Source organism: Gordionus sp. m RMFG-2023, chromosome 5, assembly GCF_954871325.1.
Source record: "Gordionus sp. m RMFG-2023 chromosome 5, tfGorSpeb1-WG-v2, whole genome shotgun sequence".
NCBI classification, from domain to species: Eukaryota; Metazoa; Nematomorpha; class Gordioida; order Chordodea; family Parachordodidae; genus Gordionus; species Gordionus sp. m RMFG-2023.
This window is the reverse complement of record NC_088779.1, coordinates 8,979,134-9,051,222: the sequence shown is the minus strand read 5'-3', so window position 1 is coordinate 9,051,222 and position 72,089 is coordinate 8,979,134. Positions and strand designations below refer to the sequence as shown.

The window sequence follows — 72,089 nt, the reverse complement described above, 5'->3', positions numbered from 1 at the left end:
CGGGCCTAAATTTCTTCTCTTCATATATTTTAAATCGCCTTTCTATAAAAATTAAAAATAAATGTGATACATTTTGAAGAAATCCGGACCGGGTCGAAGAGAATTTTTAAAAAAATCCATGTCAGGCCAGAAAAAATTAAATTTGGGTCAGCCCGAGAGGTGCAAATAGTATTTACAAACGAATATATTTAGACCTTTATCTCATAATTAATTCTTGGCTCACTACTACTTGAAATGCGTATATTTCTTGCCCTTACTGCGAATCATGGTCATGCATGACACCTCTTTTTGTGTCGCTTCAGTCCTAGCTCTTTGAATTTTTCATTTAAGCTCTTGGAATTTCGAAGCTCTTATAATAGCTAAATGGGACATATTTGTATCTAATAATTTACCATCTAACTACAGCATCCCAGTATTCTTATAAAGTTTTTATTACCAAAAGATATCACCTTTTAGCATAGTTAATAGCTAAAATACTTGTAATATTAATCGTCAACTTCTTACCAAAGATAGAGGGGGAGTTTGCAAAAATATAAATTGTCTGTTTTTGCCAATATATATGGGGAGTGTAAAATGCCATACTTAGCCTATTTTTTCTGCTTAATGAATCAACCAAACTGAATATGTAAAAAAAAGATATACATATTATACCAAGATAACTTCTTAACAATATACATTTATTTCATTCAAATCCATTGAACGTTTTATTTCAAAATCCTGCCTGCGTCTATAGATAAGTGATTGATGGACAACGTTGCTATATGGTACAGTTGTCTTTTATTAATTTTCCACACTATAAGTTAAAATAATTCAAAATATGCTTTTTATAGCTCATACATTTAACAATATAGCGGTGTAAAAAAATGAAAAATATTTATTTTTCCTGAATTTTTTCAATTTTGGACATTTAAAATGCTACATGTTCTACTCATTCATTATCAGAAAATTAATTTATTTTTACCTTGTTTTATTTAAAATTTAAAATAAAATATGATTCATAAGTGAAAATTTAATCTTCATTGTGATTGCCCCAATTTCAAATAATTTGTTCTGTTCTTGGAATCAAATCTCGATGAATATTAGGTAAACCTAAACTATTAAACCTGTTTTCTGATGTGGTACTCATAAGATAAGTTTTTATTTTCCTCAATGATGAAAAGGTTCTTTCATTTGTGTTTGTGCTTATTGGTGATTTTGCCAAAATATAGAATAGTTTTATTATATTTGGAAAAAGCCAAAATATATTTTAAATTAAACAATGCTTCCATTGCGTTAATATTATTAGTAGAATTAATCTTTCGTGACAAAATTTTAACTCAGAAATCAATTGGCCTTCAGATACATTAATATCGCTTGAATAAAATTCAACCAAATATTTAATTATATCTAGATCAAGATTTAATATTTCCTCTGAAGGATTTATAACTTATAAAATTTGTAAATTAGATAGTGCCATTTGGTGAACCACAAATCCTTTTGAATTTGTGTCAAGAATGTGTCAAAAAGTATCTTATAACAATTCTCAATTGATTCCACATTTATATTGGAACGACTATTTTTCTTGGTGTAGCTCGAGGATTGCCGATCTCAAAATCATATAATCTAGCTTTCTCCCAATAATTACAAAAATTTTATGAAATTCATGGTTAAATATATGTCTTAGTTTTTGAAGTTGTAAATATAATAAATAATATTGGCGATTCTCATAGTCACCATCAAAACCATATTATTTTTTTATATTGCACAAAATTGTTGTGTAATTAAATAATTTATTTATAAATCCCAATACAAAATAAAATCGGTTGTCTTATTGAATCCAATAAAGTATCTGCTTCAGATAAAATATTAAATTCAGACCATTCCGATATTTCTCCAAGGGCACTCAAATGAGCTCTTCTAGAGCCAAAAATGTGGTAAGATATCCTAGACTCCATCTGGTTGGACCTACCTTTTGTAGTTTCTTGTAGCACAAAAGACATAATTCTATTAAGCAGATTTTGTCTTTTGGGATATCTGAGTATTTCGTACACTCTTCTAGAAATTATGCATAATCATAGTTATTAGAAATAAATTTAATAGAATTATACTTAAGTAATTTTTTGTACACGGTATAGAAGAGGTATCAGATATGATGTCTCAGATTGTAATAAGGACAGTTATTATATTTTCTCTAATTATTATTGGGGGTTATATATTTTTTTATATTAAATTATATTACTTTTATATTTTTTAAGTTGACAAAATTTTCTTATATCCATTTTTTTTAACTAATTATTCTAATAAATATTATATATCAACTTTAAATTCATCTGAATTTTTGTAAATGAAATCTAGGAGGGTTCTCAAAAATAATATTTCTTGGGGAGTGTCAATTCTTATTTGAGCTTGCTAAGAAAGCATCCCTCGGCCCTTGCTTCTAAAATGTATTAAATAAGTGTAGGGTACGATTGGTATTTAGCATTTTTATCATAAAATTTTGAAACAAACAAAACGGAACAAATAGACATATAAGCAAATCTCTCACCTGCAAAATAAAAAAAAAGTATAGCTCTTTACCTATAATACTTTAGGAGCTATGATTAATTAAGTAAATTGTTCCATTTTCGCCATTTTACCCCATATCCAGGGCAAAGTGGCTAAGCAACAGGGTCATAAATATATTGTTTAATTGAATAAAATAATGTAATTTTGACATGTATTTATCACTCTTAATTATTAATTAACTAATCAATACAATTTTGAGTGTGCCCATTTTAGGGTACATCTTACCTTTCAATTATTCTTCCCCTTTGCGACTTTTAAAATTTTAATAACACAAACTATTTATTCATCTTCCTTTTTTGCTCAAAAGTATATTTTATCTTTTTATATGGTGTAGACGTTTATTATAACTATGTCATTAAGGAATATATATGCAATTAAATTCCGAGTCAAAATATATTTTGCTAAAAGCAAAATTAACTATACGGTGAATTTTATCATTTTTTGGTAAAATACCAGGAAGCTTTTTCAAAATATGAACATAGATAAGAAATTAGATATAAAAATACTTCTTCACAACCAAATTTAAGGTTTAAATTACGTATAAAAATACATTTTCACACCAAATTTAAGGTCTAAATTATATATGAAAATATATCATCACACCAAATTTAAGGTCTTTAGGCTCAAGGGTTAAAAAGTTACTCGTGTTATCATTGTTACCACAATTGCTTTATCCCGGTCTCTAGTTATTATAATCTATTTTTTTTAGCTCAAAGTATTTCAATGTGGCTATTTTCTAATGTTCCAGATATCACTATTCATACGATGCTAAAAATTTTAAATATTTTTTTCTCTTTTCAAAGACTTCTGAACTGCGTTAAATATAACTTGTGACATAATATTAGGAATCTTTCATTACTTCTAATTACATTATGTCATAAAACACAAAAAGTCTGTTTACCAAATATAGAACGAGGGATAAATTGATAGAGGAATTATTAATTGCCTTCCAAAAATTAAAAATACGTATTTTTAATTTTAGTTTAATATTTTAAAAGGGGGTATATCATTAAATTATTTTTCTGGCATCCCCTTCCTTTAAGGCCTGGCGTAATTTTAAAAAAGTATTCTGACCCAAAAAACAAACAATAAATAGAGGCCGGGCCAAACCCCGTTAAAATTTTCCAAGAGCCAAAAATCATATTCATTGATATTGATATCCACCACAATTTGACAAGTATTTTCTTTTTAATATCAGGATCTGGTAAAATGATTCTACATCGAGATTCTTATTACTTAAAATCTGGAATTATTTACATCGCCTAACGGAAATAAGTTGAAACATGAGTGCAAATAGAAAAATTTCCAAATGTAATGCTTAAAGGAGGAAAAATAAAGAAAGGAATTTAAAGTTTACTTACAACAAATTGAACCGCAACCAACGTGAAATTATCAGAAAAAAAACATATTAGGACATTACCGCATCAGTTGTCTCCCCGATAAAGAAAATATAATTTCAGAATCTGATAAGAGTTTTTGACACCCAGTCTTTCAGGCGCGTAATCGCAAATTTGAATATTTTCATTAATATCATTTTAAGCGAATAAAAATTTTACCCCCCCCCCCCAATCAAAATTTTATAAATATTTGAATATCAATTTTCCAAACATAAAACTTATTTTTTATAAATAAATTTTATTAAAGTTTCCTCCTTGTGAGTACATTAACATTATTCAAAAATATTAATAAAATGGAAAAATTTTTAGTTCAAAGAGATTGTAATCAAACGGTAATTTATTTTATTATTGCTAGTTGCATCAATAAATTATTTTCCTATAACTCACTACTTTGTATAAATTTACAAAAACCAAATTTAGATTTGGTTCAGGTTATTGATTTGGCGGAAAATATATATGAACAGGTAGATACAATAAGAATGAATATAGATGAATATTTTCATAATATTTATCTAAAGGTTGAATCGAAGGCTAAATTTTATATAACACTAATTAAACTTTGTCTAGCACATAGGCAATTATTGAGATGTAATATAAATATTGGCTCAACTGAAGAATATTATAAAATATTCATTTTCACCCCATTCTTAGATACTTTTTTATCGCAAATAAAAGTATGGTTTTTAGATATAAAACAAGTCTTTAGCAATTTTCAAGTTTTATTACCCAAAGATCCTAATTCGTTTTTTAATGTCACTAATGGTAAAATTAATATTTAGCAAAATTTTATTTCTATGAGATTGATACTGAAATAAATTTAAACAGTGAATTCGAATTGTGGTATAAATATTTACGACGTTTAGCTATTTTACCTGAGCATGCTATTGATGCGCTCAATAGGTATAAAGAAACCTTGGCTCAATTTCCGAATATTTTGAAGTTGTTTTATATTCTTGCATGTTTGCCTATTACAACATGTACGAATGAAAGGACTTTTTCCAACTTGAGAAGGTTGAAAACATATTTACGAAGTACTACTTCCGAATCTCGGCTAAATGGGTTAGCTCTGTTAAATATCCACAGAGATTTGGTTCCAACGACAAACAAAATTCTTGATGAATTGGCAACATCCCACGAAAATTAAAAATCACATTATAATTATAGTATTTAATAAAAATTTTTGTATAATATTGTATTTGATAAGAAGTTAAAAAAACTTGTTTTTTAAATTATTTTCTAGTTAATATTTTATACACACTACTATTAGTATTTTCAATAAAAAAATTATATATGAGAATTTAAGCGGAGGCAAGTTTTTAAAGCAAATTTTATAAAAAAAAATGACATTAAACTTTTTTCAACTTTAAAAAAAAACTTTATTAAATATAATCAGTGGCGTAGCTACGGGGGTGGTTTTTGGGTTTGGACCCCACCCAGAGCTAAAATATTTTTTTAGATTATACGTTCAAAAGACTTAAAAGTGACTTTATATCAAAAAAATACCATTAATTTATATTTTTTGGTTTTGATGTTTGTGTAAGGATATTATATTACTATTGAAATTATTCTGGGTAGTATTATTATAAAGTCATTGAGAATAATCTACTCAATTATAATAACATATTATTGATGCATTAATATATTTATTATATATTATCGAAGATATGGTTATGTAAGATAACCCGGCCGAAGGCCCGTTAAAGGGGGTCTGGGAGGCGAAGCCCCCCCCCCATGCTTTTATATGTATGGACCCCCTCTAAGAATTTTTTTTAGCTAAGCCACTGAATATAATATACCTAAATTAAAATAATAAAAAATAAGCTTGTAATATCCATAAGCACGAATTAGTAAATAAAAGTTAAATAGAATAGCTAAAACATAAGACCCGACCGAAGGCCTAAGAAAATCCTGGATACGCCACTGCATTCATTGATTACCTCATGATTGACAATTATATCAGTAAGTAAATCATCAATCCAAGAAATTTTAGTCAGGCTATATACATCAATGTAAAATAAGCTAGCTTTAAATTTGAAATTACGAGTGCTCATTAGTGTTGTTAAAAGGCTCGTTTTGAGCCGATTTAAAAAAAAGACTAACTCAATATTTTATCCAGAAAAATATTGCCTAAGTTTCAAGATTTCGCTAATAGTTGTCCAAACCTTTGTTCCTCCTACAAACAAAATCTTCAGGCTTGCGTTATATTATTCTGGATGAAATATTGAGTTAGCCGTTTCAAAAAATCGGCTCAAAACGTACGTTTAACACTACTAGTGCTAACCATAAAAATAAATTCGCTTTGATTAATACTCTAATTAGCCTTTTCCAGTATATTATATTAGACTTTGTTGGGGGTCGCCTCATCACATACCATTTCCCTAAAGAGTTATTTATTAATTATTAAATAGAATATCCAGAACCATTGTCTACTTGCCCAGAGTACTAGGAGTCATTACCAATATATATTTTATTTTTTGTGGGAAGGTAGCTTAGGAAAAATCGAGTTGAAATTTTATTTTAGGGATGAAAGTATATCTTCGTATTTTACTTTTAATTTTTCTCTCTCATTACGATAAATGTGTTTTATAAATCAAAGGGAAATGATATAAAATTTATAAACGATTTACAATCCACGCGCAAACATATACGCAGATTAATAAATACTCTCAAACCTCAAAAAAGTAAAAGAGTTGCCAGTCGTTCATTGCTCTTATTGCAAACTATCACTGAGTAATGCCTTACTTTACAGCAAAAGCACCTTCATTATATATTCATTGCAATATAAATTACTATCCAATGGATGGGGTCAGGAGATCCTGTAGAGGATAAAGCATATTTTTTTGCAGAAAGAGCCTTTTAGTTAAAAATCAAATTTTTGTTTTAAATTTTTTCTATTATTTTTGTGAAACGTGATTATAGTGCAGAGGTTAAGACTTTAAAAAGACTTAAGCAAAACTTATAATCATATTTAAATTTATTATTATTAAGGATATACATATATTATTCGAGGTCGACGCGAGAGTGAGTTTAGTAATTTTTAATAAAAGATTTTTGGCTCAACCCATAAAATAATTATGCACAAGTTCACCCGCACAACTCGAAAAATATATTGCCAGGCGCGGCTAACCGCACCGGCTTCTATAACATATCTCCTATCTTGGGCTAAATTTGGAAATAAATTTTTATATAAGAATCTATGATGAAAATCAATTTTTTATAGAAAAAATATTCCTTAAAGAAAGAATGAAAAATTATTTAACCCAGGTGATGATGCTCAACATATTTACAAAATTTAAACCAAAAACATAGTTTAGCATAGAGATTCCATTAAGGAAAAAACACGTAAATAAATCTCTGTGGATATTTAACAGAGCTAACCCATTTAGCCGAGATTCGGAAGTAGTACTTCGTAAATATGTTTTCAACCTTCTCAAGTTGGAAAAAGTCCTTTCATTCGTACATGTTGTAATAGGCAAACATGCAAGAATATAAAACAACTTCAAAATATTCGGAAATTGAGCCAAGGTTTCTTTATACCTATTGAGCGCATCAATAGCATGCTCAGGTAAAATAGCTAAACGTCGTAAATATTTATACCACAATTCGAATTCACTGTTTAAATTTATTTCAGTATCAATCTCATAGAAATAAAATTTTGCTAAATATTAATTTTACCATTAGTGACATTAAAAAACGAATTAGGATCTTTGGGTAATAAAACTTGAAAATTGCTAAAGACTTGTTTTATATCTAAAAACCATACTTTTATTTGCGATAAAAAAGTATCTAAGAATGGGGTGAAAATGAATATTTTATAATATTCTTCAGTTGAGCCAATATTTATATTACATCTCAATTTTTAAGCGAGTAACAAATAATATGGTAATTTATAATACAAGTAAACAACATATTTCTGATTTTGGCATCGAGGTAATGTTCTAATAACCTTCGATACCATCATAAAATTTAATATCAGTTTGATTGTTTTTAGAAAGCATAATTAATAGCATATAATATAACTGATATTGATTTTTTATTTTGTTGTATAAGTGTAAAAAAAAGAGTAAACAATGACAATTAGATGTATGTCAAACTTTTGTATAGAGATAAAATGTTAGAAAAAATGAGGAGACTTTTGCGTTTGAAATGTTAATATTTTCATTCCTCTTTTTAGTATACATATATAAACCACATATTGGAAATGTATAGTCAGAATATTAATATATGAAATTTAGGTTAAAAAAAATCTTTTAGTTGGATAATTTCAGTTATAAAATATATAATTTTTCTTTTATAAATAAATTTTATAATAAATTAATTTTTTAAAAAAACGATGTTTACAATAAAATAAATTTATTTATGGGCTTAAAATAAAATGACATTCAATTTGCAACTTTTAATATTCCTAACATATCAGGTATCATAATGTTTGAATTTGAATAATTTTAATGAACCGGAAATAAGTAGAGCTGTATTACTTATGATGCTATTTCTTAAGAGGGAAAATAATGTCATTCGTTACTATTTTTAGAAAGTAAGACGCTTTTTGTTACTCGTTGCTTTTGGAACTTAGATTTAAATACAAAATTATAAGCCAACTGAAGGAAATTGCAAAAAATATTAATTTTTGTCGAGTTTTCAGATCAAATTAAAAGATTATAATATAGATCTTATAAATTAAATTTTAATTCATATATATTATATGTATATAATCAATTGTAGATTAGTTTTTACTAAATTCAAAAAAATATAATATTTTATATAGTTGAATTACGTAAATTTTAAGATAGTAAAAATAATTCTAAATGTGACTACCATCATCGGCACCAGTTATGTTGTTATAGTATTTTATTTTAAAAGCAACGTGACGCATTTGAAAAGTAGCGGGAAAGTTAATGTTCTCTTATTCAGATAGTAAGCTAAAAGTAACGACTACATTTTTAAAGTAATGTTCAGTAATGGAAATAAATACTGGCAAAAGATAGAAATAAAAAAATACTAAAATATAGTTGTAATCATTTGCGTTACTGACCAGTGGCAAAAGGATGGACAGAACACGTATATATACTATCAAGCCTGCCAAAATATTTCATATTTGAGAAAAACACCTCCTTTGAGTTGGCTTTAAAAAAAACCAAATTTTTTAATGCACAACTCATAATTTTGGCGCAGTGAAAGCTGTGTAAATTTTAAAATTAAAGATATTATTTAATTTCTTTGAAACATCTACATTACCTCTCCTATGTTCCATTCTTCTTAGAAATCATTTGATTATTTTTAAATTAGTCTTTTCTTCTAAATTCAGATCATTTAAAAGACCAATTTTCTTTACAGATAGAAAATTTGATGTATAAAATATTAATAAGTCAAGATTATCTATTTTATAGAATATTTCGATGGAGGGGCGAGCAATCAGCGCCTATGAATTAAAGGAATAGTTTATTAAGACTAATTAATAAAGGCCTTTCTTATGGTTATACAAAATATATACTTTGTGATAAATTAGAGTTAATCCTTCTACATTGAGCCTACAGTGCTTTTTTTAAAAATTATTCAATAATTATTAATTTTAGTTATCAGAAGTTAGCAGCATATGGAATATTTGGCATTTTTGGAAGTTTCCAGAATACAATAAAGACCCAATATCGTACAATAATTTTTACGAACCACAAATTACAAGTTATATTAATTTTATATATATCTGATTAAAAATTAAGAATAGGTTAAGTTGCAATTTACTTAATAATCAGCTATAATAGGCTCTCCATTCACACTTGCGTATACGTGACAAAGAATAAGTTGAAAAAAGCCCCTCACCCCCACTAAATCCACTCCTACCCTCAAAAAATTTTGTGGTGAACATTAGTTGGAGATAATCAGCTAGTTGTAATACTAACTAAGTAAAAGCTAAATTAACTATGAGAGTGTATAAATTCAAACTGTTTTAAAATGTCATCTGAAAATGAATCATTTAAAATATCTTAATAAATTAGAAACTTTTTACCAATTATTATGCTTTTATTCTATATTTAACCTTACCCCCGGTCTAAACCCATTTTTGATGCTTAACCCTCCCGCCCTTTAAAAATGGCGGCAAATCTTCTCGAATGTAGACGCTGCTTGGCTAAAAAATGATAGAGGAATAAGATTTCTTTTTGAAAATCTAGCTTACTTAAGTGAGACCAGATAAAATGGTATGAAACTTGCTGGACATGATTTCATTTTAAACCCAGTAAGACTTATATTTTCGAATTTCCGGCGGGGTGGGGGTTAAATTTTAAATCCTTCAACTATTTAAAAAAAAAATTAGATCACATTAATCTTTGCACCATTAAGTTATATAAAAAAAATTTAAAGCTTTAAAATTATAAAATGGACATTATGATAAATAAAATTTGGGAAAGTTTGAATCATATTATATGTTATGTGTAAAAAAATTTTGGAAAATGTATTATAAATATAATATGGAAGTATAAACTTAATATTCCCTATAACGATAATGCAAATGGAAAAATTTTAATTATATCATTAAAATACTGTGCATCAAATTTATTATAGGATTAATAAACTACTTTAACAAAAACCCAAGGTATGCGTATTTCGAGAATCTGATATTAAAAAAAATTTGTTAGTGATTAAGTGTTGGTAGACATATCTATTAGTGTTTTGTAAATTAATGATTAATATTTTATTATCTATTATTATTTTGATCCAAATTTAACCTTTTAGTATTGGACTCCCTCTAATTTATTTTTATATATAAACTTTAACTTAGTGTGTGGAAAACACCATTTAAAACTTATTGATAGAGTTCATTAGTTTATACATCCTTGTGTATTTTCATATTAATATATAGATTTACTAATATTATAATTCAAATACAAAAAAAAAGAAATCACGGCTATATGCAGCGATTATCAAACAAAATTATACTTTGATTTCGAAAGGCCATTTTATGGCGCGATCGAGATCCCATATAATTATGTCGAACGATATTTGGGGAAATTTCCGTATACACTCCATATACGCTATAATCGCAAAAACGACAATGCAAAGCAATGTGGCATCGAAATTAGAGGAAAGCAAAATTTTCAGCACACTTTTAACAACGAAAATTGTGGAATTTATACAAAACAGGTGAAATAGGGCTTACAAATTGGGCAGAAGCATTTAGCGATATATTTTTTCCCCAAAACACTTTATTTAAATTGAATGACATTTTATAAAAAAATGATGAAAATAATTTACCTTTTTTTAACCCCCAAAAAAGTGTCCACCTATTTATTCTAAATCATCATAAATACATTATTTTAAATAAAACGCAAACCAAAATTTTTCATTTGTAAGCACTAAAATAATTGTTCATTTCACATTAGGTTGTTAATAAAAATTAATGTTTTTGAATTTATTATTTTTTTAAAACAATTAATCTAAAAATGAAATAAATTTTTAATATAGTAAAAACATTATAAATTTCGAGCATAAACCAAACACAAATTAGTTTTGTTAAACCCGATTTTTAAAAATGGCTCGATTAAGATATTAGCCAAATTATATAATGTTAGCCTCGAGTTTTGGCAAATAAATCTCCAAGCTTACATAATGTTATTTTGGCTTAAATATTGGGTCTTTTCCTATTGATTCCCCATAAGGTTTAACGTGGGCTACGATTACATGAGGTATTTTTGTTCAATTGACACCACCTTTTTTTCAAATATTATATTCATTGTTGATGGGATAGATGCTTATACGATATTAGCTGATCAATGTATTAAACTTTTATATTTATTATTTTTTCAACAGATATTCAATGGGAACAATAACGATACTCGCCAAAAAATAATTAAACTGAAAATTAGGTATTTGAACAAAAGTTGGCGTGAAAAATCGATATATTGTAAATGAATTAGCTACATTTGTAGCGTTTATTTCATTACAGACTTTCAACACAAATTATGAAATATATCAACAATTAAAAGTTGACATTTTTTAAAAAAAATTAGTACTATTTTTTGAATGTATATAAATAATATATTACATTTTTTAAATTATTAACTCATTGGCATATCACAAGAATTGTTATTTTCGGTTTCAAAATGGTTCAATATTATTAATTTCCACGTCTCTATCTTTGGAGCAAATTTCTTCATCATATTTTTTAAACTGTAAAAAGTCTTACGTATTCTAAAGGTATATTTCCTAATACCCACAACTTTACTCAGCCCCCCCCCCCATTTACTTATATGACCTTTATTAACCCCTCTTTTTTAAAGAAAAATATAGCTTTTTGATATCAAATTTCAATATTATTTTCTTTAATTATAAATTCCAATATTTCCTATATTATTTTAATTATTTACTTAAATATATATAAATATTTTCGCTTTCGATTAGTCCAACAGAAAAAATATTATACAGTGAAGTGAAACTTTCTCCATTAATTTGACCATAAATTCAAAAATTTCTTACAAATAGGAAAAGAAAAATCAGAAGGAAAACTGGCTAACTTGAGTAAACTGGAAATTACAAATAAGCGTAGAGGAAAATTTTATCTTTACAACATGATAAATATTTTAAAAGGGGAAGGAAGTATGTGTTATATTTTCACAATAAATAATGGAATAATAGTTTAAAAATATTAACAAAACAATAATTGAACAAAAAAATTTTCTCTGGACTTAATTTTATGGACGTTTAACTTTTATGGATCGCATATTTTTCTTTATGGTGAATTGATAAAAAAATTTATTATAGAATTGGGCTACACATATCTTGATGCCCTTCTTTGAAAAAAGAAAAAACATGGCCTTTTATGGCACAACTCCCCTAGATTTAAAATCCATTTAATATTGTTAATTATTATTAGATATATAATTAATGTTGGAGTGTTATGAGTTATAATTTTTTTTATAAAAAATTACAAGCCAATGATTTAATTTAAATATAAAATTTTGTCTACTGTTTTGCAGATTGTTTCAAAGGAAAATTGAAAATTCACACAACATTTTCAAATTGATTGATTGACATAATTTTATTAATTTAAAAAGCGGCCTGTCCAAAATTTTTATCACTTTTTATACCTGGCCCAAATTTTTAAATCTTTACCCCAGTCTGAATTTTTTAAAAATCTTACAATTTTTTACCGTTCCGGACCGCATCTACAAGTCTTTGGTATATTATATGCTTTTTTGGAAGTAATTCATAAAAAAATGCCGCGGCAAACTATGCAGCTAAAGGTTCTAAATCGCTAAAAATTGGGAACCTCGTTCATATCTCCTAGAAAATTTTTAAAGTAAATCTGGGAAAAAATCGGCCATGAATTGTTTATTATACTATTGACATATATAATTATTTTAATTTAGAGACAAAATGAAATATACACTATTTATATTTTAGCATAAATAAAATTATTAACTCTCTAGCTTATTATATATTTTTATACAATTTTTAGCCCTAACTATAATAGCACCTCAAATATTATGCTCTGTGACGTTACGATTGCATTTGAGGGTTTTAAAATTTATATAAAAAAAATAATGTGAATTATTATTATATTTAAAGTACCAATTCATATAAATGCAGTGTTAAAAAGTATAGTAAAGTTAAGTATTGTATTATGTATATTAGCATACCCCAGGGTAGACTTACAGTAATATAAGAAAATATAGACCGCAATCCAAAAAATATCTATATTATATTTCCTTCCTAGCCATCCATTTTGCCTGATAATTAAACAGCTATAAAGTGAATTTAGAAATAAGAAAAAAAATCACATTACAATAAATTTTTTAATATAAATAAATATGGGCAATGTGTTTATATAAATTTGATTTTAGTAATCAAAGAATATCTCAAAAACAGTATAAAAATGTCATATTTGCAAGGGATTTCTTAAATATATTTATTGCGTCGATAATATTTATAAAATACTATAATAGGCCCCCCCCCCACTCCCCCATAAAACGAAAATGTTGGTAGTATTAAAAAGGACCCGATCCATTCATTTAGTATCTAATCCTGTTTTCGTTCTGAAATTTGGTTGCGTTGACAAAATTGAGTGAATTCCTTTTCGATCCTAAATTATTGCGAGAAAAATGTATATAGATATTTTTAAAGTTTTCTTTTATATAGTGTAAGTCAAATGATATTCAACGTAGGCTAATTTGCTATTAGAAAAAAGAGGCAAATATTATGTAAATTAACTCGAGAGGACAAATAGTTAATTAATTTAATTTTTTTTAAAAAAGGAAAATGGCATCTCACTTATTTCTTTCTTCGAGATGCGTTATGAATAAAATAACTGGAAAGAAAAAACATCGAAAAATAAACTCCCAAAGAAGCAAAAAGTCCAACTAGAATTTCTTTACTTATTTTAACAGAAAATTAAAAAATAATATATTTTTTGAGACGTTAAATGTGATAATATGGGTTTGTAGAGTCTTTGCAAAATAACATTGCGTAAGCCTCGAGATTTCGTTAATAGATGTCAAAACTTTTCTTATCGTTTATGAACAAAATCTCCAAGCTAGCATAATATTATTTTTGGCTAGATTATTGGGCTAACCCCTTTTCAAAATCTAGCCGTTAACGAAACTAGAGAGAGGTTATCCGCCTGATTTCCTAAATAAACCCAACTAGGTATAAGCGAAAGGCCTGATGCGTGTTAGTGTCAGTCTATATATAAAAAAGGCATGTAGGGTTCAATTAATAAATTCGAGTCCTTCGCGGATTGATTCTTAATCCAACCCAAGCCAGATTACATTTTCCCTCTGATTCGGATATTTCTCTAGAAAAATAGGATAGGGGCCCATTTCTCTTTAAAATAAAATTTTAATATTATTAGAATTTGATTGGTCGAACAATTTTTACTTTCTCTCTAGGAATCGGATTGGACATGAAAGTTCAAAATGAGGGCTCGGATATTGATAATTTTCCGGGGGTTTCCCCGAAATCATAAATATAAGACTTTTAAAATTTCTTTTTTTTTAAAAAAACCAAAATTTTAGCATTTTTGTGATCAAATTCTCGTTCTTTTCAATTTTATTCCGCACGTGTAGATTCAATTTGTCCAATTTTAGATTAAGGCTAGAGACATATAACGATCGATGGAGGTTGAGCTTGTCAGTCAAAACTATAATAATAATAATAAATAGAGGGAAAAGTTAAATTATCATATATAAATTTCTTTTAATTAGCTAACTCTAAAATACACACAACATAGTTTAGAGTTTTCTCTTCATTTTTAAAATGATTTTTCCTTCTAAAGTTAAAGTTTAGACTTTGAGAAACATTTTTTTTAAAAATAAATATTTTATATTTGTTACTCATGGTATGTATGGACAGGTCGGCTGATATTTTTTAATTTTTTCACCGATACAAATCATTTATGCTTTAAAGGTAAGTTGAATAATTTTTCGATTCAATTTGGCATATAAAAATGATTATAGATATTATCTTCATTAATTTATCTTATAAATTGTCAGTTTTTTAAGATCAATTACTTATTTCATAAAAATTTATCTCTCTCCCCTTCCCCGTAACTGATAATTTAAATTTTTTAAAAAAAACTCATTTTATTGCCTTCATTCTACTTTGAGAAATGGAAATTTTTATTATATTTTATATTTTCCGTTTTTAAATTAATCACAATCTGGAAAAAGAATATGATTTTGTTTATCGAAACAGAAGGGGAGGGGCATCCATTTTATTTCATCTCAAAAATAGTTTAGAGTGAAATTCAGTCAGAATTATAGAAAATTATTATTCGAATTAGTTACAAAAATATTTTATCCCTATATCAGATACTTATGATTTTATTGTTATATATGTTTCTTATAATATATTTCAGCAAAATAAATATTTAATGTTTTTATTTAACTTTATCAAATCAAACCGAAAAACATAAATTATAAATGAAATGAAAACTTAAATCTTCTCCTATCAATCGTTTAATTCGATCAATTATTTTAAATTTTCTGTTCAAACACAATATATTGGAAAGAAGAATCCAATCATATAGTTGATGGCAATATGATAACTAAAAAAGAGATCTTTACAAATAAAAGCTAATTATTACCCCACCCATCCAACCCCCGCCCTTTATCTCGATTAATATAATAATTGAGATATTCATCCTTGACTTTATTATCATTACTTTTTTTAAGCAATTTAAATAGTTTTCACCTAATTATAACATATAAAACACATATGCGAACAATCAAAATGTAATTACTTTTAGATTGGTCTAGATTAGAGAGTTCTTTATCGACCCATTTATTGATATCGTGGATGATGTTAAAACTTTCATGGTATATTAATGTATTGTTCAGGGAGTCAATAGCGCATCTAACTGGCTTCATGAATAAAAATTTAAATATATCGTTCTAAAAACAAATTACATTTTTTAAAATTATATTAATTGGAAGGGGGGGGGCTTAAGAGATGAAACCAACTCTTTTACGTTATTGCTATAATTGCCATTTAGAACCGAAACTCAATCATTCTTTCTTATCAACGTTTAGTCACCTAATCGATATAATAATTGAACTTATTTCACGTGTCAAACCGTTCATCCCTTCCGGTAATAACTAACTTCTTTTCACCAACCCATTCTTTCCTTCCGGTCTCAATCATGGTACTCTATATCGATACATTCCATTGTATTCAAAATCCTTTCCGTTATCCATGAATTTTTTTAATGGCTTAAATTTTGAAAGTAATTGGCGGCCATATAATAGTCTTACATCCTGAAATAATAACTTTCCTTAAAACGACAAGATTAAGAATATTTGCAATAATCATGGAATCTAAATAACATGCTGTTATTTCTTTCATTTTTAAAAATCCTCTTGACTGGAAATAAGCTTTTTTTTCATTCCCATTCACCTTCTTTGAGGATTTATCTGTCATAACTGTTTTTTTCTGGATCTTTTCGGTTAATTCTATCCTTAAATCTCTTAAACCTGATCAAACTAGTCTTTTATTTTAGGATGGACGTACCAAGGATTTAAGATTTGGGACTTGGTATGCCCTAACAAAACTATCCTGTCTCCCATAAATCCACCAGCAACTTGCTCATACAAATAAAAAATAACCATTAAAGTTTATCACTAACTAATTCAAAACTAGAGTTAACAAAAAAATTCAAAGAGCATTTGAAGTATTTTTCAAACATTAAGTTATAAAAAAACTTATGATATTAACATAATACATATGAAAATTTTTTTATTAAAATAAATTTTTTTTTTTACAATTGGAATTTTAGGTAAAATTTAATCAAAAATTTTGTGTGCAAATTCTCAAAAATAAAATTCATTAAAATTTTTTTGGAGTTTGTGAAATCCAGATTAGAGCTTAGATCACTCCTAAAATCTTGATTGCCTTCTTTCAAACATTTAGTTGAGCTTACCTCTTCTTCAATTTTATTTAATCAAGCATAAATCCAAAAATTGTCACCTTTATGAATATGAAAAATATTCAAGCCGTCATACAAGACATTGCAAGTTTTTACCTTAGGCGGTAGCTCTTTTCATCCATTTTAACAAAATTTTTCAAAGTAAAGCTATTATCATTAGTAGCGCGCCACCGCCATTATTTTTTTTTAAAAAAGTGGTGTACTAATAGCTATTAGTTTCTAAAAAGTTCGCGTTAAATTTATATAAAAAAATATGAATTTGAATTTTATAATCTATTTTAATTAGACTGCAAACACTTGCTCCAAAAAAGAGTTTGAGTTAACTTTCAATAAAAACAGGTTAGGGTTCAGAGGCCAGAAAAAATAAAGGCTTATAAAATTTAGTTTAAATAACAGAAACATAAAAAACTTGTTTTATTATATTTAGTATTCATTATAAAAATGTATTAATTTTTTATTTTAAAAATTTACACGATAATTACCAAAAATATAAACAAAGAATGAAAGAGAATAAATAAGAATAAAAAAATTCTTGAATCCTAATCCTAAATTTTAAAAAAGGATTCGGGTTCTCACCACTGATTTTAATATTATGTTGCATAAAGAGAATACACTTCTATCATTTTTTTTACATAAAAATATTTATTTATATTTTTCCGAGTGGGGGTTAAATATGGCAATAATTATTAAGAAATAATTAAAGTCAAAAAGTCAAACCAATATCCAGATGGCAAAGATAAATTTGCACTCCTTCCCAACTAAAATTTCATTTCAATAATTGTGATCGTGGGTACAGAAAGTTTTATAAAAGGAGACAATTATGTAACTTGTTAGAAATAAATAGCAATGATGGTAAAACGTTCAAACAATGGGTCACGACTCAAGATAGATCGTGTACCAATCTTGAATCGATTACTAAACATGCAAATAATTTTATGAGAATATTTATTAGGTAAAGTTAAAATATTATCGAGTCGCTCGTTTTCTATATTGCCCAAAAATCGCTATTTCTGAAAAAAATAATTTAAAGTTAAGGCCCAGAGTTTTTAACGGTATTAGATTTTTTGGAAAATAGGAAATCAATATTCAGGTTACAATTTGTCTAATTGTAACCTATCTCCGTATATTTATTTTTAAAAAAAACTTTAAAATTAGTAAATGTAGACCTAAGCCAAAAATGTTGAACTACTTTTCTGACGGGGATAAATCCCTATAAAAATTACAATTTTTTTAAATATGGTATCATTTTTTTGCCAAAAATCATGGGAAATATATCTGCAAAAGTGGGAATATTAGTAAGCAGAGCTAGTCTTTAAATTCTATCAGACAAAAATTATATTTTCACACCATATAACTTATCAGTATTCTAGATATAACATAAAAAATTTTTTGAATATCTAACAAATAAAGATTAAGGTAAGAATAAATGGGACTCAGAAAATCCATACTTGTTATTCCATCAATTAAAATGGTATAAACACCATATCATATTCAAGTGCTAATATAAACATGAAATACATCAAATTTAAATGAGAAGATCTCATACAATGCTATTTGTGTACATAATGGTAATAAATGGTGCTTGGAATTCCTCAATAAGGATGAAAGAAATAATTTATTTAAAAAAATATTTAATGTCATTCAAAATAAAGATTTTCAACTGGACATAAAATGGTCACATTGAAAAAAATATTTTTTCCCCTCACTTTAATTAGTTATTATTTAGATTAGTGATCTGCATCGGGCCTAATTTTTCAAGCCCGGCCCGAAATTTTTTAAAAAAGTTTTGCCAGCCCAGCCCGAATTTATTTAAATATAGAAATTAATCTTTATAATTACTCAAAATTAAAGACATATGTTATATGTCGTTTCGTTTCAATAAATAAAATCAAATATTTTTATTTTACATAAAAATTCAATATAAAATTGATAAATTTAGATATATTTAAAAAAATTTCCAAGGTCTGACCCGACCCGGCCCGAATTTTTTTAAAATATTAGGCCCAGCCTGGCCCAAACTCGATTATTTTAAATAGAATTAGGCCCGAGCCCGGCCCAAAGCCCATTCAGGCCGGGCCTAACTTTGCAGATCTCTAATTTAGATAGTTTACAAATTTATTATGTTTTTAATATATAAAAATTAATGTGTGAAGCAAGAAAAGTTAAAAAATGGTTGATTTTGCACTTTTGATCCCTATTATTTTTTAAAATATATAAAGTTAAAGAGCTAAAGTTTTAAAAAATGATAATTCAAAATATACATTTAAATTTCAATATTATAAATTAAATTTCTTCAAAAATGTAAAGAGAAAAAAATATAATATAATTTATGTATATTTATAAACAATTTTAATAGTTAATAAATCAAGAAAATAGATTTCAAAATAAGTTGCATAATATTACTATACAAAAAAATAGCGCACTACTTTAAGAATTTACTGAAAATTTCTATTATAGGAAGTCATAAATTAAATTTTTTAAATAAAAAGTTTTACTTACACAAAGAATGTATAAAGTTTCTGTGTCTGCTTTGTTTATTAGATAAAAATGATCATGGATATTTTTGAATGTGTTGGACAAAGGGAAGCTAAATTTAAAATTATAATACAAATGATATAATATTTCCCATGATTAACATTTCTATAATAGATTTTAAAAAAAATCATTTCCTCAAATATAATATATCAGTAATTAATAATCAAGCTTCTTAAATTACATTTTTACATTTAATTTAATTATTATTTATTTTTTTACTTTTTCAAAACATCTAATTTTTTTTTAGAAAATAGGCCTAAATCCACATAGATATCTTTCAAACGAGTTATATTATAATTTAGGGTTTTGATCGTTTCCTGTTTCTCCTTGTCGTTGCTTTCTTTAATGAGTGAAATCAACTTCTGGCGATATTTTCCAAAAATAATCTGATTGATGGTCAATGAGTTTGTGATTTTTTCATGATTAGCTTGCTTTTAAAAATTTATTTCCATATATTAAAAGAAAATTGAGTTGCGATAAAATTTATATATATACTATTAATTTTTGTTCATTTATCTTTGAACCAATGTTATAAAAAAATCAGTATTTTCTATAAAAAAAACTAACTAACTTCCATGAATGGTTGTGTTTTTATTATCCAAAAGTTCAGTTTATTAACTGGATGCTGTTAAACGCCTTGGTTTAGCCTATTTTTAAAAAATAGGTGAATCAAGATTTTACAAAATATTTATTCCTAATGTCTCTAAATCTCTCAAAAATGTTTAAAACCTATCCATCATCTCTGGGAAAAATCTCCAAGCTTGTAACAAAACGCTGAATATGACTTGTTAGATATTCGTAAATACTTTTCTTGATACAGATAATAAAACATTTTTTTTAGCTACTCTATCTTTTAAAATAATTAGATTCTTTTTTAAACATTACAAATAAATTGAATCCTTTTATTAATTTATTATTAATAATAAAATAAAATATTACAGAATCATTTAAATAACCAAAAATAATAAAAATTCGGATTGAATTGGTATTTTTGAAATATCAGCATCATCCAATAATGCACAGCTAAAATTTGCTTTTCATACTTTTAATTCAATCACTGATATAAATGTCTTGGACAAAAAGAAACCTGATAAAAATATCCACAAACAAAAAGATGAAATATGCCCAAGAACAAAATAGCACTGGTCAAAAATACCCCAGTTTTACAAAAAAATTAAATGTTCCAAAAAATATTTTTGTCCAATGTTCTATGGGCATTTTGTCTGAGGTTTTATCAGGTCATTTTATCCAGAACACTTATGTCAGTGTCACAAAAGAATTTGGACAAATTATTTAGAATGACCATTAACAAAAAAGTTTTTTTAAAAAAACTCCAGCAAGTTGAAGAAAATCCAGTTCAGAATACATATATATATTTATAAATTATAATTATATTAATTTATTCTAAAAAGGGAGATGGGGGGTAATTTAGTAAATGCTAAATAATTTAAAAGGATGAAATGCATACCATTTCTCTGGTAATTTCTTTTAAGTCATTGTCATTTATGATATCTGTTTTAGTATTTGCTGAATGGACATTTGTTATAGAATTTAAATGAACAAACTGATCCATGCTTTCCATAAGCTCCAATAATTTTTCAGTTTTCAGAAAAGTTTCTTTAATTTTCAGCAGAGAATCTAATTCGTCTCTTTTATTTAAAAAAAATTTGAATTATATTTTATAGAGAATTAAAATATAAGTCATATATATCAGGGGTCTGCATATATTAAAACCTTAAGCTCAGCCTGAATTTGATAATAGAAAAAATATTAAGCATATAGTACTATATTTTTATTTTTGAATTAGCTCAAAATTTTCAAAATTTGGATTATTTTAAATTATCTTAGCAGTAGTTTACAAATTGTTTGAAAGAAAATTTAAAATTATGAGCAACAAATGAATATTATTTTTTGCCCCATAGTCGGGTTAGGTTCCAAGGCTTCTGGTCTAATATTTATTTTATCTTTAGGCAGAGTTAGAGGCCCAAAACAAAGGTATTTTTGTATTCATGTTCTGGTCATAAAATTATGTATTATTAATCATTCCCATTAAGTATCTCTAAAAAAGTATTTCATTTTATTACAATTTTTATAATATAGACCTATTATTAGAACTAATTGTTTGAGACATCTCTAAAAGATTATACTTTATACTTCTGTGGTTATATTAATATAAATTTGAGTATATTAAAATTTTAATTTATTATTCTTTATTAATATTAATTTTATAAAAACTTAAAATTATTTTAAATAAATTTCTGCTTTTGTGATAAAAAAATACCTTGGTAATAAATATAACAATTACTTAAATTATAAGTGTATTTATGACATACATTACATTAGGATTTGTATCAGCATTGAGAGTTGAATTAAGTTTGGTTAAAAATATAGCTTTAAAAGATGATAATTGACATTGTAGTTTATTTAACTGGCTATTTTTATCATTTATATCCTTGAATAATTCTTGGATTGTGGAAATATACAAATCCTATAATATATTTTAAAAAATTTATAAAATAAGGCATTACTTTTTGAGTCTGATCATACTTTTGTTTTTGTAAAATATAACACTTTATATTTTCTTTTAGAGAAATACTTGAACTTTGACAGATATTTAGCTCAATTTCTTTTTCAAAGTTAAAGATTTTCGAAAATATTTCAAATGATATGTTACTATCCCTTTTATTTTCTTCATATGTATTGCAAAGATGCTTTAAATATGGATCCTTTTATATATTATTATATTACAAAAAAAATATTGAAAATTTTACTTGAATTTTTCTTGTGATATTTACTTGAGATTTATCAAAAAATAATTCAATATTAGAAATATCATTTAATTTTCTATTTATTTCATGTATTAAAGGTTGATATTTTTTTTTAATTTTTGATAATACTTTCAAGATATCATTTTGTGGTTTTAAAATATAATGATTATTTAGATTTAAATATATTTTATCTTGATTTTCTTTTCTAGCTGATTTTTCTTAATGAATATTATTATATATTTATGTTTATAATTATTTTACCATCATTAAAAAGCTTTGCAATAATATTTTTGTGTTCAATTCTCTCTTTATCAATCTTGTTTAAAATATCGATATATTTGATTATTTTTTTGTTTAAAAGATTGCTATTAGTATTTTTAGAAATCTTTTTTATCCAATCAGCAATAGATTTCTTCATATTCATATCATATACACAAGTCATGAATAGATTTTAAAAAATGCGCCGTTATAATCTAAAAATATCTAAAGCTTATACGAAAATTAAGTGATTGACAATCACAAATTCATCACATTTTATTTATCTTCAATGCACAATTATAAACATTGATAAAAATAAATTTAAAAGAATATTTAATATAATTAACGTACTATATCTATAATCTATATAGAAATATATAATTAAAAAAAGGGAAATTAAGAAATAATTTGATTTAAAAAAAAATACATAATTAAGTTTGGTAGGCGGGGCTTAATGACCCATGAATGGATATGCTAAATCGATAGCGATTGATATTCTTTGGCGAAGAAACAAGCCTTATTTTGGATCGCCTGTGATTAAACGTAACCTTTGCCCTATTTTTCTGAATAATTTTAGAGCTAGGGGCCCAAATGATCCACAGGTGTCTGAGACTACCAGATCAAATAAAACATTATTAAGGTGGCTATATTTATTTGTGTGTTTTCCGTTTTCATGTTGGAAGAAAAAGATCTGACAAAACGATCTACATATGTATAATCACAAGCGAGAGGTAAACCTTGGTTCCAAGGGACTAACGTCAAACCCTGTCTGGTTTGATTATCAATGTTGAGGCCCCCGGGTTCTAGCGTAGAAGGAATATTTGTGGATTTTAAGGTTCTATTGATAAATAAATTGATGTCATGGTGCCTAGGTAATCTGCCTTTTGAAAAAACGACAGTGTAGGGGGTGGTGTCCAAGCAAGACTATCGATGTAAGTTTTAAATAGGACACATGATGTGGGCATTACGATTTCGTAGCCTAAACGAAGACCTACAGCCATTCTGAGTTGTTCCTTGGTAAGTAACAACCCTAGATGAGAACTAAGTATAGTTTCTTACTATTCATATCCAAGATGGCATGTGGGTGAAGCTGAAACATTGGCGTACTCAGCGGGGGAGGGCAGGGGGACAAATCCCCCCCCCCCCCCCCAAAGCCAAAAAATGCAGATGCCGGATTATATTTTTCAAAAATATTATTGATAATATTAATTTATATTTGTTAATATTTATTCCTATCTCATATATATATATATATATATTTAATTACATTTATTTATCACATTCATCTACTAAGTTTTTTTATCAATCAATTTCAATTTCAAGTTTTCCTTGGCGTAATTTACCTATTATTTTCAAATTTTAGTGGCGTAATATTTATCTAAATTTCTAGTAAAATAATAATTATCTCTGAAACTCCTTGTCCAACAGGGAGAAAGAAATTGCAAGCTTGTCCAACGAGATCGAGTCTCTGCTACAGTAACAGCTATTTTGGAGTTAGAAGAGCCGATTATTAATGCTATTACTGAAATATCACAATGGCTTGATAGAAATATTTCCTCAGAAGCAAGAAAATCATTGGATTCAATACTTATTCTAAATTTTTTTTCTCATTAGAATGTATTATTTAATTATACAACTATTTTATGTAATACTTTTCAAAAACATAACATTGACTTGATTAAGGAGATGAGAATAGCGGAGAGCATTTTATTAGAACTCAAGGAAATAGAGCTAGTGTTGTTGAAGAATTTCATATTTTATATGTTATTGTTGAGTCAAAAGCAGAGCTATACGTGTTAAATATTTGTCCCCCTCGACTTGCAGCAAGCAAGCGCATCATCAAAACATTAATATAGGATCAGTAGAAGAGTATTATAAAACAAATGTCCCCTCTCTTAACCTTTTTCATATGGTGATAGAAAAAAAATATAAATATTTGTTATATTTTTATCATGAAGATGTTAAAATATCTTATGATGCCTTATTAGCTTAATAACTATGATTAAAAGATTAATTATGGTTGATATAGTCTCAAAAAATGCTATGGATGCTTTTTATTTCAAACACATTTTAGATTATACTCCCAATTATTAAAATGGATTATATATATATTAGCAGCTCTTTAGTAAACTAATGAGAGAACATTCACTTTTTTAAGAAGAATAACAGAGCCTTGCAGAGGTACAATTTGCAGGACCAGGCCCAGATTTTTTTTAAAAATTTTTTCCGGCCCGGGTTTTTTTTAAAAAAATTTCAGGCCCTGCCCGGCTGGCCCAGCCCGAATTTTTTAAAATAAATTATATTTATTTTTGATATTTATAGCTAATAATGGCGATTTAAAATATTTGGTTTTAAAATATACAACTCGGCCCGGATATTTTTTCTTAAAAAATTTTCAGGCCCAATCCGGGTGTTTTTTTAAAAACAAATTACGGGCCCGGCCCGGGTATATTTAAAAAAATTAAAATACGGTCCGGCTCGGGGGCCGGGCCTGCAATCTGTGAAAAACATACCTATGAAATATAACATCTGAAAGTAGATTGAATGATTTGGATCTTTTGAATATTCATAGACATTTAACGCCAAGCAAGGATTGATAATTGAAAAATTAGCTCAAAACATACAAAATACAATTATTCCTAAGAAACTTTTTGTGTATTAATTTATATTTACAGCATTTAAATTTTTTATACTTTATATATTTTAAAAGCTCAAAAAATTCAAATAATTTTGGGTCATTTAAGTGATTCATATCGTGGGTTATATTCACTTTATATTTTATAATTCACATTAGTTTAAAATTGTGTATTAGAAAAGTTATTAATCCTAATAAATTTATGCTGAGTATTTTTAATTAAAAATATTATTTCTTAAAAAAATTTATTATCCCCCCCCCCAGACCAAATTCCTGCGTACGCGCCTGAGCTGAAACTATTTGTTCTGGCCAAAGAGTTGTATTGTTGTCATTATGTATAATTGTGGTTGGGTTTAGGTGGAGAAAGAGCGATGGAGATTTTCTTTGAACAGCTTTGAAGTGTAAGTATTCGACGCTATGCTGTATCAATGGTAAATTCCATTCTCTTTGTCCTATAGAAATTGGATATGAGCGGGGAGCATGCTCCAGAGGTCTAGTGCTGCCATATGATGTGGGTTGATAGTATTCAAGTCTCCAAGTGTGTATCGAAATTTAGCAACTGAGGATAAAAAGGCTGAAATGCTATGGGGGATTGAATAACTATACTACCTAGCTTTGGTGTAAGGGCACTTGCATTCAGGAGAATGATGAGAATTTGATATTTAAAATAGATTCGATAGTATTTTTTAAATGGACTTCAAGGTCTAATAATATTTCAGGGGACGTGAAAATTGTTGATATATCTTTGGAATGAATAGAAAATTCTTTAGATTCTTGGAATAATGTCTTAATATCAGATATTAAATTTTTGAAATATAACTCGTTTTAAATGAGATTTAAACAATTTTACTTCTAATCTGTTATACAAACTGAAAATAATAATATCGTCCATGATCATAGAACAAGATTTAAAAGTATATTGCATAGGGGAAAGAGAAATCTTTATATATATAGTGGAAATTGATTTTTGAATCGTAATTTAAACCTCAATATTGAATATTCTGCCTAAGACGTGCCATAATTTTCATTTCGCTTTTAACTGGTTATAATTTAATGCCTGGGAAAACTGATTAATAAATTAGTAAGTACTAATCATGCATTACATATTGTTATGCTTCTATAATTTTTCTTCTTGACTTGATGTCAAGGCAATATTTTTTTATTTTGCCAAAATATTTTTCCTTGAGCTACCTACCAAACGGGTTGAAGCACTAAGGAAGTATGAAATATGCATTGATTTTTAACATAAATTTTAGAGATAATGCTTCCAGATGTTTGGCTATCTTCGCTTAATACGTGATATCATAATTAGTTTTTGGTTTATAAATTGGTACTTTTTAAAATTAATTAAAGAATTAATGAGCCACTAAATGTAAACACAAATCAGATAATTTCGAACATGCTACTTTCTGTAATTTTTTAATTATAATTTTTTTTCTTTTTAAACCAAATACCAAACAGAATAAAGCAATAAAAGATACTAGCCCTATTTGATGGTTTGATATAGGTTTCAGAATGAGTGTTTCCAAAATTGTGGGTCACTTCACGCTTAAAGTGTGACATGACATCATAGTTTTGATTTTATTTATAACTCCTTTTCTTTTTGTGGTTCTCTATTTGACTTTAAATTGAAAGGCTGGATATAGTTTTTTTATTTTTCCCATTATAGAACGATACTTATTTTGGCAATATCCTTTTTTCTTTATACTATCTACAAAACGGATTAAATTAATAATTAGCTCTAAACATTGATAAAATTTACATAATTAATGCTTTCAGTCTCTTTTTAATAAGTTTGGCGAAAATCTTATTATTAATAAATTTTTTCCTTTACGCTCAATACTAAACTGGTTAAAGTCAGACACTAATAAAGCACAAAATCTTTCCATATTTTAGAATTAGGGCTTTTAATTGTACACACCAACTTTACAGAGATTATATAAGATTATCATGGAAAAATAAATAATATATAATTATTTTCTGTAAGTAGAACCATGCTTAATTTTTGACCCCCTTACCCACCCCATGAAAATTTTTTGACATGCCACTGACTAAAGACCTGCAATAAAATGTAGGGGAAATCCCATCTATTAGTGTCTATTCCACCCTTAATAGATCTTAGTTATGCCCATGCATTTAAGTTACCCCCAAACTCGTCTAATATATACTAATTATTTTAAAGTAACAGAGTCATTAAATATAAATATATTTATGAGAAAAAAAAATAAAAATAATTTTTCCTTTAACCTAAACATCGATCCGATTATTACTGTCAAAAGGTCAAAAATTAAAAAGTAGATGAATTTTTAGATATACACTTAATCCCAATAATTATTTCTACCAATGGCACTATAGCCCCCCTAAACTATCCTTTTTTAAGATTTTAAATATTAAAAATTCTTAAATTGATGGTAATCATAGATGGATCAACTCAAATCGTCGTGTTTCGAGGAAACTCTTAGTTTCCTTGGATCTCAATGAGCGCCTCTTCTACTCCCTCCCTCTTATATATTTTTTTATAAAGTTATTACATTTTTCTTGCTTTAAATTGTTTCCATGATTTTTTTTTTGTTTTATATATTATGCTATTTTTTTATATTTATTATTTTTTTAATAATTTAATATAAATATTTAAAAAAAATTAAATAAATATAGTTCAGGAATTTAAAATATATACTGATTAATTTTAAAAAATTTGTAAACCATTGTAGTCATTATTTTTGAGATTGTTTTTCAACTGATTGTAATCATTTTATATATTTTGATCCCTAGAAATTTCATAAGCTCTTTCCCTTTTCTTCCGATAGTGGCAAAAAAAATGTGTTAAGAGTCGCATAAATTATGATAAATATTTTCTTAATTTGCAATATTTTTCTACTATATTATAGAATATATATTTAAAAGAGTTCCTATTTAATGAATATTAATAAATGACAAGTGTTTCATAGAAAATAAAGTATTCAATTTTTCCCATCTTTTTAGCCATATGCAATTTATGTTTCAAAATAGTATATTTAACATTAATTGATATTCTGTTTATTTTCGAATTTTTTAAGATATTTAAAGAAAAATATTATTGTATAAAAAATTTAAGGTACTATAAATTTCCAAGAAGCATGAAATTCTAAAGAAACATTTTTTTACGTATGTCCAAGAGAAGATATAAAAAATAAATCATTTATTAGCGAGTTCGCTTATTTTATTTTTGTTTCGACAATATTGACGTGTATAGAATTAAAATTTTTTGAAGGTAAAAGAGGCAGGTGAAGTTTCAAATCAAGAATTTATCCAAAAACCAGGATATTGACGTTAACCCTTTTTATTCTCATCATCTGATGACAAATTAGCACGCCATCTAAACATTTGGAATACAATGGAATTAGAAAAATGAATGTGTGAAATGTAGGTGTCAAAATAAGTTTTCATCACGTTTGCTTTGCTAAAGCCATAATAATAATATTTATTAATGTAATTGGATAATGTAAAATAGAGAAAACTCTTGCTGAAATCAGAGTTAGATTATGCAAAATAGAACATATTTCTGATATTATTTTATGAATGATTGCAAATATAATAGAAGTGAAATTGTAAATTTGAAATCATGAGAAAAATAAAATCAATTTGCAAAAAATCATAGATATATTGCTTATATTTTAATGAAAAATAGAGAAAATTTAAAAAAAAAAATAATTAAAATTTTAATATACGATCTGGCAGTGCCTGTTCGAAAATCAATATTTATAAAATAGGTCCTGTTTCCCGAGCTCGAGGGGTGAGCGAACTTGGATTAGATTTAAATAGACCTTGTTGAACTATATAGTAAATAATAATGAAGCAATAATTAAATATTCAAATTGCCTCATATCGGTGTATAAGCAGTATTATCTCTCGTTATTTAGCAGGCATTCATGCTGAAAGTTTGGAAATATCTTAATTTCTAAGATTTTTGGTATCCAAGATCAAAGTGAGTAAAGCGGTGGTTATAACCGGGTTATAAAAACACAGTTAAAATCATAAGTCTCTTTGGAAGGATAAAAAAAATTTTAAGCTCCCTCCAATAATTTGATGATCTTTAAGCCCCTGAAATATTTGATCAACCTTTCCTTTAGAACTACTAGGGTGGAAGAGATGTCTGTTACACTACGCGTATAGTTTAATAAAAATGGTAAATATGATATTTTAATCTTATTAAAAAATTTTATTGTCAAATCAATGATCAGAAGGCATATCAAATTTTTGGAAAGAACACTGGTCACTGGACGCGTTTGCATTATATACTATAATAGGAAAATATTAATATATAAAAATTACAAATCTCAATAAATAATTATTATACAATGTTACATATTTGGTTATATAATATATATTTTTTCCTATCTTCCTCCAAGGCTAAGTAAAGTCTATTTTCTACACATCTTCTATGAAATAAAATATTAAGAACAATTTAAAAAAAAGGAATTAAAGAAATTTGATATACCCTATTGCAAGATGACAAGCACAGAGTGATTTTACAATTTATGAAAATTCTTTCTGTATCCGGAAATTTAAATACTTTAAAGTTTATATAAGCTAGCATAGAATTCTGTCCTTTGTTATCGTGAGCATGAATTGATTTTTGATCCTTCACGAAACTTAATCGCGAACATCTGATTGGGATAAACAAAAAAAATTTTTAAAGATAAAATAATTTGTAATTTCAATTTATTTTTAAAAAGGGTTTTAAGAATTCTTGAATTAAGATATTCAGGTATATTATTAATAAGGATGCTCAAACGTAAAATAGGAAGGCTATAGAATATTATTTTAACTATAAGGAAACACAAATAAGCAAATAAAAGAAATTTAATGAAATGGGCATATTATAAAATGAATATGACAAGTGAAAAATTTGCAACGAAATATTGGCAGATTATATTAAATATGATTGTGGTCATAATTAAAAAATTTTGAAATTTGGTAAATTATACTTTCCATGAGGATTGTAGTAGTAATAAATAAGAAGAGAAAAAAACTTATAAAAATGAAATATATTTAACGTTTTTACGGTTTCGGCATTTTTCAAGGGATATTTTCATTTATTTTATAGCTCAATTTGAGCCGATTTTTAAAAACGGCTAACTCAATATTTCAGCCAAAAAAATATTTCCCAAACCTCGAGATTTCGTTAATGGATGCCCAATTTGTGCCACATATTAGCAAAATCTTCAGGCTAGCGCAATATTTTCCTGTATAAAATATTGAGTTCGCCATTTTTAAAAATTGACTCGAATCGAGCCATTTAACAACACTAATACTAATCCACACCAATATAAAAAAATTTATTAATTTAAAATATAATTAATATACCCTTGATAAAGGAGATAAACGTTTTTACATGTACACCATTTAATTAATATATTACCCTCTTTTATCAAGTAATTCTACTTTATTTTCCCCATCGGTCAAACTGCATTCGGTAAGCATCATATCCTGTGCCAATACTTTGTTGATATATAAAATAGATGAATACGTGTATATAATGATACAAACGAAGTTTATTACTACTTTTATCGCTCCTAACTACAGTGAAATATGTAGCTAAAATGGTTGCGGACTGTCCTAATATTACAAACTGGGCATCCTGATCTGGAACACTTATATCTGATCCATTCAATATCTTTAACCTAATTTGAGGAGTAGGGTCAAATGTTTCGTTGGTCAAAAAGGAGTCTAGGAATTGATTTTCTTTCTCATTTAATCCTACTACTTCGACTCCATTTAATTTTAAATCTATATTTATAGGAGTCATTTTTCGTTTCTGACCAATAGATAAAGGAGAAAAATATTTGGGAGGGTAGCTAATTTAAAAATAAAATAAAATATATATTTGATATATGATTTATCTAAGGCCTCATTTATAGTAAACGCGTAATGTTCAAGCGTAGCGTTATTTAACGCGGAGTTATAACAAAATTATACTAATAAATAGTTATAATTAATATGCGTTAACCTATGTTGCGATGCGTTGATAAAAAATATGCGATACGATTATAAAAATAATAGCGAAGTTGATAATAAGATACATATGGTTTTTCTTAAATATTATATAAAATAATTATCTCTATTTTATATCTTAAATTAGTTTTCAAAACTGAATAAAGTGTAATATTGCTGCGTTTAGTATTGCTAAATGGCTCGTTTTGAGCATATTTTTAAAAGCGGCTAACTCAATATTTTAATCAGAAAAATACTACGTAAGTAAGATTTTGCTAATAGGTGGCACAAAGGTTTGAACATCTATTAACGAAATCTCGAGGCTTGGGCTATATTTTTATGTCTAACATATTGATTAAGCCGTTTTTAAAAATAGTCTCATCGAGCTGTTTAACAACACTGTTAAATAATACAACGCTTGAAGAATATGCCTTTACTATAAACGAAGAATAAAGTTGGGAAACAAAACAAATTTGTTTTTGTCTTGAAACAAGTATACCAATTTATTGTATCTTTAGTCTAAGAACATACATACCAGAGAGTTTTGGACGTTTGAAAAAATAAACATCTAATGAAATAAATTTTATTCTATTACTTTAAAATATCGAGGGCAGTATTCTAAATCAATTTAACTAGTAAGCAGAAGATAAATACACATTCTAAATATCTAAAATTTTTTAGAATCAATTTTGAAACGCGCAATCTTTGGCTTAAAATTTTTTTAAACATTTTTGCCTACAGACGCTAACGCTTCAGCCAAGGGCGCACGCAACAATTTTGTCAGATGGAGTCGATTTTTTAAAAAAAATGTCCAAAGAAGTTGAATTTTTTTTGTTAAAAAATAATTAACTAGTAATAAAATGTTTATTTTTTAAATCAAAATTATAGTTTTTTTTAAAAAATTTATCAAGATAAACAAAATATATTTAAATAATAGAATAAAAGATAAAAATGATTAATACTGCAAATCATCCTTAATAAATAGATTTTTTACTACTACTAAAAAGGTAGTGTTGAACAAATAGATTATTTATATTTTTTGTTGGGTCGACACTAATGACTGAGTGCGTAAATTGCTGAGCACATGTGTTCGAATAGCGCAATGATCACGTCTTTTTAATGCTAAATAGATTGATGCATGCTATGCGTATAGATCGGATGCGACGACATTTTGCCATCTCTTTACATATAAAAATGAAACTAAATGCATTTAATTTTTGAAATAAGTCACTTTTTACCAAATTTGTTTGTTTCGTAAGTTTATATATATTGACTTGGCAATAACTAACAATAAAATCAAATAAAATGATACAAGATTATAGGTTAATATTTGATAAATGTAGATTCAATTCAATTGGAAACCTTCTCAACAAAGATTATATCTTCATAATTAATCACCATCATCATTTTAAACATAAACTATATTTACTCTTATTTTTAAAATTTACGAAATTGAGTTTGGAAGCATAATATATAAATGCGAAAATCATTTTTTTCTTTGGAAAAATTTTCTGACTTTAAACGCAACCTAATGGAAACTAAAATTAATATTAAGTAATTCTAGTGTTGTAAACATTTTTAAAAATAATCCAACGTTCATTGACAAAAATCGAAAGCGTTCACGTTCAACGTCCACCTTAAATAAGGATTTCCTTTATTTAAAAAAAAATTAAAATATCATAATATATAAAACAATATTAAAATAATGTTAAAAAATGATTTAAACAATTTAAAACAAGACAAATATCAACAATTAAAATATAAAACTCTTAATAAAAAAGGAAAAGAAAGAAAGAAATTAGATTATAATTACAAAGAATCACACTAAAAATAAATAAATTATAATATATATCTATATGTAGAATATATAATATTTTATGATTTTTACTTTACGTCTATTATAATAATCATAATTATAAGCCTTTAAAAAATACAACAACCTAAAATAAATTATTAACGTACAACTTATATTTATATTTATTAAAATCAAGTGTTCCTTTAAATTAGTACTCGAAGATTTTGAAACTGTTATTACACTTTTTGGATACATTTTATACTTGGTAAGGATAGAATTAGTTCCTTGAATATATGATGTTTATTAATGTATTATTAAATTTAAGATATGGTAATGGTAATGTTAATTAATTTGATTCTAATTTTAGATTCTATCTTGAAATAACAATATCATGCTTATATTAATATATGAAATATTATTAATTAATAAAACCCTTAGTTCTTAAAAAAATTAGGATTAATATAAAATTAATATTATTTTTTTTCAAATGAATAAAAATAATAAGATTTTTTAAAATTGAACGAGAACACAAAACACGAACGCGTTCGTCAAAAAAAGAATGCGTTCACGTTCAAGGTTCGTCAAAAATAAAAGGAGCGCTATTCATATTTTTTTCAAAATAAAACGAACTTTCTTCACGAACGCGTTCATTTGGAATACTTTCGTTTACAACATTAGGCAAAGATTTACTAAACCGAAACCGCCATATACTAAAATAAATATAAGTATTAAAATAAAATGTAAATATCTATATAAACACCGAATTTTAAATCTTAGTAGGCAGCGTACAAAAAAAAATTCTTGAATTTCAATCATTACGCATATATTAATAATTTTCCAGGAAGGGTCGAGAAACACTCCTTCCTCCTTCTTGTTGCCCGTAGCCCTGGTATGGTATTAGACTAAGGATGCATATGTAGTAAACTCGTTATGTTCAAGCGTTGCGCTATTTAACGTTATCGAAATCATAGCTGACTCTTCATAGCGTTAATATTCTCTAATATTATATATATTTCAGATATCATATATCTTTTTTATACAATTCGAAATTGTTTTTATATTCATATCGCATATTTTTTCATCAACGTATCGCAAAATATGTATTTCACATATTATCATAGCGTTATCTCGTAACGCTCCATATTTATAAATTTATACCTATTTATTGGCTTAATGTTGTAAATAACGCAACGTTTGAAAGTTAACTCAATTACTATAAATGAGGTCTAATTTTTCAATAATTATGAATATATAAGTTTAAACTTTGTCTTTGATGCGAGATTAGCAAATGTCGCATAAGATTCACTAGGCTCTTTCTCTATGAAATACACTTTCCCGTTCATATTGCATCTCACATCGTAGATTTTGTCTCCGTATTCCAATATTCCAAAGTTTCCCTCTTTCATCACCACAATTTCGTTGCTAAATATTTTTATAGCAGATGGGTCCAAAGAGGGAGGCACCTTTTTTTTATGGATCCACGTGAAAGTCAAGGTTTTTTTTAAACATTGTTGAATAATTAATAATTAAATAGTGTAATACCTCTTCCTTGTTGGTCCCACACGTTAATAGGGAGAAGGAGAAGGTAATAAACTTAGACCCATTCCCAGTCATCCTGCATCTGGTATCTCTAAAGTGACCTAGAGTGTATATAATCCCCGTAAAGGGCTCGGGAAAGTCAAATGAAACGCTCATGATGCCAGAATTTTGATCACACACAACCATTGCTTTATCTTATTATATGTAATGTATTATATCATATGTCGTAGCGAGTCTGAACAAATCTAAGCGCTTGTTTAATTGCCCCAGAGATTTTTTGGGAAATTTTTAAAAATTAAATCATTTACGAATTTTTCTAAAAAAAATTTTTTAAAGGCATGCGATTTTGATTGAATGCATTCCAACATGTATAGAGGAATATACATGACTTGTGAATTTAATTTATTTCTCAATAAATTTTAATTTGTCAGAAATTCATCTCACAAATATAATACTTTAACATACCAGTAACCATGGCAACCGCTGAAAGATGCTTTTCCAAGTTAACACTTATAAAGAGCCATTTGATATAGCTATTAAAGATGAAAGATTGCCTGGGCTCTCTGTATTTTATATTGAATCCAAAGTTGGACACACTTAAAATTTGAAAAAAATTGTCCAAGATTTTGAAACAAAAAAATCTAGGAAAATTAATATATAAAAAATGATGTCTAATCAATTTTATATTAAAATATATCACAATATTTATGTTATCCTTTTTATATATATACTGAATTATAATTTAAAAAATGAACATATTTTTTTAAGAGTTTGTGAGAGGCGACAAATAAAATATTGTCTAAGGACAGCAGAAAGGCAATAGACGGCACTAAGTATACTTTAGATACAAATTATTAAAATATTTATACCGGTATTACTAAACCACGTAAAATAAAAACCACCAAAAATTCTAAAATTTTCAAAAAATAGAAAAACGCGCAAATTATAACACATGCAAAATGTGAAATATTTATTTTACATTTTACCACATTAAAGAAAAATTAGCCCTCATGTGCTCTATACCTTTAAACTTCCGACAAGATCAGGTCTTTCAAGAAAAAACGCACGCCACATATGATTTAAATTTCAAAAATTTATTAAAACCCTAAAATTGAGAAAGTCCTAAAATCTCTAAATCCCTAAAATTGCTAACCCCTAAGATACAAATAGCCATTTCTTTAGTCACTTCTATGTCAAAAATAGTGACCTTCTTTGAAATAAATATGGTTTGCTTTCATAACAGAAATTAGGTTAAAGATGACGGTAGCATAATTATTAAAATGAACCCTATGCTAGTGTTGTTAAAAAGCCCGATTTGGGTCGATTTTTAAAAACGACTGATTTTAGCCAAAATAATATTTTGTAATCTTCGAGATTTGGCAGATAGAGGTTCAAAATTTTCTACCATCGATGAGTAAAATCTTCAGGCGTAGGCTTAAATATTATTTTGACTAAAAACTTTATCAGGCATTTTTTTAAAAATCGGACTTTTAACAACCCCCTACCATATTACGACGAAAAAAGCTGCATAATATTTTATTAAATTTATTATTTGGCTAGGGGTGAAAAAAAAATGAATCGAATTGATATTAGCGGAAAGAAACACATAAATATATAGATTTTACGGCAAGTTGTAATGCAATATTTTGTTCCTGAGAATTGGGTTATTCCATATTCACTTATTGTCAAAAATATATATAAATCAATTTTTTTTTATAATTATACTATTCTATTTACATGAAAAAGAAACCAAATATTTATAAAATATGATATATTATAGCCAATATAAGGTTATACAATTATATGGAAAATATTGAAACTCGATTTTTAAAATTGCTCACCTGTAAAATTACAAAAAGTGGAGATGGAATAATCTAATTCTCAACGACGATATATATAAAATGCGAAATTACATTAACACATAATAATTTGTATACCTGTGCTCCATTCTTCAGCTAATTCCTTATCGATAGATTTTGATTTATACCTTGGAAAAAGATTTTGGCTACTTTTTTTACGGGTATCCATAAAATACTTTGCGTCATCAACATTTCTAACGTATTCCGTATCAAACCCTTCTCCATATTTTTTCGGATAATGGAGGTCAGGACCCAAATTATTTTGATTATAACTTGTCGGTATATCGTAATCCTTAACAAATTCTTCAGCGTTATTCTTATTATATGGAGGAATCATATCTGACGAGAAATCCTCAATTAGATCAATCCTGTCTGATGATTCGACCATTGATGGCTCATAGTCCGTTTCCCCTCGTGATCTTCTAACCCAAAACATTCGAGGTAAAATGGGTTCCATCGGAATTATCACGTCAGAGTTACCAGTGCGTCCCTTATTTACCCAAATTTTATGCCTATTCCTTAGTGGTCGGGGTGTTTTTTTGCTGTAAACGAACTCCCAGTTCGGGAGATTATCAACGCTATAATTATAAACAATATAATAAATATTTTGATCAAATATAAATTATGCTTATGTGTGCCAATCATTTATCAAACCTGTCCAATCTCTGGTGATCGTCTGATCTGTAAGGACTTTCACTCTCTTTACCATTTTGTACCAATCGTTTATACGTGTTTTTATCTTTATTTAAATCGTGGTCAATATTGGTATTACTTTTATGGATACGCACCCGATGTCTTATAGGTTCGCATTTAAAATCCCATTGATCATGTTCAAAACATTTTGTCATCTTTAAGGCAGGATCTTTGTTATACTTATGGTTGAATTTATTTTTCAAAAAAGTTTCTAAATCCCTATAATCTTCATCGGAAGCGGAAGTAAGGTAACTATGCACCTTACGCCTTGGGGAATTTCTTTCACTTCTAGCCTTATAATTAAATTTAATGTTTAATTTTTCCTTATTATCAATTATGTTATTAGGTATTTCAGTATTGTCCCTTTTCGAGGAAACCTTACCTGAATATCGATTAATCAAAATTCTAGAATCAATATTTTGTGAGTCAGGTTCGGTAGAATCATCATAATCATCATTGGTATTATAATCGTATTGTGCTTCGTTATATCGCCTAAGATTAATCAAAAAGTTACGTTTCCCACTATTTCCATAATCACCGGCTTCCAAATAATTTTTTCCTCTAGTCTTTCGACTTAGCAGGTGGTATCGTTTAATCTGATCGTACAACTGCTTACCTCGTGGGTTTAAATCAACTGGAATCGCTTTGCCATCATAATAAAAAGGGTAAGTGTCCGTGCCTCTACTGCTAATGGAAGGATTATTTGAATCATCGTCAATACTACTAACTAAATTTACCTTGTCATGACCGTTATTTTTGTCGTCAACGTGGCCAAATTTCTCTTCTTTAGCTCCATTTTCTTGGTTGTCATACAACTCTCGATCATAATTCCTGTCACTATTCACAAAATCAATTTCTTCATCTTTTCTGGTATTTTTAGTTTCCACGTAGATTTTATCCCAGTCCGATGGAGGTCTTCTGGGCTCCTTCTCTTCTCCTTCGTTGTAAGGCCCATTAGGAGCTAATTTATTTCTTAAGATTCCATTATATCTTTTTCGAGCTTCGCCTTTCCATCCATTACTCCTGAATCTTTTCTTACCTGCGGGTCTCTTATGACCGCGGATCCGTTTTTCCCAGAAGGGAATCTGATCTCCCTTTTCTCGTTTGGCAATCCTAACATTGTGCGAGTCCTCTTCATTGTGATAAAAATCAAAATCTTGATCCCTTTCAAATTCGTCGTCTATATTTCGTTTGGAATCCCTAAAACTTTCCTCGTAAAATTCCCCATTTAAACTGTTATCAGCGTCTGGGGATAAACTTTGAATGGGATCTCGGCTATAGGACTTTTCGTTATTTCTATTGTAGGACTGTGCATCGATAGGAACAAATGATGACTCAATTTTGGAATCTTTATCGCGATAGTACGCGTTTTCGAGTTCATTGATGGCGGGACTTAAAAGGTAATATATATTTTTTCAATCAGAGTTTGGAATCTGGATTAAAAAGGGTTCTGATCCAGGTTTTAATTTATTTTTTTAAAAAAAAGTAATTTCCATTTCTGCTTTCTAAAAAAATAAAAAAAAAATAGGTAGGGGAGACCTATGCTATCCTGAAGGTGGGGTAAGAAGACAAACGTCGATAACTTTTTAATTTTTCTTACTAATTGCTTCAAATTTGGTATATATTTGTATTATTATACATCTGTTTCATATGTTCATTTAGTAGCGAGAGCTGTGTATTTAAAAGTTATTTGATTGAATAATTATTTAGCCCCTTTTTCATCAACTTTATAGAGCATAAAATATATATTGAATTTAACAATGTCTAAGCTATCAATTAAATTAAGTGTTTTTAGCTTACCCAGTAATTTTTCTAGAGCCATTTAAGCTAAATTACTAACTTCGTTTGTATATTTTTTTAGTTTAAGGTGCTATCCAATGATATAATAAGTTTATCCTCAAATTAAAATTTTATCGCAAAAGAGCAAACCACCTGCCATACAGCCCCGGCCTCCCCTAATGATTAGATTCGCAATTATATTGGTTTTTAGGTTCTGATTCCAAACTCTATTAATAAATCTTTGTATATCATAATCTTTAAATAACTATTGATAAAATATTTACATTTTAAAAAAATTTGGCTCTCCATTATCGTTGAATTCTTGGTCATCATTTTGATCTTCGTTTCTCAAGTTACTCTTAGTATCTCTTAAACCCGTTGGTTCCTCGTTCGCTATATCAAAATCGGGGGAGTTTAATGGTAATATTTTCGATAATTTTAAATGGGGAAATAAGTTCCCCACCGAATCCTTCACGTGTCTATGCTGATCACTTATGTAGAGCATTGAATGCGTCTTTCCGTTGATGTTACCCAGAGGGCTTAATCCTCTATGGTCACTCTTTTTTCCGTCGTTAAAATAATAATGAGTGTGTTCATGGTCAGGTTTTTTGTTGTTTGTATTCGACAAAAATTGGCTAAAATATGGATCAAAGTTGTATTCTTCTTCTTCCTTATAATTGTCCTGTGGCATTGCGACCATTCTGTTATCGTTTAAATTTTCATTTTTACCGACTTTGCTGACACGAGTTATGTTAGTCTTCGTTACTAAGCCCTTCTTATCGACAGAATCCATGTATTTTGTAGAATTCTTCTGCGATTGAGTTTCTATTGATGAATTCAATAATATAATTTCTTTGGTAATTTCCAATTTGTCTAAAATTTTTAAGTTAGGCGTTGTTTTCTCGATTTGCGTCACAAAATTTTTGGTCACCCTCATCTTGCCCTTATCAAAATCTGATGCATGATTTTTACTCATATATTTTGACACGTATCTAGTTTCAGCATCTAGAGTGATTTTATCTAAGAGGTTACTTCTATTTAATTCGCGATCTAAAGAAGGCTGAAAGTTGTAAAAAGGGATAATAATATAGAGCATGAAGGCTACGTAGAACGGAAAAAGAACGCCAATTACGACAGCCATTATGCTGATCATTCAATGCAATAGTTTAATATATATACTTTATACTATGGGAAATATGCAAAAAAATCTGCTCATTTTCGTAAATATAGAAGAAAAAAAATTTCTTATCCTAATACGATAATTGGATAATAATAAATTCACCAAAATAATTGTATAAATTAAATATTAAATAATAAAGTTTTAAAAATTAAAACAGTTTTAAAACAATATTTTATTTTGTCTAAACAAATAATAATTTAAAACTCATTCTGTTTTTTTTTAAAAATATTTTTGATTAATACAACATATATGATTAGTTTATATTTTACATGAAAGAGACTATATTTTTTTTAAAGAAAATTTGTCAAAAATCATTGTAATACAACCTTTGATCACATTTCCGATAAAATAAAAAAAATGGGAGTTATTGAGAGGCTAATATGACATTAAAATCGATTTTATTAAATTTAAATATTATTTTGATCTAACATTTGACATCAAATTTTTTGTTTTGTTTTTTGATGAATGGAATCATCATTGTTTTTTTTTATGTTTGTGATTGAAAAAAGGAACATTAGTTCCCTTTTACAAACAAAAAAAAATTTAATGTGCACTTTTTAGTTTATTTCAGAAATAAAATTATATAAATTTTTTATAAAAAAAGAAGAATATGCTTTTTTTTAAAAAAAAACAAACTACTTTTAAATTTCATGATTTACTTCAGGGAATCCCCTTTTCTGTTGTGAATGAATACATACAGCAGAGTAACACTTGATTCCCTCATTGCCTAAGCTTGGATCAAATATTAAGGGAGCGCGAATTTGCGGCCATAGCCATTTTTTGTTAATTTTTGCTCGGCAAATTTTGATATATTTGTCCACTTCGCCGCGAATTCACTCTAAATGTGAATGCGGGGTAAGAAAAACTATCCATATTTTTTGGGCAGAATGCTATTACCAGTTTAACTTATAAATAAGACTGGCTTGTTAATATACAAGCATCTACGGGAAGTATTTATAAGATAGAGAAAAGCGCGCATACCCGATTTATATCTTTAAAAAAACTTCGTTCATCAAATCAAAATAGCACACTAATAATGGGAAAAAATTTATTCTTCTAATAATAGCTTTTCATTGTTTCATACGAATTATTTGAAATTATTCCTTTTATTCTTATCTATTCAATTCGAAATTATCTATGTATCTAACCGAAATTATTCATAAAAGATTATTAACATATTTCTTGTGGAATTAATATTATTTCCACAATCAATTATTTATTATTTTTAATAGCTCATATTTTCATTTTTAAAAATAATTTTAATAATGAATATTTTCGGATCGAATAATGTTTTAATTACGCAAAAGTATGCAAGTGATCTATTATTTGATTCGTAATATGGTAGTTATAATCTGAAATAAATAAATTGCCCTAATTAGGGAAAGGTTTAGCTAAGATTAATATAAGTTTATTTAGTATTATCACTCACACCACACATTTCAGAAAGTTAAGTTACTGGGGGGGGGGGGGGAGATATTAAAACGTTCATAAACGAATGTGTTGGGTTTCGATTTTTCAAACTTTTAATCCTTTATTTTAGGGCCTCCAGAGCAGGTAAAATAATTTTTTTAAAATTTTATTTTCAATTATATTATTAATGGACTATTTATTTTTTATTTTTTAGGGTTCAAGCTTCATTCCTTTACCACCTTTTATCTATTACACTTAAAATTGCTATTAGTTTCAATATTTTTATTTTAGATTTAACTATGGGCGTATGAAGAAATTCTCTAGGAAATATGAAAAATTTCAATGTTTTTCTGGAAATTTCACCCTATAGTTTCCCTAATTTTTTATATTGTTTTTCTGTTATTATAATTAAAAAAAAAAAATTTTTCCTCATTCAACTTTCAAATTAATTACCAAGATTAAAGATACTTTTAAAATTACTTCAGATATATTTTTAATAAGAAGATCTAAAACTATAAGCGACATACCTAAAATCTTCATTATAAAATTCAATTTTTTTTATTAAAATTCATATACAAATATGATAAAATATTATTGTTTAAAAATTAACTTTATAATATAGAGAATATAATAAAATATGTCATATATCCGTTTAAGTTAAAAAAACAAAAAAAGATTGAATTTTATAAAAAAAGAGAAAAAAACATTTAAAATAAAATAAATAAAAATATCAAATGGGGTCGGGCCATAATGTTTTAAATATTTGATAATTAGATCTAATTATAGATACGGCGATTTTATGCTTGAGTTTGTAAAATGGAGAAAGGTATGATTTTTTTTATAGATTTGGATATTATTTTGAATAGATCTAAAGCCGCTTGTCCAAAAGATCAGGAGCAACAAAGTGGTTATCACACATTAGGTGTGAGTATTTTATATTTTTTAGAGATTCGGCTCTGTTAAGAGGATCATGGGAATTATTAGATGGAGCCAAGGGATCATTGCAAGTAAAATCCCACATTAAAGGCTTTCCCATGAAAAAAGGTACGACGGTTTTGCCGTCAGGGCCTTTTTTATCTAAAAAGGATGTAGGTTCTAAAATACAGGGAGAATTGGCTTATTTAAAAAAGATGCTATTATTGCATTTATTTTATCATGTCGGCTGATTTTTGTTATAAATTTACAGTGGAGAGCGTGTCTCCCATACGCTTCTGCCGATTGATTGCATTTAATGCAAATATAATGGTTTAGGAAAGGTACGCCCAAGCGTAAATTGATTGCATAACGAAAATCGTCGTTATCTATCAGCTGGTTATTTTAAATACTGGGATATGAATCTAACCATTCATGGCCAGAGTTGTTGAAATTAAGAGATCTTATGAGGAATTTATGTTGGTGATCATCGCTCAAGTTGAGGTAAGCTAAGGAACGAGATACCAATCCTTGATCCCAATATTTTTATTTCGTTGAATCTGGTGGGGCTGTGTTTGGTAAGACTTTAATATTCTAACAACGTAAGGCATTATCTAATAAATTATTAATACCATATGCATTTTTCATATTTTTGCTACATCTGCTATACTGTCCGAATTGAATGTTGATTTCTAATCCGATAAGCTCAAATTGTGACGAATACTGAAATTGTTATTGTGTTCGACTTTGAATTATCAAAAATCTGTATTTGACAGGATGTCAGTATACATTACATATTATATTTAATAAATACGAAAGAACTATATAACAAAAAAATTAACGCTTATTAAACTGAAGAGTATATATTTAATTTAGGTGTGTTCATCTAAATTTTGAAAGTTTAATTGAATTTTATTGTCGAATTTAAATAATGTTGTTAAAAAGTCCGACTTGGATCTATTATTAAAAACGGCCGGATTAAGATTTTAACCAAAATAATATTATGTAAGCCTGGAGATTTTGCTCATATATGGTAAAGTTTGGACTTATATTTGCCATATCTCGTGGCTTATATAATATGTCTAAAATCTTAATCAGGTCGTTTTTAAAAATATACCTAAATCGGGTAATTAAAATGGAGGATATGCATTTTTAAGTGATTTCTATTCGTCTCACTTAAAATTTACGATTGAAATAGAGAAACCTAATATAATATTTTCTAATATCATCCATAAAATTAAGAGAGATAAACTGAAAAATCTTGATCCCCGATATCTATATATTGTCAGGTGGGAAGAAAAAAAAGTAGAGCTAAAGAAAAAATCTTATACAAATCTGGCATATAATTGAAGCACTTGATGACGAATGTATAATGATAGACAATTCACTTCTTTTTTCCAGAAGTTAAAGTCTAAATAATTAATCGGGCCCTATGGACAATGTTAATATTGCAGATGAAAGGGAATAAAAAAGTAACAATATGTAACATATTACAAAACAAGAGCGAATAAAGGTGGTATACCCTTATAAAAAAATCTTTAGCCTGTTATTTACCGGATTATTAAATATCCTTGCATATGAGGCAAGGAAGAAAATTAGAGAAACCCGAACTTTATCTATTAGCAATAACAGCCACGTCTATTCCAGTGACCTAGGTTTAGGTCAGGAGGGAATTTTCAGGATTAATATATATTCTATAACCACAGCGATAAGATTGCATGGAGATACATTATATGCTATTTTAATTATACATTGTACTAATAATTTTATATACAAATAAAAATTGATAATAAAAATTTGATTTGAATAAATAATTTTAAATCTTTATGAATTTTTCATTAAAGGTTTTAAGGCCATGTCCTAGGTCGACCGACCTATTGATAAATAACTAAAAAGCAAATGAATAAAAATTTAAACCAAAATACAAAAAAACGAGAATATAATACAAAAAATAACAATGTTACCAAATACTTAAACAAAATAGATTGCCCTGGTTAAAAGCAGGGAAATTTTGAGGATATTTTCTCCCTAAAAATTTGAACAAAAATCTTTGAAGATCAAAATTTTTAGATTTTTTATATTAAAAAATCCTATAGGGTTGAATCTTTAGGGATTTTATTACTAAAAAAAGTCTTGGATTATTTAAAACTATTTGATCATTTTTTTTGAGAAGATCGCTCAAAGATTTTTTTTTAGATTTATTATTTTTTTTATATGTTTATTATTTTATTTATTTTTCGATAAAATAATTTGATGTAAATATTTTTTTGAATTTTTCTTTTTATTATAATATTTTATAGGTTATTTTTAATGTTAATTTTTTTATATATATTTTTTTTTAAAGGTATATTAAAATAAAAATTCAAAAAAATATTTAATATTAACTCAAATATTTACATCAAATTATTTTATCGAAAAATAAGTAAAATAATAAATTTTAAAAAATCTTTGAGCGATATTCCCAAAAAAATATGATAAGAAATCTTAAGATATTTGCAGATAATTTTTAAAAAAAATCTCAAGATTTAATCCCACGAGATTTTTTACAAAAAATATCATGAAGATTTTAAAATATTTTGAGCAAAAATCTGGGAAGATTTTTTTTTGAAACTCTGTTCTAAAGTTTTTTAATCTCTACTGAAAGTAATTAAATATCGAAATTAAGTTGACCAGGACACGGCCTTAGAAACTGAAACCTAGCCTAAACATTTATAAACAATTCCTTAATATATTTTTTTTCTCCCGGGAAACTTAAGTTAACCCAACTGAACCTATATATCAAAAAGTTCGACATTCTATCTTCAACTAAGATTTCCTTGTTTTATAAAAACACTAAGAAAGTTTACAATAAATCATAATATACAAGTTTACTTATTACTTTGTCATAATATTAATGTTAACCATTTTTATTTATAAAAGAGGTTATACTTCTAGAATTTCTAAATTTCTTTATATAAAATATAAAAAAAAATACTAATGCGTTAAAAAATTTAAAATTATTTATAATTTGTTTTTCTTTTGGCATATACTGTTTGTGAAATATTTTCCTTAAATTAAAACAATATATATTTTATGTTTTAAATTAAAAATTCACTTTTAAAACGTCAACAATTCATTTTAATATATGAAAATCGCAAGTAAAACCAACAATCAATTAATTTTACCTTATTTTAATTAGGTTTTTTTATTATAAATAATCCTTTAAATCTCATTAATGTTTATAGTTACTTCGAAATCGGTTATTAATGTTACATTGGATGTTATTCATTCGGGAGAAGTGATCCTCCTAACTTAAATTCAAACGAGACTTGCATTTATTTACAAATCAAGACTAAATTTTAAATATTAAAGCGATAAAACTTTCAAAATTAGTAAACTAGTGAGTATGAATCCAGCCGCCAAGCTGAGAAATGTTTATGGAAGCGTTCCAGATCACAGGGACCAAGGGTGGGATGGGGTACCTATAACAAAAAATTCTTATGAATCACAATATTGCCACTCTAACGGTAAATTTATGCAAATGATGAGATATTATTAATAATTTTTTTTAAAGAATTAAATTATTAAGAAATTAAATACTTACAAACATTGTTTGAACATCTGTTAAGATCAGTTAGATTTAATATGTTATGTATTGAAAAATCGAATTCGTCATTTTCTTTACCATTCATATCTCCGAAGGATTACCATTCCCGTTAGGCTCATACCTTTTGAAAGAATTCTACTTGCAATGTTAGCCTTTATTCCAACTTTTATCATAAATTTTTTATTACTTTTTTGCCCACCCATCATATAATCCATCATTATTTGAATCATGTCGTGGTGGGTAATCATTCTAAAAATGTCAAAATCAGCTTAAATTTCGTTTACCCCCCCCCCCACCCCACTTTTATGATTGCTTACTTACAAATTTATGGCCCACTTAAATCCTCCATTGCTTCATGTGTGTATAGCTTCTCCTTAGATCCCAATTTTGTTTTATTAATGAATTTTACATAACATAAAAATAATAACCAGATTTTCATAATATATTATCAATCAAAACATTATTATAGCCTATCGGCAAATATCACGATTGATATAAAAAAATATATATTTATCTGATATTTAAAAGAAAGACCCTACAATATTTAATTAACTAAAAAGTTTTATAAATTAAAAATGATAGTTTCAGAGTAATTTTTCTTAGGAATTTTTAAATGTGATGTAAATTAGTGATCTGCATCAGGCCTAATTTTTCAAACCCGGCCCGAAATTTTTATTATAAAGTTTTGCCCGGCCTGGCCTGAACCGAACCCGAAATTTTTTTTAAAAAAATTTTGCTGGCCCGGCCCGAATTTATTTAAATATAGAAATTAATTTTTATAATTACTCAAAATAAACGATATATGTTATTTGGCGTCTACTTTCTTTAAATAAAATCACCTATTTTTATTTACATAAAAAATTCAACATAAAATTGATAAATTTAGATATATGTTAAAAAATTTCGACCCAACCCGGCCGGAATTTGCTTAAAAAATATTAGGCCCTGCCCGGCCCGAAGTCCGTTAGGGCCGGGTACTAGCCGGGCCTATTTTTGCAAAACTCTAATGTAAATAAATCTCCAACATTCGCGGTAAAATGAAATGTTATGCATTAGGATTCTGTATCTTATTTATATTTATACCGAAATTATCGTTAAAAAATTGCAAATATCGATAGTGATACTTTTTTTGTTGTTATATCGGTATGGTTTAAATTGCAATTTATAATTTGGGCTTTATATTTTAAAAATTAATAGATGATTAATTTATTTAATAAGCTTAAATGAAGGATTATGTTTGAATAGTATTCATCATGATTTAATTTATCACTATATTATTATATTTACCAATTTAATATATATATATATGAATCTTGTCAAGTATATCTTGGCTCTGATATAGTTGAAGCTTATTGATATATTCATTTATATAAAAAAAATTACATAATTAGAGTTTTCCATTGGACTTATTTTTCGGGTTAAAAAATCGATCTGAAGAAAAAATTAAAAAAAATTTGTCCGACCATTACAATCAGAGTAATTAATTTCCTAAATTTTTTTTCGAAATTGGTCCAAGTCAATCTTAAAAAAATTATTGGACGATCCTATCAGGCCAAGTTCGATAGAATTTCTGTCACTTTCTTTTCTTTTCTTTTCTTTCCTACTCCTTTCCTTTTCCTTTCTTCCTTCCTTCCTTCTTTTCTTCCTTCCTTCCTTCTTTCCTTTCCTTCCTTCCTTTCCTTTCCTTCCTTCCTTTCCTTTCCTTCCTTCCTTCCTTCCTTCCTTCCTTCCTTCCTTCCTTCCTTCCTTCCTTCCGTCCATCCGTCATTTTCTATTATTTAGATCACTCCATTTAGAGTGTATTAAAGTTATAAAATATTCATTCGATTTTTCTAAACATTGATTTTCTAAAATCAATTGGGTAGCTTCGAGTAGATAATGGCCAATGTTAAAACTGAAATGTTTCTTTTGAATATTCGGATATAGATTGTTTTTGGGCCTCGCCATGGCAATAATTTATATCAGAGAACTGCATAGATCTATTTTCAAACTCAGCCCGAATTTAAACCATTTCTAATATTTTACGATAGCCGGGTTTTTTAAATTTTGTTATTTTAAATAATTTAAGCTGCATTTTAAAAGTTATTTAAAAAGAATGTAAAAATATGAATAGGTCTGCAATTTTTCCATTTTTAAGCCCAGTACGAATTTTTAAAATAATGCGTCTTTCGGGTCGGCTTCAAGACTCTGGTCAATAGTTCACAATTTGAAATTATTCATTAAACCACATTTGCGAAAGAAAGCATTATTTAATATTTATTTTCTAAAATAATAATCAGGGAAATGGCTAGCGATAGCCGTTCATTCTCAAGGTGGTGGTGCTTTCGTAGTTTTTCCCATGAAATTTCACGGTCGCGTTGATGAAAGGTATCCTCGATTCGTAGGCCATACTAGACCAGTCTACGATTTAAGATGGTCCAATTTTAGGGATAATATCATAGCTTCCGCCTCTGAAGACGCCTCGATAAAGCTATGGGACGTTCCGGAGGAAGGGTTGACAGCCGATTGCAAGTCATATATAACTAATTTTACCGCCCACAAGAAAAAATGTGTTAAAGTAGAATGGCATCCGTCGGCCAACGATACACTGATTAGTTGCGCTTACGACAAGGCGGTAAAAAAGATGATATAATTTATTTGAAACATTTGTTTAAATAGATTTATTGTTTTTTCAATTCAGTAAATGGATATATGAAAAGGTGATTAATACAATTAAATCATCTTACTGACATTGAGTTTTACTTTATGTAGAAGAGTTTTCAAAAATATATAACAAAAGCAAATAAACGATTATTTATTTTTGTTATAACCACTAAGTTACCAAGAATAAATATTGATTAACCCTTTTTAATTATCTGTTCTGAGAAAGAAAGAAAGAAAGAAAGAAAGAAAAAAAGAAAGAAAGAAAGAAAGAAAGAAAGAAAGAAAGAAAGAAAGAAAGAAAGAAAGAAAGAAAGAAAGAAAAAGTAAAAAAATTAAACACGATATCTTTTTCCTTTCTTATCTGTTTAGAAATTAATGAATAAATTTTTATTTCTTATCGGATGTATGCCAATATTCTTTTGCAATTTATGAGTATGTTGGGTATCATCTAGAGGTCTCGTATAGAGGCGTCTTTAAACTGAAGGCCTAACCGCCTATTGTTCTAAAAATTTTTAACTATCTCAATAGTTCTTTCTTAAAATTCATTTGCCCACCCTTTAAAAAAAATTATTGTTCCCCCTGCTCACCAGCCCAATGTTTAAAATATTTCAGCCCGTCCACTCGTAATAGTGGCGGGCCGGAAAAAACATGCCCATAGTAGACCTAATAATGGTCAAAATCGAAAATGTCGGCCCATAAACTTATACCAAAGTAACGCTGATGTGATATCGCTGTTCAGTTTTAAGTAAAATCTCATCTATATTTAGGTAATAGTGTGGAATTGCGAAAAAGGTAAAGCCTTCAAGACCACCATGTTAGACGATTCGGTTTACGATGTCTCGTGGTATTTCGATGGCTCCCTAGCAGCTGCTACTACAAAAAATAAAACTCTTTACATATTAGATCCCAGAGCTGCCAAGACCAATGATTCAGTCGTGGCTCATGCAGGTTACTATATTTGTTTATTCTATAATCTATATGTGTAGCCCAGGATTTAAAATGAAAGAACTATTAGGCTCCACATAAATTTTACTTGGGGGCTTGTTCATTTATTGTTAGGTTTTTGGTTGTTATAATTTTTTAAATAATTTTGGTAATCCTCCTTACTCCCCATAATACATATGAAAATACTTTTTAAAAAAATCCCAAATACTTATATCGTGAAATTAATGTCATAAATTAACTTAGGCGCTAAATGCATGAAAGTTGTGTGGCTAGGCAAAACCCCTTATATCTGCACTACCGGATTTTCCCGCACGAGTGAAAGGCAAGTATCCGTTTGGGACCAGAGAAATTTAGCGTAAGCTTATGCCATTTTTTTCCTTAACCAAATTCGATTTGTTTAGATTATCTAGCATCTTATGATCTTTATTATCAGGGTTATCATTTGTCTTAGTTTAAAATATTCGATTCCAATGGTATTCAATTGTTGCATTTGATTTTTTTTTAAAAAATGATACACAACAAAGGGAAGGGCCCGTACATTTGGAAATAATCGATAGCGGACCCGGTGCACTTTATCCATTTTACGATCAAGATTTATCGATTTTATACATTGCCGGTAAAGGTGACGCCAACATTCGTTATTACGAGTTGAGGAACAGCCCACCTCACTTGATCGGGTTGAATCAGTACTCGTCTAATAATCCTCAGAGAGCCGTTGGGTAATAACTAAAACACAACCTTTATTTAATATTTTTTTCAAACCTAACAAGTTTCGTACCTTAAGATTACTAGTTTAAATCATTTACACACAACTTATAAATGTATATTATATGATCTATGATCACATTTTGCAACAGATACATGAACAAAAGACACGTTGCTACTGGCAAATGCGAAATATTTCGATTTTTTAAATTGCACGCCAACGGCAATTACGTAGAACCTCTTTCTATGATAGTACCCCGCCGACCAGACTCGGGATTTCAAGATGATCTTTACCCACCCACCAATGGTCCAGCACCAGCCATGAGTGTTTCAGATTACGAAGAAGGGGGTAATAAACCACCGACTCAAGCCTCATTTGAAGCCGGCGAAGAACCAGAGTAGTTATGGACAAAATATTATTTCTATATTCTTGTGTACTTGCTAAATATTAATTTATAATTTATCGTGATGGCCGAGCAAATGTTTAAATCTGTGTTAAAAAAAAATTTTTTTAAAAAAAGGTGACAAATTTTTCTAATTAGATTTAACATAAATATTGACCTTTAAAATTGAAAAGGTTTTTGTATATAAGGTTAAAATAAAAATTATCTGTCGAAGCACACGGCAACAAGGTTTTTTATTTAATAATTTAAAACAATATAAATATTAACATATAATACACAATTATAATGAGTATTTATTATGAATGAATCTTGTTGAGAAACCAGTCAATCTCGCTATCAGCCAGTCTTGACAAAATTTTCTTACCGTCCTATAAATTTTTAATTGAAATATAACACAGTACATTGAGTAAGTTTCCGTTCAATTTTTTTTATATATCTTTGAAAATAATATTGAGATACTTAACCATCGATGATGGTACATACCTAGATTGGCCATGCACTCACTAAAAGTGAATATCAATGAAAAATAGCTGAGGAAGCCATTAAGACGCCATTTTGGTTATGGATGGCATATATAAAAAATTTTAAAGTAAAACAATATACTACCTCACAATCATTCCATTCTCACAGGAAAATATGTATTTAGTAGACCAAATTCATATAATTTAAAGTATTCTGGATACTATATAGGTTTTTAAAAATGACGTATCGTCAGTCTAGGTATTATGTCATGATTGGGGCATAGCAACAACCACAGATTTTTAAATTGTTGATACAAGAAACCTGTCAATATATTGATCAGTTTTTTTTCTGTGAACTCCTATTTTAAGCTAAACTATGTTTCTGAAAAGTTTCATGCATTTATATCGAATAATCTTTGAGATATGAACATTTTTTTTGGAAGTGACTCGTAGAAATAAATTATTATTTGGAAACAAGTTTCAAACTAATACTTAGTTTAATAAATTGAATAAAAATATTGATTATTGGATGTTTTTAAAATAGATTATTTGTAAAAGTAAAAATATGAAATATAGTATTTAGGCTGGATTCATAGAGCGATTCGATCCAAGACGATTTAACAACTAAGTGATTTAAAAATTTTTAATGAGATCAATTTTTCTTTATTAAAATCAATAATTCTTAGATTATTTATCTGAATAGAATTAGAATTAATATTAAAGAAAAATTGGTCTCATAAAACTCTTTAAAATAGATCAGCTGTAAAACGTGTCGGATCGGATATCACTATGAATACAATCTTAAGGTAATTTTGTTTCCATTCCGATAAACTCTTTATAAAAATTCTGATAAGGGTTAAGAAAGTTTTCCCATTTTGATGATTTATTTTAAAACTAATTTAAAATATAAGTATTACCCTTCCTGAACAAATATCACTATTATTTCAGAGATTTTAGATGACACATATGAAAATCTCCCCTAGTCTTAGCCATTTTAATTTCGATATTTAGAACCAATATACTAATAAACATATCTTAATTACAAAGGAGATTTTAATAGAGTGCCTTGTACAAAGCTAAATATATGTTTATCTATTATGTATAGATGCCAATCATAATCTTAAAATATATACCAATGATATCCAAAAAATATGTTAGAATTTATTAAATATTTACAGCTGATACTTAATAAAACTTTAATTAATTTTAAAATAGCAGATTTTTTTTTAAACTTTAATAATATACATGAAAATAAGTTAATAATTTAAGCACCGAGTCAGATTTTAGTGATCACTCCAATATTTTTCTTAAAAAAGATAATATTCTGAATAATTTAGTTCGTAATCTCATTTTCTAATAAAGCTAAATTAATAATTTTATAGCACAATACCTGTCGATCTAACATAATTTAAGATGAAATCTTGTGAAAGGGAGAGGGGGGGGGGGGTAGGGGAGTCGTAAAATGAACAAATTTTACAAAAATAGTTCATTATAATATTGGTCTAGAATTGAGGAATAGTAAAATTATATATGAACTCACCCTTTTCTTTTTACGCTTCGCGTGACTGTGATTGGTATTCCCGATTTTAGTTTCTTCAAAATCTGGTTCCAATAGATGTTTAAAATTTTCCTTTCTGCACGCATTGCTCGGTACCTTAATTTCCTGATTAACGTTTCCCAATCCGTCATCACCAGAAAAATCGCGAGTTTTATCCATATTCTTGCTGGATAAAGATATCAAGAAATTTAAAACTTCCCTTTCTTCCTCGTTTTGTATGGGTAAAACAGAGTCAGGATTAGTTGTTAATTTATCGATATGATCGTCTCTGCATTCATTCTTATAAGAAGTGGTCTTATTAACGCGTGATTTTGATTCATCAACCAGAGTAGTGACATCACAACTAATATTTGCAAAATGATTAGTGGGATAGATTGAGGTGTTAGAAATTTGTGCAGAAGTGTAAGGAGGAGCACTTCCTTTGGGCAAAATTTTTCGCATGTTATTAAGATGAATTTGAAAAGGAGGAGCACTTTCTTTGGGCAAAATTTTTCGCATGTTATCAAGACGAAGTTGAATCAACCCTTGTAGTTCTTCCTTATATTTATCATTTTTTAAGTTGGCTGCCACACCTTTATTCCTCTTTAGAGGTAGTTTGGATTTGAAGGATTTAGGCACGTTACCGCTAAGGTTAGCAACGAGGGGGGTATTATTAAACGTTAGTGGAGCGATCATTAATGAGTTTAAACTTTGCGAATGAAGAGGGGTATTCGGGTTAATTAGATTCATTAGATCTGATTGGTTAATAGTCTCAAACCTCTGTAAACCATTTTTCTCTGCCTTTATCTGATGCAAATCGTTTGTAGGGGGAACTATCTTACCAGCGGCTATATGATCTAAAGATATAATTTAGCTAACACACTTCGTAATAATAAAAAAATTATTAAAAATTTTAAAGAATATGCAAGGGAATTTGGAATATCTCAATTTTAAATTTTTCTCGAGCAATTTTTAAAGATTGAAAAATCTGATTTTAAACTGAAATGTATTCCAGTTAGTAAGAAGTTTGAGCCCTATGAATTTCATATAAATTTCGCCATAAACATTTTGTATTTTGAAATTTATATGAAATATCTATGCATATAAATAGGGTTGTTAAAAGACTCCATTTAAGCCGATTTTTAAAAACGGCTAACTCAATATTCCATCCAGAATACTATCACGCAAGCTAGAAGATTTTGTTTGCAGAAGAAACAAAGGTTTTGGACATCTATTAGAGAAATCTCGAGGCTTAGGCAATGTTTTTCTGGCTAAAATACTGAGTTAGCTGTTTTTAAAAATCGGCTAAAAATGAGCCGTTTAACAACACTACATATATGAAATTTGACAAATAAACGGTATTTATTAACTTAGAATATGGCGACTGATACCGACCAATTAAAATTGATTGATTATAATAATAATCATTAAAACAGTTTGCATATTTTAAATAGGTTCAAACCGAATCACCGACCATTTTAAGGCTTTGGCTCAGATGACCAATTCTTAATGGTTTCGATGATTAATTCGAGTTTGATCTCTGTTTAAAATTGAAAGATTCCGAGTATCTATGGATTCCCCCATAAAACATTTTTTAACCATTTATATCCTCGGGTAATATAAAAGTTAGTGAGTTCAAATTACGTTTCTGTTCTAATTATAACCCATATAATAATTTTTATCGGAATAGAAAAAGTGAGCAGTTTTTAGTCGATTATATTTGTAACGCTTGTCAACCCATTTGAAATGATAAATTATATTTAAAGACAAAATTAATAACTTTTATTCATAAAAACATCAAATAAATATTCGAATAATAGATTTATTTCATCATTTTATTTAATATATATATATATAAATAATTAATACCAAATTTTTAAAAAAAAATAAATTACGTATAAAAAATAAGATTATTATAAAACATAAAAAAAATAAATAATTTTGAGAGTTAGACTAAAATGTTTGTATAATAAGTTTGAGTAGTTTTTCCCTCTTCCAAAAATATAAAATGTTCCTTTTTCGCTTATTTTTAACAGCCATAAAAAGAATCACTTTATCTAACGTCACGAATCATTTTTTGAAAGATGGCCTCCATAATGCCGGCTTATGTGTCTAGCTATGGTCGATTTACCAACGCGCAGATTAAATTTTTCTTCCAATACTGTCCTGATCTCGTCTAGGGTCGAGCGTTTATTCGTATTCCGCATTTGCATTATAAAATTCACGTGTTTTCGAAGCAACTTGAATCTTGGGCCGCCGGATTTTTTAGCGTAGTCCCTTCCTTCTGAGGCGTAAATTTTCAAGGCTCTGTTAATTTGGTGGCGGGAAAGATCGAGCGAACGAGCTATACCCAAATTACCCATACCTTCTTGCGATAACTTAATAATCGTTTTCCGCTTTTCGTCTTTAGTAGATGTGAGATTGTATATTTTTTTAAAGGGGAAAAAAAAGTGGTTTATTGTCAATTGATCCAAAATAATTTTAAATTGGTATCAAATTCCTTATTTTTCTATCGGTTCTTAAAAACTCAACAGAATTAAATAATTATGAATTTTACAAGTAATATTTCATAATGAAACTTATAAGTGATGTACCGGATTTTGGATTATGATCCGATCGGTTTTATAAAAATGGCCAGGAGAAACAACAATATGTTGACAAACCTCCCCATACTATTACGCAACTATACGTGCACTTCTTCTAAAAAAAATTCCTTGAGATCTCCATTCCCAAGATTGGGGTTATAAATGTATATCAATGACGATAAATTCCGCAATTGTACTATATCTAAATTAAATATAGTAAAACTTGAACTCTTGATAAATCGGGCAACTCAATAATTTGACCAAAATTTTGAGTCCCAATCAAATTCCTATTAACTATTATTAGTCTTGATAAATTGGGAAACATTTAATTTTTGATCATTCATAAAATTATTGCAACTCAAATTGATCCGATTAATTGCGAATAAAATAAAATATGATAGTCATAAATTTTTAATACTTTGATTGTGTTAATATAAAACAGTAAGACTTGTCGAATTTGGGCTCTCAGGAATTCGGGCAAGTTGAATTTGACCAAAATTTAGGGTCTCCATCAAATCCTTATTAACTCAGCGGTTCCCAAAGATAGGTTTTACATGTAATTATTTTTAAATAAATCTTCGCGAATATCCTTTTTTTTTAAAAAAAATCGACAAACGGGTTGAACTCGTAAATTGACAATCCTGATAATTCGAAGTTAATTTCAAATAATTATTATACATGATAAGTTTTTACATTTACTAAAGATTTCGCCAATAATTCCATACTCGGAACTATATTGGGTGATTACTATATTTATATTGTATAGTCAATAATTATCACCTTGGCCTAAGAGTTTTTCTCAAAAAAAAAAATTTAGCAGTCAAATGTGGAAAAAACAAATATAAATTAAAATGCCTTGAGGTTGAGGGATTTTCTCAAGCACGTGCATGTAGATTGAGACGAAATAGCCTACATGTAGCAATTATTTAACTATAATCAGGACTGCAGCCATTTTTAAAAAAAGAGAGGAAAGCTTGATGAAGAAAGACCATTCATTATAAAATATGAGATGATTATAATCAGTGCTGTTAGAATAACCAGAGATACGATTTTTGAGAAAATTATGAATGTAGCTAGTCAGATTTTGTAAAGTGTTGTTAAGCGGTTCGATTTTGGGCCGATTTTTAAAAATAGTGAACTTAATATTTAGCTAGAAAATTATTAAGCCTGGAGATATCGCTAATAGTTATCCAAATCATTGTGTCAGCTATGAGCAAATTTTCAGGCTTGAATAATATCTTTTCTGTATAACATATTGAGTTAGCATTTTTAAAAATAAGCTCAAATCGAGCTTTCAAACACTACCTTTATTGAGAAAACTTTATAATATATATAAAATAATAGATAGGCAATTATGTAGCTAGGGTTTGACAAACCTGGACTTTTATTAAATCTCTCAAAAATTAAATTTATAGCTGGCATTTATTATAAATTATAAATTTTGAAAGACCTGATTTACCAGAATTATAAAATAAATTTAGTAACTACTACGCTGTGAATATCAGACAATTTTGTCGTAAACCTTTGAACTACACTCAATTTATATTCAATTTTATATAAGAGTTTCCACATAGATTTTTAGAAAAACCAAAAATTAATACCAAATGAAATTTCCATAGATAGAATTCTATACATGCTGGAATATGATTCTAAGATAAAACTATAAAAATGCATTATAGATAATTCAAATTTTAAAAATCAGCTTTGCTAAGTTTCCAAGTAAGTTAACTATGCCAAGTAACTAGTTAATTTTGAGAAAAAGCAATTTCCACGAATTATGCATTCTTATATGTGTTAATCGTATAGATAGAATAGTGTGATACTAGTTTGGCATAAAATCTTAAAGTGGGGTTATACGTCAAAATAAGACAATATTCTAACTATGATCTAGATATTTTAAAACTTTGATCAGCTTGAATATTTAATTAATGGCTTAATCACCCTTCCCCTCTCTCTAGAAAACGTTGCACATCCGTTTAAAACTCAACATTTTTCAAATAGGAAAAATGATTGAAATTTAGACATTAAGGTCCAATATATTTCAAGCAATCATGTGCTATTTTAAGATTGATTTTTTAAACCTGTGAATGAATTTTTGTTAAGTCTAGTAGAAGTTGATAGAGGTGTGGCAGGTTTGACCGATTCAAAGTTGGCGAGGGAATATGCAACAAAATTATTCTTGCATGGAGAGATTAGTTCGTCGTAAAGGTTGTTAGGGAACATGTTGGAGGGATCAAAGTTTAGGAAGGAATTGGCTACATCATCGGTCAAGCAATCTTTGGTGTCTTAATGATGCATTTTTTATGTAATAAAAAGAAAAAAAAATATATTTTATTTTAAATTTTATAAATATGGAATAAATCATCTAGCGGTTATCATAAAACTTGGGATCTTCTAAAGTTCAAAAAAATTTTTTTACTATCTTATTTTTAAAAATCGGATTTGGGGTCAATTTATAAATAATTTTCCTAGCATGTGGACATTTTTTTTCCATTCAACATCTATTTTTTTTTAAAATGGAATACATCCTTATTTGTGGAGGAGTCTTGCCGATAAATAATATCTCCATTAAGCAAACTTTTCACTCCACCCCACAAATATAAAAGATCTCTTTTTTTTAACTTAAAGCATATTTTCAATATCTCTCTAGATTATCGAAAAATTTTAGGTTTAAAGAGAAAGGCAAATCTCGCATATTTTTTTTAAAAAAATTATTTATTATTCTCTTGAGATATTGTTGGAATTAGAGCAAAAGATTGGAAATTATTTAATTCTACTTAAATTAGATAGAATTTAAGAAAATTATTTTAAGGCCATGAAGGGAGAAGAGTAGAAATAAATTTATTTCAACATAATTTGATGGGTTAGTGTGCAATTAAGAATAGTGGATAGAGAGCAATGTTATTAAGGTAGCTATTGAAAGTAGGGTACGTTATTTTTAAGTAATGACACTACTTTTTTATATAAGAAATCACTAATTGATGGGCGTCATTTAGAGTAGCCATAGTTCAAAAATATTTTAAAAAATTGGCCCGACTCTTTTGATATCAGAACTTGGCTACTCTCACTAAAACTCAGATATGTTGTTGAGTTTATCCTCGTTTATAGTAAGCCTAGTAATGTTAAATGGCTAACTCAATATTTTAGACAAATATGTTATGCAAGTCTCAAGATTTCGTAATAGATCTTCAAATCTTTCTAACAACTATGAGCAAAATCTCCAGGTTTGCGTAATATTTTAGGCTAAAATATTGGATTACCCGTTTTTAAAAATCGAACTGTTTTACAACACTAAGTAAGCCCCATTCACTAAACGATTCGCATCGCAATATATGATTTTCAGATTTCAACATAAGCAATACGCTTCATAGTATAGTGCTCATTATAAATCATTAATTAGCGAATCAGTAAACGAAACTTGGATTTTTTTAAAAAAAATTTTTATATTAAAATATGGTTATTAATTTAAACATTTAAAATTGTTTTTTTAATAATATTATATTCTATTTTTAACTTTGGCATTATATTTATTAAAATTCCATTTTTTATTTATTTCTGAACTCTAATTCCGCCATTTGGGATTCCCAATCATTTACGAAGGGATACATCGGTCTTATTTATTATAAGCATGTATCGCTCAAGCTATGCGATACAAAAGCAAGCTAAAATTTATAATGACTGCATGCGATGATTAATCGCTATAACAGAAAAACATAATAAGAATTAGGTGTGCATTTATGAAGTATCATCGAATGAATTGGAGATAGTTTATAAAATGGCTCTCTATAATAAATCTATACCTTAAATAACGAAATATTATTGTCAATACAAGTAAAATTTGTAACAAGATATATCACAGTTGATATCAAAATTATTCTGTAAATGCAAAAAAAATTGTTACTAAATATGTTGAATAAAGATTCAAAATCAGGGTCTGTTTCCATGACATCCAAAATATCTGAAATAACATCTTTATTCAATGAGCTAATGGATGTGTTCTTATAAGAATAAAATTATATAAAAATAAAATTATCAATTTTGTTGATCATTTATTTATGAATCAGTGACAGAATCCCAGACAAAAAGACAAAGATCATGACCCCCAAATTTAAAAAAATAAATACATTTAAAAAGCAAATATTTTTAAAATTAACCCCCCCCCCTTAAGCATTGAAGCAAATAGAGTATTCTTGACTAGTGACTTTTTGTCTGTTAGAATTTTTGTCCAAGACATTTCTGTTGTTAATTCTCAAATTATATATGTTTTTCTTAAATTTCATGATTGATTTTAAGTAGCAAATTAATAATAATTTTTTAAAACAGGTATAGGCATACAGCTTTTGAGCCATTATTTATAATATAAATATTAACCTAATTTATATCTCTATGTTTTAATCTTAACCTCAGCTAAGGGGCTAATTTCAAAAAAATATTGTACCTACTTGGAAAAATATAATGGTTCTTTAGCTACCCACACCAAAAATTAATATGGCAAAATTTAAAAATTTACTTGATTATCAGGATCGTTTTTATGGTCATTTGCATCATTAAAAATGGGTTTAAAATTATCTTCTATAACATTTTCAACTTTTGAATTTGCTAATTTAATGTGTTTACAGAATAAGTTATTCAAAAATGTGAACTTACTATCATTCTGTTTAACAAAAGCAATGTCTTCTTTACCATTACTAACTATGTTCTCATTAATTGGTGAGTATCCTTTAGTTACTGGAGTATGTATAATATTAAGTTGGCTTCTAATAGTATCAACATAATTTCCAAGATTTAAAAATAAGCTTTCTCCATTATTTGAAGACAAATTGGGAGGGTTAATATTATCAATAGAATCATTATTTTCAAATTTATTTGTGGAAGTATTATTTATTGATAAAGGGGTAAGTTTTTTATTAGGGGAATAAAGAGTTTTATTAATTACATCAGCAAATGCATTTTGAAATTTTGAATCTTCTAATAATTTTTGAATCAGATTCTATTGCGAAAATATATATTTATTATAAAATATAAATTATTTACTGGCCATTTAATCCATTCTTGTGGTGATTTTTTAAATATTGAAGTAACAAAATCTTTTGGGAGCTCACCCTTTAAATTAAAATTTGGCTTATTGATTTTATGATTATTACTATCAATGTGATTAGTTTTATCAATGATATTTTTATGTATTAAAGCATGAGACACTGAGCTAATATTATATTTATAATAATAACATTTAATATTATAAAAACTTATTTTTGATTGAGGAATTGACATTATTATTAAATATAGCTGGCAAAAAAGCATTCTGATTGGAAGATATAGAAGTTACGCTATTAATTAAACAATTTGTATTGATCAAATTATTTAAACTAGATATTGGATTAATGATATTAGAAATATGATATATATTTTGATCTTTAGGGTTATTATTTTGAGTCCATTCTGTAACAATTGGATATGCGGTATTATGAATATCACTGTTAATAGCAGAAGTTTCATTACATCTAAAATCTTCTATAGTTTTTTCATTTTGACATAAATATTGAGAAGAGTTGTTACAAAACTGAGGTTCTTTTGTATTTTCAAAATACTCAATGTCATTTTTGGCTTTTTTAACTAAAGTGTAAACATTGTTTATAATTCCCTTCAAAGATTTAACTCTCTTGTGTTCTTTTATATAAATATATATTAATATCTGAAATTATTTATAAACCTTTCTTGAGTTTGGAATATGAGAATAGTATATCATAAAGGGTTTCGTTCATGGTAAAATTATTATGATTACCTGCATGATCATTGTTTAACCATATACATTCCTTTTTATATGCCAAGGTAGTTTGGTAAAAATTGTTACTTTCCAGGTAATCTTAAAATTGATTAATAACTGTGGGAATAATAATTTATCAAACCTATTATCAATTTTGATACATAATAAGGGTCTAGTATATGCATTTTTAAGATTAATCTTTTCAATTATTGGTACGATTTGGCGCGTGGGGCATCGGCCCGAAAAATTTCATATGGGTTTGGAATTAATTAGATAATTTATAAAAATAAATGATTGCATTTTTGATGAGTTATATGACAGGTTATAATAAATTGGATAATAATTATTACATTTATACGCAATTAACTATATAAAAATGTATTGGTAAAAAGAATTATTTCCGAATATATTATTAGATATTTTTATATTTGATATATTTTTTTATATTTTGTTTTACCGATTATAGGACAAGCCTAGAGTACCCATGCACCCTTAAAAAATCCCTATTTTATTAAATATCACTTTAAGATATAAAATTTCCCCCTACACCCCACCAAAATCTCCTCAAAATATATAATACATCATTAAACAATAATTTGAAGGAAAAATAAGTAAATTAATAATTTTTCTAAATAATGATAAATATTTTCAAAAAACCATTTATATAAAAAAAGGTGATAAGCCGAAATTAATTTTATAAAAATGAGGCTTAAAATTTCGCGTAAAGAGTAAAGACCTTTAATATAATTTATGATAAGAACCCCAACAAAATAGTGCCCCCCCCCCTAACACAATCCTGAACATGCCTATGTTTGGCGATATAATTAAATTGATGCCAAACAAAAGACATAATTTATCAAATTTGGTTAATTCTAAGTTACCACCTTTTGCTATAGAAAGCGATATTGAAGATTCGAACATGATAATATTCCAATTCCGATAAAGCAAGGACGTCATTAGCCTTTGCAATCTCAGCCTGAAAATAAGTTTTTTAAAATAATTTTTAAATAACTTCTTTTTTTTAGCTAACATTTACAAAATGACCCTTTTCTGTCACCTCTTGTGTATATTATGTTATTAATTAGCAAGGAATATTTAAAAGCAGCATAAAAAAACATATACAGGCGTATAAATGCATAATTTAGTTAAAAAGTTATTTTGTTATTTCAAAAATGATAACTTTTATCTATATTTTTCTAAAACTTATTTTGCATTTTCTTTATGTTTTTAAAAATGCTTAACCTATTTTCATTTTCTTTTGATTTGATATGAATGAGCAGTTTAGTCACCCCCAGTTTATTTGGTTTATAAAATATTGTAAAATTGGCTGAATACGATTTCTCACATCCCAGGCAATATCTGGTCTGCCGAAATTTATAAGGTAGGTATGTTCTCCACATGAAATACATTTCCGATTAAGTCGTATTTTAAAAAATCGGATTTCGGTAAATGATTTAAAATCGAGAAATCTCGAATCCACATGAATTCTATATTCCATTAAGACAGATACAGTGACATACTATTTATAGGTCGCAGAAAAATAATTTATTCACGTTTTATTACAAATCATATTAGCGAATAAAAGCATTTTATTGAAAAAAATATAATGAAGAATCTAGAATCATTTTTTTTAACGCGAAATCGTGATTATATTAATTTTAAGAATAATAATCTCCGCATGAAAATAAGTATTAATATAACAATATTTTTAAATTATAGTCGCAACATAACAATTTCAAACAATCACGAAAATCGGATAATTTTACATTTTTAAAATTTATTAAAATTTAGTTTTTTTATAAAAAAAAAGAGGAGAAGGGCGGGAAAAGTTAAAGCCAGGAGAAGGGTTTAAATAGCTTAAGTATATATTTTTCTTCAATTATTTTAAATATTTTAATTTGTTGAACGAAAAACCCTTTATTAAAAGATCGTTTATTTATCAAGCAATTAAGGTTAATAAAGAGAACTATCTCGATTTCAATAAAGTATTTGATTATTTTATTTTTTTAAAGTTTTAAATTTAAAAATAAATCCATTTAAAATAATAAACGGAGGAAATGTATAGGGTTTAAAAAAAAGAAAATCAATTTTAATTGAAAAACGCATTCTCTCAAAAGGGTAGGATTAAAATCGTTTAATTTTTATTTTTAGCGTATACATTCAGGTGTTATCAAAATATTAAATTATGCGAAACGATATGCCATAAAATATAATTTAAAAATGAGTAAGGCTAGTGGTTCCTTGGTAAGCCACTGGATTGTCGTAAGAATATCGAGATTTTAATGTATTAGGGGATTTGATTTTAACTTCACTATTCTCCCTATCCTGTTTTTTTTCAAAAAAAAGTTGAAAAATAGTATAAATATACATATATATAAAAAGATAATTTTATAGTGTATAATTAAAATCTTCGATCTATCATTGACGACGAATATCGGTTCGGTCCAGATATAACTAAAGATTCGGTTTTGGGTTGAACCTTTAAAACTGGGTTTAGATATTTTTTCTTGTATTAAAGAGTATTAGAATTATGTAAAAAAAAGACTATATATATTTTTTTTAAATTTTATCACTAATAAAAAAATATAGCCGCAATTAAAATATTTTAAAGATTCTCTTCTTAAAAATTATATCTATAGGAAGGAAGAATAAATTTTATGATTGAGAACACTTCTATATGCTAACTTGAAAACTGGCACCATATCAAAAGATTTAACCCTATACCCATTTCTTAAGAGTTGGGGTCAGATTCGGGTGTCAAATTTTTTATCCGTTCGATTTCGGTTCAGTAACTAATAACGATTAATACCGGTTTAAAGGTTCGATTTCTGGTTAAATTCCTTGCTTTAAAGCCCCTTTATTTTAAATATTTACAAGGTTAAAAGCTAGCAAATTATTTCTAATTCCGCACTTCCCCTTGCTGGTCTTTTTCTTCTTTAAAATTTTAAAATTCCAAATAGACGACTAATGCAATGTGATTTTTAGATTTAAAAAAAATGAATACAAGATGTATTTTAGTATTATTATCATTATATTTGTGTCAAAATAGTATTTTTTTAAAAAAATTATTTAAAAAGTGGGCCCTAGTTGCTTTTCTAAATAGAATGCTGAATTCTGAACAAAAATAAAGACGAACTAACAGTCTTTTAGATTGATTTATGTGGGTTACAATTCATACTTATTAATTCATTGGGCATTGACGACTGGTAACAAGATATTCAAAAATTTAACCCAATAGTATAAATCAATAATTAAAAATAAAATTTAGTATATTTTAAACATCGTCATCCCCTCGATAGGGAATAGTAGATACCCTGGGTCTTGGAATTTTATCAAACGTGGTGTCATTTGAGGCAGAGTCCATCACATACCTGGGTGACGAATTATTGTAAAATAATTTTTTCTTTGCGGAAGGATTTCTGAATAAAAAAAAATTTGTAATATAAAATATAAAAAAGTGAAACCATTGTTTTATTAAATTATAGACTAAATTTAGTTGATTATAACACAATTTCATAAATAAAATAATTGTACATTATTACTGTTTCATACAGATAAACGTGACTTTATATTCTCCCCCACTCCCTAAAAATAAATCCGGCCTTCTGCCTCAGCGCAGCTGGTATGATTAAGGGATAGATTTAGAATTACCATGATTAAAAAGGGGTGGCAGGAAATAGAGGTCTGCATTGGTCGAGTTTTTAGCCCGCTCGCTAAGCCTGCTCATCTAAGTGGGCGGGCGAGTAAGTTGGTTATAATTTTTTTTAAAATATGCAGGCGTGTGGACAGGTTTAATATTTAAACTATTAGTACTCGGGAAAAATTTGATTTGTACTTTAAAATCATTTAAGCGAACATAAAAAAATATGCCTGAAATTTTACTAAAGTACTGATGACTGAGGTTATTGTCGTCGGAAAAAAGTAATTAGGTAAAAAATATATCAAAACATGTTGATTTTGAAAAAAATAACTTTTTGAAATCAATTTCTTTTTAAAATCAATTTGTCAATAGAGTAAATATTATTCCACCGAATAATTTACATTCTTAGGAGAGGTTTAAACAAGGTCTCATAAGAGATATGACTGAAGGGTATAAGCGTATTCAGGGAGGTTACAGTCTAGGCTATAGTAATTCAGATGGCGAAAAGATGCTGGAATTTATTGACCATGTTTAGGAAAAGAGAAGAAGAATATTTAATAAAATTTAAATTTGAGGTTGCATAAAAGAGTTTCCATGAGTTGGTTTCCATAATAATCCATAATTATGTGTCCCTTAACCAAATGACGTATTTTCATTTCTTTCTCCAGGCAATAACATATAGTTTGGAGATATGGTTCATAAAAATAGTGAACATAACTAAAATAGAACGCACTAAGAATGATCAAATGAGAACAAAGAGATTGAAAATTTAAGAAACGATTGCGGTTGAGGAAAAAATATTGTACCATTTACCGGAAAATTTAAAAGTTATACAAAGAATTTGGAGCATATGAGATGTATTCAGTAGAAAAAATTAGAAAGCTCCTTCTGCAAAAACAAAGACTAACACCTTTGAAAAAGAAAGTAAAAAACGCCTTAAACCCGGTGAGGATAATGATAATTTTATATTGAATTTATATCACAATTTATATAACTGTGTTTTATAAAAGTCCAGATTTATAAAAAATTATATTTAATTAAAAAATTTTTAGCGTAATTCCTTTATTAATTAATATATAACATGTAAAGAAAGGATTAATACATATCATTCTCAATAAGCTAATACATGGACATTGAACGTAAAACAATGATTAAGGAGAGATAGGAAAAAAATCTAGGAAAAGGGCAAAAAGGAATGTAGAGGCAGTATTTTTTATTAATAAGAACAAAATTTTATGAAAGGTGTCGAGATGTACTTTAGACCAAGAATTATCCAATCAACAACATAACAAGAAAAGTATTATTTTAAATATGAATTTATGTAATTATTTATTTGCGTAATTATATTTTTATGTAATTGTAAATATTGACTTATTTATATATGTGTAACTTACGAAAAGCATAAATAAGCGAGAAGAGCAAGAGCCAATAAAAACAAAGTGCCCATAATTATTGCTGTAGTTATCGCAAAATTTCTCCAATATCGATCTCTGATATAAGCTAAATTATTTTGTTAAAATAATTAATATCCCATGAAATCATACGATATTGAAATAATATTTTAAATAAGAAAACCTATGCATTTTGTTTGTCCAGGCATCAATGTCCCAAATCCAGTAGGGCATTGACATAAATATCCCCCTGGCGTGTTTGTGCATAGAGCACCCCATGAAGAACATTTATCTAGATTTTCTTTGCACTCATCAATATCTAAATTATAAGAATAGGATTGATTATATGGCGTAGGGGAAAAAATGTCATATTAAATAGTTTAATTTAAATAGGAATAAAAATTATGGAATGTTATATCACCTTGACATATATGAACTTTGGGATTAGACCAATGAAGGGCTTTTCTGTAACCTGGCTTGCAAACGCATATGAATCCACCAAATATGTTAAGACAGTCGGTAACATCTGGTGGGCAAACATTCATTTCCGTATTGCATTCGTTGAGGTCTTTAAATTAAACATAATACATTTATATTAAAAAAATATTAAGATAAATTCGAAATTTTTTTAAATAGTAAGGCATTTTTTCTTCACATTCTCTTTTTCTGAAAACTGCAAACAATTTCCGATATTCACTCTGTCTTAAAGATGTTAACAAAAATTAAAATTTATTCTCTGGCCCTCCATTTCTAATTAACAACTCAATAAAAAATAAATATTCTCAGAATTAAATTTTGCTTTAGATCATCCGGGTGCCCTTTTAATTTCCTTTTATATCACAAAAATATGCAGAAAATATTTTTATATCGATACTTGAGCCTTGAGAATATATTAAACAATCAAAATAACTGGCTAACCACCCTTCCAACAAAATCCGGTAAACTTGGTTTATGATCACCATTTTTCTTATCAATGGTTTTTTTTCCTTTGCCTCTTTTCTAACAAACAAGAATCTCATTCTTAAATTTATCAAACCTTTAGATCATCATGCTAAATTATCCCCTTTCCAGTTTACAAACCGATTGTGGCGCTGCTGTTGTGTCGCACTCCCTATTGTCTAATTTTGAACAATGATATCCAGCAGTTTACCAAACTTCGTTAATTATGAATAGTAAGATCATGAGTTGTAAAGAGCATATACAACCTTATTTACTTGATACCAAAGAATTTTAATTTCCTATAGCCATCAGCTTATGCTTGGACTCATCTCTACATTAAAACTATCAAAGATGCGAGGTGATGGTTAATTCAAAAGTCTGCTATCTACTCCATTATCTCTTCAACAGATAAAATACACATATATAAGATATGAAAAAAAAATTAATAAAATCATTAAAATCCATAATTTATAGCCTATATTTCTTCACATCCAAAAACCAGAAGACATTTTAATTAGAAATAATTAACGTAATTGCTCGATGTGCTTGCTTAAACTTCATGTATAATGTTATTGCATGATGCATAGACATTGCCCCCTCCAATACAAATTATGATTCATAGGAGTTGCTTCAATAAATATTCGCGTTTACATGAAAATAATATATTTAAGCTCATTGTGATTTAACAAACTAGAATTTCAAAAAACTGGGATTTCAACAAATTAGGATTTTAACAAACTTTTCTTTCGAGAAAGCCGCGAAACTATTAAATTCGTCTGCCAAAAGAGCCCTTAAGCAATTTCGAGAGGTTCTGGAATGAACTAATGAAAAGATAGGGGTAGGCGCAGCCATGGCTGTCGATCAAACAAATAATTAGCTTTGCAATCATAAGCTACAATTATAAATTATTTAAGAATTCCTGGCCATCACTTAAGAAGGATGCCTATTATTAATTTTAATTATTTATTTATTTTATTTTTAAATATATAGTTGTCGTTTATGGTCATTTAAATATTTGGATTTAATTAAAAGTTATATTCTTAAAAAAAATAAACTAAATTATATCTAAAATTATATATCAATCACGTGAAAACGAAAACAATGCATTTCTTTATTTAACTATTATACAGTTACCAAAAAAAAATGTCAAAAAAGAAGTGAATGTAATAATAATAGACTTTAATTTTTTAAAATATGTATGTCGTTAGGGATTGGGGGATTCAGAGTATGGAGAAATCTTTAAACTTTAAAGACTTTATAATGCATTTTCTTTCTTTCTTTTTTTAACTTTGAAAGATATTATTTTACCGAAATTGTACACTTATAAATTCTACACAAATTTTTTAAAATTTGGTTAACTTTAATTAATTGAAAACATAGAAAAATCTATTGGAAAAATTGATTCAAAAATTTGAGGGGTAAAATTGTCTGAAATTCCTGTGGAGATATTACTATACACATGATAAAATACGATTCCGATAAAATCAAGTCTTTAAAATAAATTATTAAAAACGCCGGCAATTGATGATTGAAATTTTAAAGATTTCAATACCAAATAATAACTGAATCCCTTCATACATACGACAAAATTATAAATTTGTTTAAATCTTAAAACCTTGAGCAGCTAAAGAGTTTGGGAACACTTTAATCGCTGTGGTGGGCAGGAAACGCGTCGGCGAAACGGAATAATTTTTGTAACCAATTTCACTTAACTGTCTTTTCTTTCTCATCGGACTTGCGTCTCGACCAACTCCTCTAAATTTCGTTAAAGAAAATTGGTTTTAAAAATCAAAATAGCCATCCCCCTTAAAAACATATAAAATCAACTAATATTAAAATGGGTTGTAAGCTATAGTTTTGTTAAACGGATCTATTTAAAACCTATTTTTAAAAAAGCTAACTCACGATTTTTACCAAAAAATAATTAAGCATGTCTGAAGATTTTGCTCATAAATGGCACAAAAGTTTAGACATCTGCTAACAAAATTTTCGAGGCTTGGGCCATACCACTCTGGCTAAAATATTGAGTTAGCCGTTGTTTTTAAAACTCGATTCAAAATCGATCCGTTTAACAACACTTAATATATATTAATAATATTAATAATTATTAGCTAATGATTTATTTTTCTGGAACCTTTAAAATAAATTATAAGTTGTGTAAATATAGTTAATATCCTTATTATATTAACAAAATGATTTAATTATATATATAACACCGATGTTTAAATTGACTAATGATAAATGATTATTTTTTAAACTAATTTCAATTGATATTAACCTTGTCAAATAGACTGAATCAAATTGTTGGACAGGTGATTGCGACCACAACATCCTGCTTAATGTGTTGGGTAAGAAATTTAGATCATCGGGGTTTAATAATCCAGAGGTTTTTGCACTGTCACGAAACATCAATATCATTGACACATTCAGATTGTAATTCATCAAATTATCCAAGGATCCGCTTAGTAATTGATTAATATAATTTTCATCTTCCAGGCTGTGAGGTTGAATTTCATTGAAAAACATAATCTTAGGATAAGGCTTGATATCAAATATCTGGGAACCGATGAACATATCTTTGAATAAGAATCTCATGGCGTTGTCTATCTATTATAAATTATTAATTACTTAAAATTTAAAATTTTTTAATTTATATCCTTAAAAAATGAAAAATTTATGATTTTATTTGAAATGTAACTTCATGAAAATTCAATTTAACTGTTTAATCATTATTATATAACAGATATTCATCCTGACCTTTGAACCCCGACTAATGAACTAAATCTAAATCTAAACCCTTTTTACTCTTTGGCTTGAATCTGAGACAGAACATGAAAAATATTATAACGGATTCATTATTATAAATGTGTTATTTTAAAGTTCGATAAAATAATTTTTATAGGTTTTATATCAAATCACTAAGTTATTTTATCATCTCGCAATTCAAATATATTGAAATATTATAATATCACTGGTAATACTGGTGGATCTCATTATTACTCTCCCCCTTTATATGGAATCTTAGAATTAATGATAATTCCTGTCATAAAAATAATTAAGACTGATATTTAAAAAAAAACTAAGAACTCTTAACTTCTGAAACTTTTAAAGAGTCATAGTTTATTAAAATTAGCCTTAAGCTACAATGCTAGATAGGCTTGTTCTACCTAAATATATTTAAAATATTTAGCCAATTCTAATAAAAAAAATATATTTACCAATAAAACCGTTAAATAACAATAAAAATTTAGCTTGGTGAACAATAAATATAGTATAGCTTTTATTCTACCTTTCTAAAATGTCCCTTGGATACATATACTATATCGATATTACCACGAGATTAAAAACAATATAAAAATAAGAGAATTTTGATTATCTTAGAAATGATTTATTTAACACTACTTTCCTCTCTCTATTTATATGATAGATACCAATTTAAATTAAAGAAATAAAAATATAAAATTATCCTATAGTAGACTTAATAAGACTACTAGTTACTCAAGGTTTGGGGCTTGTCCGGGGCCTAATTTACATTTACTAAAATGAATCTTGAGAAAAAAAGGTATTAAATTTTAAAATATTTTTTTATCATAATTTTAGATAATAGTTCGAGCTATCTCGTAGTATTTTATAAATTCAGATTACGAAAACTATTTTCGAAACTATAATGATTTTGACAAAAATTTTATCATCCATGCTCATTATTCTGAATATAAAATTTTACCGGTCTTTTTATCTCTTTTGAAACTGAATAAAACTCCCAACTGTAAATGTTTGTCAGATTGCTAAGGTCAATATGGCGATTGATAGAGTCAACGGTAAAATTTAGAATAATATTTATAGGACTCTTAGCGCAATTTATCGAACCATTAACTTCTTCAATATAGTAACCCAAATTGCAACCACATTCTTCTTGAACAGTATAAGATTTCGGATTGTCCAAATCAATATTTTTCCTGATTGGCTTCCACACTGCTTGGCAATGAGATGGATGTGGGCAAATTTGTCCATCACAGAGTAATTTCTCTTTTATTAGCATATAAATAATAATGTAAAATTTGAATAGTGATCCCTAGAATAAACTGATTATTAATATAATACTTAATCGAGATCTATCTAAAAGACGACAATTTATTTTTTAAAAACGTCATTGAGGGGTGAATTTGATGAATTTGACAGATCAAATAATTACTTGTACAAGTGGAATAATTTTTAGGGTCTATCTCGAAAGTTAGAGGGCAATCACAACGGTGACTTCCTGGTAAGTTGGCGCAAAAAGCAGGTTGGACACAATCTCCCTCCATATTGAGCGGAGAGCATTCATCGATATCTGATTGTTTAAACATTTTATTAATCGCTGATTACTAATAATTAACAAATGATTTATTTTCTTTAATATTTCATAAATTGGTAAATATTTATATATTATTGTAAAAAATGTCCGCAATATTTTATAAACTTTAATAAGAAAGAAAGAAAGAAAGAAAGAAAGAAAGAAAGAAAGAAAGAAAGAAAGAAAGAAAGAAAGAAAGAAAGAAAGAAAGAAAGAAAGAAAGAAAGAAAGAAAGTAAGAAAGAAAGAAAGAAAGTAAGAAAGAAAGAAAGAAAGAAAGAAAGAAAGAAAGAAAGAAAGAAAGAAAGAAAGAAAGAAAGAAAGAAAGAAAGAAAGAAAGAAAGAAAGAAAGAAAGAAAGAAAGAAAGAAAGAAAGAAAGAAAGAAAGAAAGAAAGAAAGAAAGAAAGAAAGAAAGAAAGAAAGAAAGAAAGGAAGGAAGGAAGGAAGGAAGGAAGGAAGGAAGGA

General features: G+C 27.4%; 3 protein-coding genes and 1 long non-coding RNA gene across 4 annotated transcripts; 2 read left to right on the top strand and 2 right to left on the bottom strand.

Annotated features, from left to right (window-relative positions):
- Positions 1 to 8,259: 8,259 nt before the first annotated feature.
- LOC135930061 (uncharacterized) lies at positions 8,260 to 11,875 on the top strand. The gene is made up of 4 exons (XM_065466844.1): positions 8,260 to 8,358; positions 9,515 to 9,620; positions 10,834 to 11,078; positions 11,745 to 11,875. Exons 1-4 carry the CDS (start codon positions 8,317 to 8,319, stop codon positions 11,844 to 11,846), a joined length of 495 nt encoding a protein of 164 aa, XP_065322916.1. The 5' UTR covers positions 8,260 to 8,316; the 3' UTR covers positions 11,847 to 11,875.
- A 34,201-nt stretch (positions 11,876 to 46,076) lies between these two features.
- Positions 46,077 to 51,059, top strand: LOC135930135 (coronin-1C-like). The gene is made up of 6 exons (XM_065466921.1): positions 46,077 to 46,197; positions 48,557 to 48,891; positions 49,688 to 49,868; positions 50,109 to 50,220; positions 50,390 to 50,584; positions 50,723 to 51,059. The coding sequence occupies exons 1-6, from the start codon at positions 46,077 to 46,079 to the stop codon at positions 50,970 to 50,972; spliced, it is 1,194 nt and encodes a 397-aa protein (XP_065322993.1). The 3' UTR covers positions 50,973 to 51,059.
- Positions 51,060 to 51,270: 211 nt separating this feature from the next.
- On the bottom strand, positions 51,271 to 61,607 carry LOC135929496 (homeobox protein 4-like). The gene is made up of 10 exons (XM_065466102.1): positions 61,464 to 61,607; positions 61,268 to 61,420; positions 60,804 to 61,224; positions 60,592 to 60,760; positions 60,205 to 60,547; positions 60,068 to 60,156; positions 59,459 to 59,555; positions 57,639 to 57,842; positions 52,976 to 53,829; positions 51,271 to 51,342 (listed from the first exon to the last, which is right to left on the bottom strand). Exons 1-10 carry the CDS (start codon positions 61,504 to 61,506, stop codon positions 51,271 to 51,273), a joined length of 2,445 nt encoding a protein of 814 aa, XP_065322174.1. The 5' UTR covers positions 61,507 to 61,607.
- LOC135929497 (uncharacterized) lies at positions 55,240 to 56,160 on the bottom strand. The gene is made up of 3 exons (XR_010572601.1): positions 55,976 to 56,160; positions 55,567 to 55,759; positions 55,240 to 55,376 (listed from the first exon to the last, which is right to left on the bottom strand). It is a non-coding gene; the product is annotated as an uncharacterized LOC135929497 (long non-coding RNA).
- Positions 61,608 to 72,089: the final 10,482 nt, after the last annotated feature.

Coding starts and splice junctions, on each gene's coding strand:
- LOC135929496 (XM_065466102.1), bottom strand. CDS start 61,506: ATGCATATACTAGACCCTTATTATGTATCAAAATTGATAATAG. Junction 61,225..61,267: donor ATATTCCAAACTCAAGAAAG/GTTTATAAATAA, acceptor TTTATATAAAAG/AACACAAGAGAGTTAAATCT. Junction 53,830..57,638: donor TAACAAAAATTCATTCACAG/GTTTAAAAAATC, acceptor TTATATCTTTAG/ATCATATAGCCGCTGGTAAG.
- LOC135930061 (XM_065466844.1), top strand. CDS start 8,317: ATGACATTCAATTTGCAACTTTTAATATTCCTAACATATCAG. Junction 9,621..10,833: donor TTACGAACCACAAATTACAA/GTTATATTAATT, acceptor ACAAAAAAAAAG/AAATCACGGCTATATGCAGC. Junction 11,079..11,744: donor GTGGAATTTATACAAAACAG/GTGAAATAGGGC, acceptor TTTTTTCAACAG/ATATTCAATGGGAACAATAA.
- LOC135930135 (XM_065466921.1), top strand. CDS start 46,077: ATGAATCCAGCCGCCAAGCTGAGAAATGTTTATGGAAGCGTTCCAGAT. Junction 46,198..48,556: donor ACAATATTGCCACTCTAACG/GTAAATTTATGC, acceptor AATAATAATCAG/GGAAATGGCTAGCGATAGCC. Junction 50,585..50,722: donor AATCCTCAGAGAGCCGTTGG/GTAATAACTAAA, acceptor ATTTTGCAACAG/ATACATGAACAAAAGACACG.